This window comes from Callorhinus ursinus, unplaced genomic scaffold (genome assembly GCF_003265705.2).
Source record: "Callorhinus ursinus isolate GAN/ISIS: 27379988/994484 unplaced genomic scaffold, GSC_fseal_2.0 scaffold1, whole genome shotgun sequence".
Classification (NCBI taxonomy): Eukaryota; Metazoa; Chordata; class Mammalia; order Carnivora; family Otariidae; genus Callorhinus; species Callorhinus ursinus.
Genome location: NW_027397063.1, coordinates 63887535 through 63948482, shown reverse-complemented (window position 1 = coordinate 63948482; position 60948 = coordinate 63887535). Strand labels below are relative to the sequence as shown.

Here is a 60948-nt window from a genome sequence, read left to right as displayed (position 1 = left end):
TCGATCCCAGGACCCTGGGATCATGACCTGAGCCAAAGGCAGACGCCTAATGACTGAGTCACCCAGGCGTCCTGGTTACTCACCTTTTAAAGAGCCAACTAAATAGAATTCAGTACTTGAATATTTGCAACTCTTAGTTACCTACTTTAGAAGTAGCCAATATTTACAAATTATAAATATGAAACCCACCCCTTTCTTCCCCTACTCTCCTGAAAAAATTCTCACCATTCTGAAACCTTTGCTTGTTGGGTCAGGCAAGAGTTAAAAGTCATTACTGCTAGCAGTTAACTTCTGAAGTTGTTACTAGTCACATTTTAAGTGCTTAATAGTCACATTTGGCTGTAGTTACCTATAGGATACCACAGATTACAGAACATTTATTTGCACTGTTGCCAGAAAGTTCTATTTGACAACCCCTGTATTACAACATCTATAGCAGCACAACTTCTAAAAATCAAAACCCTTTGGAGAATGACGATGTGTCTGTGTAGGTTCACTGTTAACAGACGCAACCACTGTGGTGCGGGGTGGTCAGGGTTGGGGAGGCTGTGCATATGTGGGGACCGGCGAATATGGGAACTCTGTACTTACTGCTTAATATTGCTGTGAACCAAACACTGTTCTAGAAAATAATTAAAAATTTAAAAAACACAAACTTGCAAAAACATCTACATGTCCATCAATAATAGAACCATAAACTACCCTACAGCAATGACAATGATTTATTACTTATCATATGTAAGACTATGGACGAATCTCACAATGTTGGATTAAAGAAGCCAGATACATGAGTACACAATGTAGACGGTATATGTATCATACAAAATCTGGTGAAAAGGTCAGAATAGTGGTTACTCTTGGGAAGGTCAGTTTGTGGCTGAAAGGAAGCACAGAATGCTGACCCTTCTGTGTGTTTTTTTTTTAAGATTTTATTTATTTATTTGACAGAGACACAGCAAGAGAGGGAACACAAGCGGGGGTGGGGGTGGGAGAGGGAGAAGCAGGTTTGTGGGGCTCGATCCCAGGACCCTGGAACCATAGACCGGAGCCGAAGGCAGACGCTTAACCAACCGAGCCACCCAGGTGCCCCGACCCTTCTGTGTCTTAATCAAGGTGCTGGTTGCATCCATATGTTGTTTGTGAAAAGTCAGCTACCTATACTCTTATGATTGTGTGCTTTCTGTATACATATTACACCTCAATACAACATTTAAAAGATGTATTCAGAGTCTACTGTGTACTGGGCACTTTTCACTTACACTTGATCTTAGCCAAAAGGCCGAGAAGCGATGCCTTTCACTTTTAGATTGCTCAAAATTGTTTTCCCTTCCTATCAGAGTCTTTTGAAAGGAAAATCTTTCCTTTCTCTAGGGCCCTTTCTTCACCCTCAACTGGTCAATAGTATGATGAACATGACAGACAACAAATGGTTAAGGGTGGATATTTTGAATGATTTTCCTCACTTCACAAAGACGTTAGAGGGATGGCATTAAGCAGATTTCTGGCTTGCTGCCATATTTTCCAATTTACCTACGAAGAAAGCATATGTTGCTATTGACATCTTCACCAAAACCTTAACTTAACTTCCTTCTAGTTTCCCAAAAAGTAAACAGATGACAGATGTATACCAGGTTCTACTTTGAAAGGACAATATATTTCTTGTAATAAAATGCTGGGAAAAAAATCAAAACAATAAAGTGATAATGCTAATGACGAATTTGTAAGTCTAAAGTACTAACTGCTGCAAGGGTGAAGATACCTAAAAAAACTGAAAGGATGCTTAACAGGACACCCATTCTGGGCAGAAGCAAAGGTGAAACTAGAAAGGCCCCTTTCAGGGTGTCCTAGTTTTGGTTTTTCAGACTCTAAGCAGAGGACTTAGGTTTAGTTAATTTTCTTAAGTAGGGTCCAGCATGGGGCTTGAGCTCACAACTTGAGCTGAGCTCAAGAGTCAGACGCTTAACTGACTGAGCCACCCCGCAACCCCTTAGGCTTAGTTTATTTGGGAGGCAATCCAATGAAGCAGAAGTGAGGGAGTGGAGAAAGTGAGGGAAGGGAGAAAGGCCACCGGTGAGTTAGTGAGGTGATGTTCACTGTGGGCAGGTGGGGCTCAGTTCCTCTGAGGATGCAGTGAGGCACATGTACAATGTATGCACTGAGTCATAGGGAAGCCGGGGCACTTACTAACCAGCCCCTGTTCTGTACCAGTTGGCGGTTGCTCTGGGGGTGTTACATCCCCAGCCCTTCTAGATTGCCCTGTGTGCAGGCTGAGCAGGCTCCTGTGGGGCAGGAGAAAGGAAAACAGGGCTTTTGTGGTGGAAAGACTTGCACAGGAACTGTCCACTGGGGCTGCTGGTGAACTCACAGTGGGCTAAGGGATATGGAGTGGTGTGGGGCATCCACAAAGATATCTCTTACCAGTAGTACTTGCTAGAAAATTGAGTCAGAACCTCTTCACAATTGTTCCACATTCACAAAAGTTAAATACCAAAGGTATACATCCAGAAATAAGCCCTCATACATTTATGTTCAATTCTTGACAAGGGCGCCAAAACAATTCAATGGGTAAACACTAGTTTTTTCAACAAATGGTGTTGGGACTACTGGATACCATATGTAAAAGAATGAAGTTGGTCCATCTACCTCACACCATATACAATAACTCAAACTGGACCACGGATGTAAATCTATGAGCTAAAACTATAAAACTCTTAGTAAGAATATAGGGGGCAAATTTTAGTAACCTTGGATTTGTCAATAGTTTCTTAAATTTAACCCCCAAAACACAAGCAACCCAAGAAAAAAATGGATACCTTTGGACTTCATCAAAATTAAAACTGTGCTCCAAAGGACACTGTAAGAAAATGAAAAGACAACCCACTGAATGGCAGAAGACATTTGCAAATGACAGATATGATATAAGGGACTTGTACATACAATGTACAAAGAACTTTTGTAACTCAATAACGAGATAACTCAAAGAATAGGCAAAGGATCTATCTTAACTGACATTTTTCCAAAGATGATATACAAGTGGCCAGTAAGCACATGAGAAGATGCTCAATCAACATCATTAGCCATTAAGGGAATTCAAGTCAAAACCATGAGATACCACTTTGTGCCCACTGGGATGGCCAAGACATAAAAAAACAGTAACAAGTGTTGACAAGGATATGGAGAAATAGGGGGCGCCTGGGTGGCTCAGGCAGTTAAGCATCTGCCTTCGGCTCAGGTCATGATCCCAGGGTCCTGGGATGGAGCCCCGCATTGGGCTCCCTGCTCCATGGGGAGCCTGTTTCTTCCTCTCCCTCTGCTGCTCCCACTTGCGCTCTCTCTCAAATAAATGAAATCTTAAAAAAAAAAAAAAAAGGACATGGAGAAATTAGAACCTGTTGATGGGAAATGTAAAATGGTGCAGCCATTCTGAAAGAGTCTGGTAGTTGCTCACAAGGTTAAATGTATTGCCGTTCCACTCCTATATGCCTGATTAAAAAACCTGTGTCCACACAAAAACTTGCACACAAATGTTCAGAGCAGCATTATTTATAATAGAAAGTGGAAACCCAGACGCCTTTTAAAATTATTTTGTTTGAAAGAGAGCACACAAGTGGGGGGAGCTGCAAAGGAAGAGGGAGAAGCAGACTCCCTGCGGAGTGCGGAGCCTGAGGTGGGGCTGGACCGCAGGACCCCAGGGCCCCCAGGTCACGAGGCGAGCTGAAGGCAGACGTTTAACTGACCCAGCCACCCAGGTGCCCCTGGAAACCCAAATGTCTTTTAACTGATAAATGGATAAACAAACTGTGGTATATACATTCGACGGAATGTATTATTTGGTAATAAAAAGCAATGAAGTACGGAGAGATGTTCAAATACGTGAACCTTGAAGACGTCAGGCTAAGGGAAAGCCAGCCACAGGTCACACAGCTTAAGATTCCATTTATATGAACGTACAGAAGAGGCAGGTCCATGTATAAAGCAGATGAGTGGTTGCTTGGGGCCGGGGGGATGAGAGGGTTGGGAGCCAGTAGCTAAAGGGTCCTGGGCCTCTTTCTGTGACAGTAACGTAGAACTCATCACGGTGATAGTTACACAACTCTGAATGTGCTAAGAACCACTGCACTGTACACTTTAAATTGGTGATTTTGCATGGTATATGAATCTCAATAACACTGTTACAAAAATAATCAAGAGCATGGAAACATATGTACCTACTTTTTCTGTAAAGTCTCATGTTTTAGCTATTACACTATCATTAAAGCAAACTTATTCTAAATCAGTACACGCTTTGTTCATCCGGTATGGAGGCTTCTCCCACACAACTGTGCTTGTTCTTCAGTAAATGGAACAGTCTATTTTAACATGCCAATGCTGCTCCTCTACCATAAGCTTTTTTTTTTTTTTTTTACTGAGACTGTCTCATTTTTCTCAGATAAAAGGGAATGACCAGAAGTAGATGGCTGCAGATGGACCAACACCATTTTAGAACCTCCTTAGCTTTGCCTCCTCTCAATTTGCCTCAGCCTTGGTCTGGAGTAACCCTTCACTCAGTATTTAAAGAATTAGAATACTAACCCCTTACCTGTTTATAAACCCTTCTTCCTTGGCTTATCCAGTTCTTTTGAGAAAACATCCAGAATCCTCCCCACACGCTCAAAGGCCCCGTGTGGCGACTCTTGCTAACGTCCTTCCTGCTTCAGGCCCTACTCCTGCTGTGGCCATTTTCCAGTGCCCTTTCCCGCCACACAGGAGGTGGGGTTTGTTAAATGAACAAGTGTACTTTTTTTATTCTCCGAGTGGAAGAAATTTTCAAATATATCTTAAATTCATTATGACCACATAGGGCAAGGCTTAACTGTGAATTCATAGATGAACTTTGAGGGTCTGTGTTTCTTGTGGGAATGTGCATTTTTCTGAAGAAAGCATCCATAACTTCCATTAGATTTCCAAAAATATCTACCACACAAAACAAGGTAAGGAACCGAGTTAAGGGAATAATGAGGCCCACAGAAAAAGGGAGAGACAAAAGTAAAGTGAGAGGGTAAAATAGCCATTGTGTATTTATTACAAACAATGGTGCTATAAAAGGTAAACTGCCTTTGTCATTCTTGATGGTTGGAAGTACCAAGGAGATCAGGGATCCCTATGCCTAAAACAAAAACTAGCTGATTATCTACCCCCCCATTTTCTCATCCCTGTAGTTAGCTACAGAAGACCGCATGCTTCCTTCTGTAATGGCGGCTCATGTTGATGGTGATTTTCTAAGAAGGTTGTGCGCTCCAGAAGCCTTTGAAAACTACACACGCCAGTCCCCCATTCCAAGATCTGATATGCCTTCTGCCATACCAGGGGTGTACTGGGTATGTGTGAGGTTGAGAGTCATTAACCTAAATAATGTTCTCTAAAGAAGCCATCTAAAGTCCCAGTCATGTCTTGGCAAATTGAAACTATTTAAAGAACATGAAATGTCCAAATGGCAGTTTATCTACATAAACCAGTAAAACATCTGTCAGTGGCAATTTAATTTTAGTATCTTGAAAAAAAAAAACAAAAAACTCCAACTTACGAATTAGTATGCATCTGCGTATTTGTTCACACACACATACAATCATTTGTTCCCTCATCTTAAGTTCAGCCTTCTACAGGATGAGGTTTCTGGGGCTCCAAGATGACTGCGTTAAGAGCTGGTGCTCCAAGGAGCCCCTCTGTCTGGACACTGGCTGTTTGGTGTGGCTGCGTGCCACGAGACCAGGGTCCATTCTATGGAATCACAGGCCAGAGCAGCTCCTGTTCTATTCCAGATGCACAATGCAGATGCCATTTCTGTTGCAGCCCAAGTTCATGTATCCAGGTGCTTGTACAGTCGACGACTTTTCTCTTTTTTATTTCTGTTGCCATGTTTTTTCCAAGCCTTCCCAGCCCGGCTCTCAGCACTCACAGTAGCTGCGGTCACCATGCCACTCCCAGGCTTGTAGCCCATCACAGCCTGGACTCCTCTGGTCAAAGCTCTCACATTTTCCTAGGAAGTAAGATAGTATTATTTGATATGTGAGCACAGAATTATTTATGGAGAACTCCAAGAACAACCAAATTCCACCTACTGATAAATAAACAAAATGTGGTCTATCCACTCAACGGAGTATTATTTGGCAATAAAAAAAAGTACTGATAATACATGGATGAACCTTGAAGTCACGATGCCAAGTTAAAGAAGCCAGTCACAAAAGGCCACAGAGTGGGCGATTCTATTTGTATGAAACGTCCAGGACAGGCCAATCTATCTAGGACAAAGTAGACGAGTGGTTGGCAGGGGCTGGGGGGAAGAGGGGAATAGTGAGTCACTGCTAATGGCTACAATGTTTCTTTCTAGAGTGAAAAAATGTTCTAAAATTATGGTGATAGTTGCACAACTCTGAATATACTACAAATTATTGAACTGCATTTTAAAAGAGTGAATTTTATGCTCTGTGAAGGGGTATTTCAACAAAACTGCTATATAAAATGTGTTGGATCAGAAGGTAAAGAAAAACTTTAAAACTTACTTGATGGAAAAAAGTTTTATCAACTATATTTTCAATCTGTGTTGCCTTTTTATTTCTGCCTGGATGTGTTTTCAGTTCGCCACCATTTGTTTTGTTCTCTAGGAGTCGCTGGTGTTGCTGCTGAAAGGTCACAGGGTCTCTTCCAGGAGGAGGATGACAGTACAGAAGTTTACCCTGCGAAGACAACAAGAAGCGTAACAGCACCTCACAGGTGCCATCTGTGTTATCCCAGAAGAAAAAGTCCTCTGAGAAGACCTCTCTGCCAGGCACCCTGACAAGCTTCCCGCTTTCTGATGGGAGCTGAGCAGAGTTCTGTCACCTACAACTGGAGAGCCCTAATGAAGACACCGACTGTGCTCCTTCACATGTTCGGGAGGCCTCGCCGGCCCACAGCCCCCACACAGAAGGAAATCTTTCTCCTCTGTGCTCCTTTTTACCTTGTTTGCATCTCTACTCAAGTGTCCTTCAGTACGCCGACATGACTGTACTTAGGATAAATATTTCCCACAACAAAAACCAGGACACAACTGGACAGCAGGATGATACTATGGGGATGTTGGGCTGACCATGGTTGCTCACTGGGCACAAATTTTCTGCTTCCTGCTGTAAGCGCTCTATAAACTGTGGTTGGTTTTAACTCATCTTCTCATCTTCCACGGTTTTACAAGTGGTAAATGAATACATAATTTATCCATACAAATATTCCATTAACTTCTTTCTTCCTGAACTGAAGGCAAGAGAGTATGCTGCCCAATTTGACTCCTGTGCTTCCCAGAGCTCTGTTGATGTGGCACTGAGAAGGGGTAACAAAGCCAAATCCTCATAACCAGTTATTCCCGGAGACCCGGAATGCTTGTTTGTGAAAAGAATTAAGCTTAATCCACAACAACTATTGGGGTTAATTATGTGCCAGGCACTAAGCTTAGTGGTGTGTGTGTCTCCACATACATGTATTTTTCTCATTTATTTCCCATAATAATCTCATGAGAGAGGTACTATTAATTCCTATTTTACTGATAAGGAAAACCCCAAACTTAGCACGTGTTCATTTGTAATACGAGAATAACAACCTCATAGACTTGTGTATTCTTAACCAGGTGACAACACGGAGAACATTTTGCACTGCCCTCAGCTGGGCGCGCTGGGAGTGCTGTTGTCACAAGGGGAAGCGCAAGGAGAAGGGCAGATGACGGGCTACGCTGCAGGGAGGGCGGGGACATAGCTGTCATAGGAACCAGCAAGGGCTTCGGGAGATGGAAAAACCAGAGGCACAAATTTTCTCACTTTCACTGAGGACGTGTGTAGAGGCATCTCCCTCGCATTATGCTGTCGGTTACATGTAGGGTTCAGACGATGCTAGCTCCCCTGGATCAAGAATGCCCGGCCAAGGCGGCAGATCCCCTCCCCTAGAAGAGCCGCTCAAACCTTGCCAATGCTGCCTCTCGCCAATGACACCACCACCTCAGTGAGGAAGTATCTCCTTTCTAACTCAACAGCTTGCCGGCATGTAAAAGCACACCGTGAGGACGAAGGCCTGTTTACTCCAGAGCGACAAGGAGCCGGGCTCACTTACGCTGACGTAGTCCTTCAGGATATAGCGAGCAGACCGGGGCTCGTCTGGCTGCCCACGCGCACTCATGAATCCTCGCATGTCTGTGAGAAGTAATGGTGCAAAACCCAAGTGAGGAGCCAGAATGTCACAACAAGGACAACCGAGGTGACGGAAGTTTAGTCTTACCCCACTTACTATGCATCCTGACTTGCTAGTTTAAAAAAAATTTTTAAAAAGATTTTATTCATTCCTTTGTTGGGGGGGGAGAGCACGGGCAGGGGGGAGAGGCAGAGGGAGGAGCAGACTCCCTGCTGAGCTGGGAGTCCAACATGGGGCTTGCTCCCAGGACCTGGAGATCACGACCTGAGCCGAAGGCAGACACTTAACCACCTGACCCACCCAGGCGCCCCTGACTTGCTAGCTTTAAAAAAGCAACTATCATGGCAGAAGATAATCTGGTTAGTACCATAAAGACATCTGAGAATCCAGGTGAACAGACGATATTGTTCTGCTATCCTAGCACCAAGAGGTAACATTCAATTTCTCTCTACTCCAGTTATTTCTTTCATCTCTTGATTTTAAAAACATTTAATCATGGAGGCTACCTGTAGAATGCTATGTTGTCACTATTATGAGCAAAACCAAAAGCAATACAGTAAGCCTCTTTTTGTTTAGTCATGTATCTGTGCTTTTTCTAGTTTCTCAAACATACTATACAGATCCCTCTAATACTGACTCAATAGAGGGAGTAGCAGAGCACAGTGGTTAAGAATACGGGCTTTGGCAGACAGGTGGGGTTCAGAACTCAGCTTCCTCACCTAGTTGCTGTGTAGTAGGCTCTGTCATGTTTAGAAGGAAAGAGTGAAAACCCTAGTTCACATAATACACAAAAATACATTTAGGCAGATTAAAAATCTAAAGATATTAAAAAAAAAGATATTAGAGGGAAACAATTTTGTCCTTCTGAGATAGGGAAGGCCCTCCCCAAGTAAAACACCAAACCTCAACAAGCCAAAAAGGAAAAGGAAAAAAAAACGCTATTAAAATTGTTAATGTCTACAGGGTTAAAGAAACCACAAAGGGCTCCTACAAATCATTAAGACAACAAAAGATGCATAGAAAACTGTGATTCCCAGGAGAAACAGAAATGGCTAACATATGGACAGAGGTCCCATTTCACTACTATTTAAAGAAATGCAAATTATTTAGCAACATCTTTTAAAATGAACTGTCAGAAACTATTCTTTACAGACCTGCAGATGATCCTAGAAACTGTACATATGTGGTCATCCATTTTTATTCTGATTTTATCCGACTTAGATGACAAATCTTAAAAAACTCAAACTCAATTACTTTTCATTTTATCTGGAAGTCAAACTAAATGGGAAGTCTGGTGGAGGTCCACCTTTCCCCATCTTTCAGGCTCTGGCACCAGAGAGATGTTTGGATTATGAAACGGGTTCTCATCCAGGCTATACCACTGACCAGACACCACCGTGGATAAGTCATTTCATGCTCTGATTTCAGATTACTTCTTTTAAAAAAAAAAGGAGGTGAAAGGTAGCCTGATTTTTAAGGTCTTTTCTAGTTCTGATTTTGTGACTACACCAGTCTCATCAAAACTGCTTAGTATATATCCTCCTTAAAGTCTCCCAACTAAACTAAGTTCAAGTTCTGGTTTAAGTGTGTTTCATATCAAATCACCTTTCTCTGTGAGAAAAATACAAGTTTTTTCTCTTCATATCAAATCACTCAATAACCTGAACTCCTTCCCTGTTGGTGGCAGTTCCTTTAAAGGCATGCCACAGATGTATGGAAATGTTTCTAACATTGCTATTTCTTCAGGTAGACGTAGGTTCCTCCAGGCCACCTTTAAAGTTTGTATTTAAGGTAAATAAATCACAATCAGTTGAAGAATGATAGGCAGATAGCTCCCACATAGAACTGGGGTAAGACACAGAGGTGGGAGAGCGGTGGACTCATTTTATTGTCAAACAAGGTTTCCAAGGGACTGATGGAAGGCGAGGGAGGCTGTTTTGTGTTCCCATCCTGACCACGCTCCACTCTGTCCCAATCTCTGAGGGCTTTCCTCTCCCATGCTGCCCTCACAACTCTCCTATCCTGCTATGATAGCATATTCATTTTCTTCCCAACAAACAGAAGGGAGAAGACTCCAGAAAAAGCCAACGCAGCCTCAGTCATACCTACACGAAAGTGAATGCCCTAAGGGCCTTGTCTTCCAAGCATGTGACAGCGGCTGGCTCGCCCTGTGTGCCCTGTGGGAGCTTTCAACCCGGTCCGCATGTAGGCCTCTGACAGGGAGGGGCCCGAGACCAGGAGAGCATGGGAAGACATGTGTCCCCCGGAACGGGACTGATTGTGACCGTGAAGGTCCACAAAGGGCAGACCAGAAGAGGCCAGGGACTCAAATCATCTCCTTCTCTAACTCTAGACAGCGCTTAACACACACTACTCAGGCAGCACTCAGCTCTCGAGACCTCACTGTTGCACTCTGAACCCACCACCAGAACAGCTTGTGGGCAAGGCCCACAGAGACAACAAAAGCATCAACGCTGGAAGATGACATGACACATGCTAAGGAAAAATGTGAATTTGTATCTTTGCAGGAGTAGTTCTCTCATTAACTATGTTGTTACTTTTTTTGTTCATGTTTTAAAATAAATCACAACTCACATCCATAAGCCGTCAACAGTTCTTCTGATGTTGGAAGTCGATGGGGATCTTCATCCTCTCTAGGCTTTATGATATTAATGCCATAGGTGGCTTCTAAGACGTGTCTCGGAATATTCTGGCAAACATAAGCTTGTCAAGGAATCCATTCCCTTGAACTCACCCCTGCCCCACCACAGCTTCTGACACGTGCTTCCTAATTCAGCACTTTTTTTTTTTTTTAAGATTTTATTCTATTTGACAGAGACACAGCGAGAGAGGAAACACAAGCAGGGGGAGTGGGAGAGGGAGAAGCAGGCTTCCCGTTAAGCAGGGAGCCCGATGCGGGGCTCGATCCCAGGTCCCTGGGACTATGACCTGAGCCAAAGGCAGACGCATAATGACGGAGCCACCCACTCGCCCCTAATTCAGCACTTCTAAGACAGAAGCCTTCTCACCTCTCCAGAAAAAAAGGGTAGTTATTCATTAATTTTTGAATACTTTTTTTTCTCTTTAAACACCATGCTACCTTGTACCAGTTATTCATGCACATGCCCCATCTGCCCTCCAGAGTGAATCCGGCAAGGGCAGGATCCATGGCTGATTCATGCCTCTAGCCTCCACAGAACCCAACCTAACCTGGCTTGTAATAAATGCTCAGTACACACCTGATTACTAATTCAGAGTTGAAAATATACAGAGAAGCATTCAGTAACGTGACATCTGTGTTCCCAACTATCAGGAGGTAGTAACAATGTCATCTATCAAAAAAATGCACTGAAAATGGAAACCTTTGGAACACTATACCAGCCCCTCCTGCCACCTGGAGGTAAGTAGAGTTTGTGGTATAGCCACCAGGCCACTTTGCAGACTTTCACATTCATGAGTATCCATTAATATAAAGTATGGTTTTGCGAGATGACACTTTTTACAGAAACGGTGTCATATCGTATATGTAATGTTTTGAGATTTACCCAGGTCACTACAGGTATGTTTAGTGCAGTATTTTTTTTTTTTTAAGATTTTATTTATTTGAGACACAGAGGTAGAGAGAGCGAGCATGAGCAGGGGGAGAGGCAGAGGGAGAGGGAGCAGCAGACTCCCCGCTGAGCCAGGAGCCCAATGTGGGGCTCGATCCCAGAACCCTGGGATCATGACCTGAGCCGAAGGCAGACACTTAACCATCTGAGCCATCCAGGTACCCCCTAGTGCAGTATTTTTAACTACTGTATACTATTCTATTTTAGTGATACACTATATTTTACCTATCCTGGTAAATGAGTTCTTCCTCATTATTTCTTACAGAAAGAGAAATTAAATTGGGGTGCATGAAAACCTGTGGCAAGGATCTTGTCAAGAACTGTAATTTGGCATACTTATAAACTAACAAATCAGTGTGCCAGTCTCATGGAGTCTCCTGTGTTCCACCAGTACCCACAGAACTGTAACAGACTAACTCGATGGCTTTAAGGAGGGTAAAATCTTAAAGACACCGTGGTTCTTAACAGATCTATCTTTGAGTACTTTTTTCATATCAGACGCTACTGTAGATGCTTCACTTAAGGTAACTCATTATGCTGGGAGGTTGCAGAGTTCCTAATTAGCTATGTACCAGCTGTTAGATCTTGGCAAATTATTTAACTTCTCTGCGCCTGACTTTCCTCAAGCTCGAAAAAATCCAAGTAATAGCAGTACCCACGTCAAGGGTTGCTTTAAGAATTAAATGAGATTACTTGATAAGTGTTGTGTGAAGCACACAGTAAGCACGCAATAAATGGCATTAACGATTAAATTCTCACAATCAACTGTGAAGTAGCTTTTCGGAATTTTTCAGAAAAGGAATGTTTCTGGAAGGCTAAGCAAGCTTACTAAGGTCACACAAATAGTCAAAACGCCAGTGTCAGGATTCAATTGGGGACCACCATCCAAAACCTGGGCTCTCCCACTGATACCAGGCAATACTGCCACCATTAGGACATGAGGTTCTACTCCCGCAGTCCTGATGCTACCTCACTGCACAAACTTGGGCAGATCACTAGTCAGTATTTCATGTTTTTCCGTTCAATAGCAGTTGTGAATACATCCAATGTAAAGCAATGTCCCAAACAAACTTGAAGCCCTAATATACACATTAACAACCAATCTTTGCAAAGCAGGAAGGATATTAGTGACACAGGGGGGACGTGGTCTCTCATTTGATCAATTGGGAGGATTCCATTGCAAATCATCTCTGCCTTGGTAGAGACAAAGGATGGCATCACCAGGCCGGGGCAGTCACATAAGCAGAGGCCAGGTTCCACAAAGAGGGTCTGAAAGACAAGTGAGAAGTTTATGTTGGGCACACAGCAGAAGAAGGGAAAAGACCAGCACACAAGTGGCAAAGAACTTCACAGAAACACCCAGAGGGAGGAACTGACTGAGAAGGAAATCCAGAAGCTGATGCTGCAGAAATACCTGGAAATGCTTGGTGTGGCCAGGTGTGGCAGACACAGACACTTTCTTGTCGCCCATGATGGTGTTGATTGTGGAACTCTTACCAACATTCGGGTAGCCTACCTGCAAGAGACACCTAAGTTACTGAAGAGTCAAACGCTCTGTCGAACCCAAAGATAATACACACATAGTGCAACAGTAGCATAAGTGTTTGGTGGCTTCAAAAGATTTGAAATAGATGCTGTTTGTTGACAATTTTCTCCCCTGTGGTGTGGGTGTTATTTACTCAGACATGTTTCCAGTGATGAACAGTCAAGCTAAGTACATTTTATTTTATAGGTCTTGCTGTAACAGATGTTACAGTAAACCTCAGCCCCCTGTTCCCAGCTCTCCCCACGATGTCCCATCTTACAGGCATTTCACTGTTTCCGCTGTATTTTTCACACTGTGGGTGAAGTCGAGCATCAGATAGACATTTTTAATCATCACCACATGCAATTAATCTTTAATTTTTAATAACCTGTTAGAAAGCTCTTGTCTTGTTGGTTAAAAATGTTAAGTGGCACATTGACTTGATATGGGTTAATAAGCTACTAAAGTTCTTCAATTACTCTTAGCGGGATCATATAAAGGTTCTCAAATAAGCACTCAAATCATGGCAGCCTTGCTCCAGGCTTTTTCTCGGGCTTGCCCCTGTGACTCTAAATCCAATTCCCTCTTACTTCTAAGAATCCTCTATCAGTGTGACTGGAAGATTATAAATACTGATTCCATCGGACATAAAACCCCAAACCTTCCACCTCTGTTCCAGGCCTCATAACAGACAACATCCACTGCTTCAGTCTTCGCTCTCACTCCTCTCCACGCTTAGCCATACTGTTATCTGCTATTCCATGAACATATTTCCATTCCTGGGGCTTTGCTTAAACATCTACCTTCTGTTTGCCTGAAAGGCCCTTCTACTGTCACTTTGTCAAAAACTCACATACTTTAAGGTACAACCTCTTACATAAAGAGTGCAGATAACTGCTCATTCTCAATATTCTCATGTCTTGTGTTTATTTATATCTTGATTACATGACATATTACTATTTGTTTAGATGTCATTTGTTGGGGGGAGGGCACTTTTGTTGCTGTCATCTCCCCCACCTTCTGCAGACCAGGCTCCCTCACTGTACACCCCTACGGGCCGCTGGATGTCCTCTTGCACTCACGACACCCGGAACACCAAGTGCTGGGAGGGTGGGGACTGTGTCCGTCTGGTCCGCTGATACACTGCTATGGACCAGCAGGATGCCTGGCCTGTGGCACATGATCAATAAATGTTCGTAGAATGAGTAAATTAACCTATTCTCAGGATTTATAGAGTAAAACATTCAGAAAGTGGAGGCTGTAATGTGGGGCTCGATCTCAGGACCCTGAAATCATGACCTGAGCCGAGGCCAGGAGTCAGACTCCCAACGACTGCACCACCCAGGCGCCCTACCACATGGGTACCTTTATTTCTAATCCATTGGTAGTTAACACTTCCATAAATGTGAGACATTTCCATAAGTGTGAGTAAGAAAGAAACTGGCTTTTAGGGAAGCTGGACTTTCTGGCAGCATGTAAGAAATGGATTTTTAGCAATCATATAAAGAAAAGAAGCTGAAGTTGTGAAGCTGAGAGAAATGACGTAAGTTCTCCAAGGTTCACAGCCAGTGAATCCATCCCACTGTAGCACTGGGGGGCATACTAGGTCTGCCTGGCTCCAGGGGCAATTCCTTTAATTAGCGCTCTGAAGTGAAATGTTGATCTGCTACAATCATTGTTAAGTGGTGGGGGAGCGCTTCAAAACAATTAGGATTAACTATACTTGGCATGTAACTTAAGAGCTAGAAGATTTTAAACCTGCCATGATCTACAGTCCCTCACAGTTTTGTTCTCCTGGGTGAGAGTCCTTTAAAATACCTTCTCTAACATCTTACATTTCCTTAGCTCAAGATGGGGCCTCTGGAGCTGTGCTGTATGTCTCTGAGGTCTGAGCACTTCTCACAGCCACCTCTAGAATTAGCATGTATTTAGCTAGGGATGTGATCTCCTTTCCCTTGTTTTTCTGCAACTAAAGCACCAGTCATGTTTTGCTTGGCCCAAAGATGTCGGGATTCTCCCTAAAATGCACCTGGAACATTTACAATACAAGTTGGCAGGGATCACATGACACCAAAAGCCTATAGAAAAAGGCAAGATTACTGAACTGGAAGTGTGAAGACACCCTTACAGGCGCTCTCATTCTGCTACCTCTTGGTAAGTCACAGGACCAGTAGGGCTGAATTGGAAGATGGGAGAAGATAATTAATATGAATAGGGGTGTAACCAATATAAGCCTTGAGAGAGTTCACTCTTTTGAGTTGGGCTTCACCTACCCCCACAAGGCCAGTGGGAAACAAGAGGGCAATAACGATCCTTATGATGCCAGAAGCTGGGCTGGTCCCTTGGGTGCCAGTGTAACTACCAATGGATTAGAAATAAAGGTACCCATGTGGTAGGGCACCTGGGTGGTGCAGTCATTGGGCGTCTGACTCCTGGTCTCGGCTCAGGTCATGATTTCAGGGTCCTGAGATCGCGCCCCGCATTGGGCTCCATGCTCAGTGCAGTCGCTTGGGATTCTCTCTCCCTCTGCCCCCCACCCCCGGGGCTTGTGCTCTCTCTCTCTCCAATAAGGAAATCTTTTTTAAAAGATTTTATTTATTTGTTGGGGTGGGGAGAGCACAAGCAGGGGAGCTGCCGGCAGAGGGAGAGGGAGAAGCAGGCTCCCCAATGAGCAAGGAACGCGATGCGGGTCTCGATCCCAGGACCCTGGGATCATGACCTGAGCTGAAGGCAGATGCTTAACCAACTGAGCCACCCAGGTGTCTCTCCAATAAATAAATCTTAAAAAAAAAAAAGGGTACCCACGTGGTAACAATCTTAGGACCTATTTCATCTTACCAGTCCAACTGTAAGTTGTCCGTCTTTCACCTTCTTCCCAGTGTGCAGCTGCTTAAAGATCTCCAACAACTCCTGCCTTGATACCAGGTGGCTAAAACTGTGTGTGCACTCCTTCTGCAGGGGCTTCCTACCCTGAGCCTCAGAATCCGCAGTGCAGCTTGTCTGCCGGTCCTGGCCACAGGCCTCTTTGTGAGGGTTGCTGTCCTCTTCGGAGCATGTCTGCCACGCCTCCTCCTCCTCCTCCTCCTCCAGACAGTCCTCATACTCACTGGGGTCCTCATCGCTAGGGGCAAGGTCACTAAGTGAGAGGGAACCGCAGTCTGGGAGATGTCTGGGCTCACTGTGTGGGACCGCAGCCTTATCACAACTGGACTTTTCAGACTCGGCTGTGTTGGCTTCTCCAGCACCCCCGTTCGCTTGTTCCTGGAGAGAGGACAGAAACCACAAAAGCTCAGAAGTGTGTAACAACGGCACCTTTCACTCTAGTGAATGTACTCAGAGTTGGTTATCTCAGATGAACAGAGGACAACACAAGTGACGAAGGAGACCAGAAAAAGTGAAAACAGGGAGACAAGGTAAGTCTTTGGGTGGAAGGACACAACAAACTATCAACAATGGTGCCCTCTGGGGACCTCACTTTAGACATTTCTGTATTATTTGGACCCTGTACAAAATATGCATTACATTTGTAACAGATACATCTTTAAAAAAAGCAAGCATTTAAAAAAGTCCGACATGTGTCAAGCTGAATTTTGGCAGTACATTCATTTTGCACCAGGCTGCAGAACAAAGCATTTCTCATTAACGATAAAATATTTAACATTCTCTTCTTTGCACAAAGCAAGAAGGGCATGGTTTATAATTTGAGTTTCTTTTCACATTTGCATTTTTAAAGACCGTGATTTGCATGTTTAAGGAAACTGCTATTCCTTTATAATTGCCTTTAATAAATCAAAGCACTGTGGAGCACAGCTTCCTCTGGATGAAATGCAGACGCAACAAAACTCCACGTGTGAAAATTATTCACATATGCAAAGAAAAAGATAAAAATCATTTACTCTTCAAGGATGTGTTAATTCTTCTGAATTCCTACTGATGGTTAAGGCAAAAATAAGACAATTTACAGTATTACTAATTTGAATTAACAAGAGTGAGTAGGTCTGGATTTAGAAGTGATGCAAACCTTGTATCACTTCTAAATTACCTAGTGTTAGAATGAGTAACCGTCACAGAACAGGACACAATGAACTCAGTTAAACAAGTATCCTAAATTTTAGGAAAGTAGAGATATAGAGAAAATGTCAGGGAAGATAGACATGATTTCATGATCAAACCTGGCAGGTCAAAAAGAAACATGGCAGCATGGCTTATAATAGAACCACAGAACTGGAAGCAATTTCTATGAGAAATGAGCAATAAATGTAAAGAAGACGGTGTGTCTTCACTGTGAGCTCTTCTGGATCATTTCAAAATATGAAAGAAACAGAAAACAGTAATATGAACTGAATGTGGATGTGTATTAAAAAAACCAAAACTAGAAGCACTTTAGGTTCAGTAAAAATGTTAAAGACAACAAAAGGACTTTGTGCCAGTTATATTAAAAACAAAAAGAAAGGAAAAATCAATCCCTTGAGCAAACACAGTGCAACAGATGGCTAAGAGAAAACCGAAGTATTCAGCTTGAAAACTTTTATTTTTTTTAAATAAGAAGGGATCAAACAACTGTAAAAGGAAAAACCAAATTTCAGGTAGGTGAGAAAACAGTGACTATCAAACTATTTCTAATAAATTCGTGTTTGATACTCAAATGACAGATGTGATTCCAGCTATGATATCACAACAGTAGCTGGTTATTGGTCTTGGGAAATCATGAAAAATGGCAGATACTTCAGAAGACTTGGGAGAAGTAAATGATGGCTAACTTAAAAAGGGAGAAACAGTATCTTCCGTAACCACTCCCTGTGAACTCAGAATTGGGTATGGGAGCAAGTCTACAAGATTGCTGGTGAGCCCTAGAAAGACAGTCACCAATGTACTACTTGGTTAACAGTTCAGGGAATACCACAGATGTAGAAACTAATCTTTTCCCCATTTTGATCGTTATTGGGTTGGTACACCGGGCTAAGTAAAACAGTGATAAATATTTATTAAAAAAACTTCAGTAAAACATTGGTTTCCAGGAAAGAGTTGAAACAACAAATAATGGTTAAGAAGACAAGCCATGAAGCCAGACTACCTGAGGATAATAAGCACTTATACTCACTGCTAAGATGATTAAATGAATACAATGTATAGAGTGCTTAGGACAGTGATGTCTGGCACAGAATAAGCTTTCATGGGTTAGTTTTTATTAACAATAGTAACAATGGAACAATTATTACTGTTGTATCCTTGTGAACACATCTGTATTCATCACATCAAAATGCTTGGTACAGAGGGCTTAGCAAGTTCACAAAAGGTTACAGAGCTCTCCCCTTGGTCCTAATCTGTTTGACAATGTTATCAATGACTGGAAAGAATATAGAGAAGGACAAACACATAAAATTGGCAGATTCAAAGCTAGGAGAGAAAAGCAAACTGTACAACCAAAATGAATTCCCTATCTTAGCCCCAAATCACTAACAATATTTCAGAGTAACTGTATGTCCTAAATTGAGAGAAATACAAAATAAAAAACTTTTTCCATTGTAAATATGGGATTAGATTTGCTAAGTCTTTTCTTTTTTAAAAAATATTTGAGGGATTTCATTGTTCACAGGTTAAATGAGCTAAGAGCATAACACAGCTCCTCTGAAATGGGGTGAATTAACAAAAACTGAATTATGGGGCGCCTGGGCGGCTCAGTCGTTAAGCGTCTGCCTTCGGCTCAGGTCATGATCCCAGGGTCCTGAGATGGAGCTTCGCAGGAAGCCTGCTTCTCCCTCCCCCACTCCTCCTGCTTGTGTTCCCTCTCTCGCCGTGTCTCTCTCTGTCAAATAAATAAATTCTTAAAAAAAAAAAAAAACTGAATTACTGGGAGTATTCTGATCACAAGAAATAATCACCCGTCTGAATATATAACGTATAAATTAAGTGACACCAACTGTGTTTCCAGACATAGGCAGACAGGCACTTGAGATGAAGAGTGTCCCAGATATTCTGTCCATGATGACTAGGACACCAGAAAATATACACAGAGAGAACTAAGGGGACAAAGGAAGAGTCCTCAGATCAAAGGCTAGGGAGGCGGACTTAGCTTCACTGAACTGAAGAACTTTCTAAATGTAGATAGAAAGAGTGAGCTACCTGGTCTTTATCATTTAACGCAGATAAATAACAGAGAGATTATGTGACTGTCTGCCCTGAAGGTGAGGGAAGGAATTCATAGTTAGAGCTAACCTGTGAGCTCATCAAGGGGAGGGCATTGTATTCACTGGCACTCAGCTCAACATACAAAACAGTCTACAGATGGTTGACAGAGATACGAGAAGAGAAAAGGAAAAGGCTAGGAGAAAAGGTATTACTTAAGTCTCTTTCAGCTCTAAGATTCTACTAGCAACTTCATAGTTATTACTAGCTAATAGTTACATTTTTTATTAGAAGATAAACCCCAGGAGTCCCTGGCTGGCTCAGTGGGTGGCGCATGTGACTCTTGATCTTGGGGTTGTGAGTGGCTCAGGTAAGTGTCTACCTTTGGCACAGGTCGTGATCCCAGGGTCCTGGGATGGAGCCCCACACTGGGCTCCCTGCTCAGTGGGCAGTCTGCTTCTCCCTCTCTCTCTCCCTCTCCCCTTCCCAACGTGCTCTCTTGCTCACTCTCTCTCAAAAAATAAGTAAAATCTTAAAAAAATAAAACAAATAAACCAAGATAACATGGTATATATATATCTTTAGGGTTACTTCATTTGTTTTGAAAACAATGTCAAAAGAGATTCTAATCAAGTCCTGAGAGGTAGAGGTAAATGCTTCGGTTGTACCTGCCTCCTGTTAAAAACAATTATAAAGTCATTACGAAACCTCCTATACAATTTCCTACTGAAACTTTAAAAAAATTAAAAATTATAGCTAACATCAGTGTGTACCACAGAGCCCCAGAGATGTCAGATTATTTGACACCAGAGAAAGTAACCTTGTGACTCATTTTTCTATGGGTCATCCTACTATCAGAGCATTTAGGGAACAAACAAAAGCCCTGGATTCCCATAACTCTTCAATAAGAAAAAACAATGCTTACTAACCAGGAACTGAAATCCTCCTCCCAGAAACGCAACCTGACAAAGTCCCCCAGAGGTTACCTTAGAGTCACCAATCAGCTGAATGGCTTCAGCCAAAGCTGACCAGAAGATAATCTTCACATTTTCTTTTTCAAAGTATGTGGCCCAGGAACTCCGCTGCTCAGCAGTCAACAAATCTGCCTTATTTATCAGAATGACGTTTTCCTTATTATCATCTATTTCTTTCACATAACATTCCTAGGCAAGACAAAGGTATTTAGACAGGCCTCTTCAAACAAGTAAAAATTGGGCTAATTATATTGAAAGCCCCCATATAGTACTAAAAGTTTTTACTATGCTCAGTTTTAAGTCAATCCTAATTTAAAGATTTTTCATCCTGGTACATTCTACTGACCCTCTCAACAAGCTCTGAAAAAGTCAAATCATATATACCTAGAAATACTCCCGACATAAAGAATTAGAAAGGGTAAAAGGAAATGCTTTCCTACCCTGTCGAAGTATAATAGATTCTTTAAGTAATGTAGTTCCTCTCTTGAATAGCGCTGAATTGTTTTACACAAAAGTTTAAGAACTGCAAAACTAGGAGATTTGTCAGCCAGCAGGGACTATTTTTCAGCCAAGTGATGATAGCCAGTAATAATCTCATCTTTTGGGGCGCCTGGGTGGCTCAGTTGTTAAGTATCTACCTTCGGCTCGGGTCATGATCCCAGAGACCTGGGATCGAGCCCCACATCAGGCTCCCTGCTCGGCGGGAAGCCTGCTTCTCCCTCTCCTGCTCCCCCTGCTTGAGTTCCTTCCCTCTCCCGCTGTGTCTTTCTCTGTCAAATAAGTAAATACATAAGTCTTAAAAAAAAAAAAAAAATCTCATCTTTTCACGTAAAAAATACTTTTTGAAGTCTAAAAGAAAAATAAGACCCAGTAATTGAAATTAATTCCCAGCCACAGCTCTTCATTAGGAAACACACCCGAGGTATAAAAGCTGACTTCGTATGAGTTTCAGTATTAAAACTGTCCCTCACCAGTGGATTTAAAAATATTCAGGGGCACCTGGGTGGCTCAGTCGTTAGGCATCTGCCTTCGGTTCAGGTCATGATCTCAGGGTCCTGGGACTGAGCCCCGCATCGGGCTCCCTGCTCCACAGGAAGCCTGCTTCTCCCTCCCCCACTCCTCCTGCTTGGGTTCCCTCTCTCGCTGTGTCTCTCTCCGTCAAAATAAATAAATAAAATCTTAAAAAAAAAAAAAATTCTGCACTTGGGCGCCTGGGTGGCTCAGTCGGCTGGGCGTCTGCCTTCAGCTCGGGTCATAATCTTGAGGTCCTGAGATTGGCCCCCATGTTGGGCTCTCTGCTGGGTGGGGAGCCTGTCTCTCTCTCTGCCTGCCGCTCCCCCTGCTTGTGCGCTCTCTATCAAATAAAGAAAATCTTTAAAAAAACATTCTGTACTATTACTACTATGGACTCAAACACTAATAGGAATACTTCACATGTGTACAGTGTTTTATTAATTTAAAACCTGTATTACATTATTTCATGTAGTCTTCACTCCTTAACTGTTAGTCCCCCTGGTGTTTTACAAACTTAGTTCGCTTGTAAAGTATCACAGGGGATGATAAGTAAGGTATGAGGGGAGAGAACCTCACAGTGTGGGTAAGATGCGACTAATAAGCACAATGCTATTTCAATGGACGTCTCTTAAAAAATGAGAAACACTGGCAAATGTCTATTAACAAACTGGCTTCTAAACTAAAAGCTAGAAAATTCATGTGTTTGCCCTTCCTACAGATGGAAATACTTGTTTTCGAGGGAAGACACCTGTCTAAACAGCAGCAGTATGCATGCACCTGCCCCTGGGAGGAGAGGGGGGTCTCCTTCAACACAGAGGAGAGGACCGAACGCCTGCCCACAGTGACGGCTACCAGTGATGCCGTCCTCGCACTGCGGCTCCAAGGACTGCGCATTTGAATTGTCACACTTCACTTACCAAATCCTCACATCTAAACAGGAGTGGGTTTCGAGCATCTACTATCTGGACCACGATATCACTGAAAAAGAAAGGTGAGATACTCTAATCACTGTGAAGTGAAACAATGACCATATGACAATAGCAAACACTTTCCACATATTAAGCATTTGACACATTTAACGTTTTAAGGTACAATTTTTTCTAAATAATTTTATTTGACAGAAAGAGACACACAGAGAGAGGGAACACAAGCGGGGGGGGGTGGGAGAGGGAGAAGCAGGCTTCCCGCTGAGCAGGGAGCCCAATACGGGGCTCGATCCCAGGACCCTGGGATCAAGACCTGAGCCAAAGGCAGACGCTTAAGGACTGAGCCACCCAGGCACCCCTTAACGTTTTAAGGTACAATTATCCCTAGTTTATATATGAGGAAACTGAAGCTTAGAAGCTTAGGAGAGTGAAGTCACTTGTCCAAGGTCACCAGTTGCTAAGTGATGGAGCTGGAATGGGAAGTCAGTCTGGACCAGAGGACATGCTTGTAACCATAACATTTTCTTGCTGTTACATGTACTAGAGAGCCTCTGATGTTTCGCTGCTAAAGCTTCAGCTGTATCTTCTAGTAAACTCTCCTGGTGAGGCAAAAAGACTATTCCAAATACTTTACTCCAAGGTGAGGTCTACTGTGTACTTAGGACCTAATCTACACTGGTGTTCAGGCCTCAAAAGAAAATGAATGAATCACTTGCTGATAGTTGCCACTATCAAAGCCTGTATCTTAGATAAACCCAGGGCTGATGAGACAAAGCGTACATCTAGCAAATCATCATCCACCAGTTCCAAAAACAGGTTTAGATGGCTAAAATACGAAACAGGAGTATATCAACTTAAGATGCCACATCGAAGCAGGAAGGAGGAGTCTAACTTCCTTCGTCACACAGAAGATGCAGCAATAAGAAAACTTTCTGCAGCCGATACAAGCTCCTCAGAGCCTTCACAAATGTAGGGGGGACTAGAGCAGCCGAGCGCTTCAAGAATAAATCTCCCACTTCTCTGGGAGGACCCTCCTTTCATTCTGCCCCCGTGGCTAGGAGAGATGCTCTAAGGGCCAGCTGCCACTGGAAGGAAATGAGCGGCAGACAGGCTCACAGCAGTCTCCTAAAAAGCCGTGTCTGGTTAGCCTGTTCCGAAGTAATGCTTATGCAACTAGGCTGGAGACAGAGAAAATGTATTAAATCAAGCTTACTATTTAAGGCAGGGCTTTGACAATCAAAGTGCATTTTCTTTCAGAATAGTTAAATTTCCAGCATAATACTGTGATTCATAGGAACTCACAGCCTTGCTAATTAATGACAAATTAAGTTCTCTAATTAAGTGGGTCCCGGTATTTCTTCCTTAAGGTAATATCTACCACTTTCAAACTGTAAGGATTTAACAGTAAACGCAACAATGACTGCAAAATGTGGACAAAGCCTAATAAAAAAATTGCAAGGTCCACAAACATCAGGTCTACCCACAAACAAGTAGACACCAGTAAGAAAAGACAAACTTAAGACCGCTTGCTTCGTGTGCTACTCGAGGCTGCAGAGCACAGCGCTGACCGTGTACCAGGAAAGGCTCCTGTGGTACAATAGTGCCTTATCTTCCTGGAATATGGTGTTCTGCCCTCAGTGCCCCAGCAGCTTCCTGCATTTCAAATGACAGGGCATACATCAAACCTTTTCCAATAACTACGCTTGAAATTAAAAAGGCAGATGGCTTAGCTAGCCTGTTACCAAACAGGAGACATCTGCTGTACCGAACACATCAATAAATATTTCCTGCTAAAAAATCTGGCAGTAGTCACTTTATTAATAATATTTCTATGTAATTCAGATCCACTTCCATGTGATATAAACTATATATAAGTTACAAACATACTCTCTTTTACAAACAGAGAAATACCTCATAATAAAAGTAACAGAGCAAGTAACACTGTAAACTAACTGAAGTGAGGAGTTCTAAGTACAGGCTTCCTCTGGAGAAACCAGTTGCTTATTTAGGGACATAAATATGTGTAAAGGGCCATTCTGTCAAAGGTGAAAGAAAGAACACATATGCTTCCCTCTCAAAACCTATAAAAATGAAAGTAAACTCTGAAGCTCATTAGGACACAGGAGCAACTGACACATGGTAGCCCAGTCAAGAAGCAAGCCTGTTCATGCTCCACAGCCCCGAGGAGGCAGATTAGAAGCGTCAGATGAAAGGTCTCTAGGCAAGGGTGAAGTGTAGGACTGAAATCAATCTGAATGAGGAGCTCTTAGGTCTGCTCCCCTATTCCATCCAGGCAGGCAACTACACCCCCTCAATCTCCTATCCCAATGGCAGAAGGCTACGGTTTATAATGGAGAAAATGAACCTGAGAGGCTGAAGAATTGGGACCTCAAGCACAGGTGGGGGAAAAGGTGCCATACTGAAAAAGGGGGGCTTAAACAAGTCTACATACCAAATGGTGAAAATGAGCAACCCCTTTGCAATATACCACCACATTTAGCCATGTTCTTGGCAGAAGACCATTCTTCTCTTTAAGAAACTGACTGGCTCCAGGGAAAACCCCTACAGATCCTAACATCTTGGGGTATTCCAACAAAATGAAATTGATACCTACTTGGTCCTGTACAGTGAAGTCTACCAGATGGCAAATTCCACCCAAACAGGTCGTCCTGTCAATCAACTTTATAAAGCTTCATTCTTAAATATGACCACACTGGGGTGCCTGGATGGCTCAGTCAGTTAAGCATCTGCCTTCAGCTCAGGTCATACATGATCCCAGAGTCCTGGGATCAAGCCCTGCATCGGGCTCCCTGCTCAGTGGGGAGCCTACTTCTCCCTCTCCCTCTGCCCTTCCCCCTTGCTGGTGCTCGCTCTCTCTCTCTCTCTCTCTCAAATAAATAAATAAAAATCTTTAAAAATGTATGAACAGACAACAAACATCACTTGATATCTGAGGAAGGCCTCTTATATAAAAGTCAGAAACCAGAATAAATAGAAAAAAAAAGGAGCAGAGAGGAAAGACAGACAATACAGGAAGGAGAAAACCTAAAATCAAAAGAACAGAAAAACAAAACAATACTGTTAAATATGCAGATGGGGGCATTCCAAGGCCAGGTTTCAATTATGTTAAACCTTGTTACCATTTCTCTTTGGAAGCAGCAGTACACATCTTCAACTGCTCAAGAGGCCCTGAAGAAGAGATCCACTGTGCTCCACAGAAGTTCCCCAGGAGAATCAATGGGTCTTCCCAAGCCTCATTCAAGCCTAACTGAATCAAAGGGGCCTGCACAGAGTCTGGGAATCAGCAGCAAGCTTCTACACTTTTCAGGCTTAGAGATTTGCCTTGTTACCCTGACCTCCCCATATCCCAGCCCAATAGCCTTCTCTCTGCCCCTGCCGGAGCAGGATGGAGAAGGTATGTGAGTGAGTTAAAAAAAAATTGAGATATAATCCACAGATCATAAAATTAACCCTTTTACAAGTTTACAATTCAGTAATTTTTAGTATATTTGCGAAGTTGTGCAACCATTACCACTAATTCCAATTAAAACAAATCACTCCTTGATTCCCCCAATACTCATCAGCTGCTCCTTTCTCTGTTATAACTCGGCCCACCGCCTTTCTATCTGTAACACAGCAGGAATCACACTCTGGATTTACCAAGGACTGATCATCTGAGTGCAAAGACTGACTGCGCTTCATTCCTGTGCCCCTGATGCCTTCCCTACAATGTATTTTCTCTTTGCAAGCAGACATCTACCCCCTTTCACACCCGTATTTTCCATATTTCCAATAGGAATCAACAGACATTTGCTAAAATAACTGTAGGTACTTCAGAACTCATCTTACAGAAAACGTTCACCATTCTTACATGCTTATCAGCATGTTCACCTAATAATAACAACAAAAAAAATCTATACTTTGAAAGAAATATAGCATTATACTTTCAGTTTTTATAATAATCCTCAATAGCCATTTGCATAGCTTAATCCCTGAGCACCCCAGCCCCCGGGGTCTATGAGCATTCATCAACATCCAAATCTAATCTAACACCACTAATGTCTTCCTTACACCAAAGGAAAATGGTAACTTACCTTCTCTCAATCACCCTCCAGAGCTGGCGCCAAAAGTCCAAATTTCTTTCAAATGGAGTCAATAGCAATTTTTGTTCCTCTTCTAGCCTGGCTTTAGAATGAAAAGTTTTTATCTTTGCCAGATTATAATCAAAGGTTTCAAGTAGTAGAAACACTCAAATTCATTGCATTAAAAAATACACAAATATCAACTATCAAACTGTTTTTATTACTTTCTGAGTCATCATGAAAATCAAATTTGAAATTTTATACTTAAGCTACTTAAGCCCTAGACATTCATCCCACAAAATGACATTTTCCCACACACCTCCTTCTGGAAGAATGTTCAAGAGAGCAGTGATCAACTCCAGAGTGACTAATGGCTAGAGAAGGGTATGAAGGAGAGAAGGCCAGGAATGGAGCGTAGTAATCAATTTACCATCTTTGTGCAAAGATGCACACGTACCCAGTAATGCTGGTTACACACAGAATTTGCACTTGAAAGAAGAAATCTACTATTTCCTTTTTTAAAAGAATCAAGCCTTCAAAATGCAAATAGCAATGCAAACACACCAAAATGCCAGGCTCAGAACTTCAAGACAAATCTTCATATATTCTAACACTCACCGGACAAGCTGACGTCTCCATTCTAGAAAGTTATCTTTCTCTGCCTGTTTGAGTTCTTCTGGACTAGTGTTTTGGTCCCACTTTGGTCTGAAACAATCATAGAGGGAAAAAGAATTACATGTGAGTTACCAAAATAAAACAGAAGATTTGGATTTAATAATGGCAGCGATAAAAGGAAACAGGAAAAGAGAGAACACCAAATGAAAAATTTTATACTCAGGAGTCTTGTTATGCCTTGTAATGTTCTACATTCTTTTTTTTTTTTTTTTTTAAGATTTTTATTTATTTATTTTAGAGAGAGAGAATGAGAGATAGAGAGCACGAGAGGGAAGAGGGCTAGAGGGAGAAGCAGACTCTCTGCCAAGCAGGGAGCCCGATATGGGGCTCGATCCTGGGACTCCAGGATCATGACCTGAGCCGAAGGCAGTCGCTTAACCAACTGAGCCACCCAGGCGCCCCAATGTTCTACATTCTTGCTCAACTCACCTCCGTGGTACACTCAAGAACTGTTTGTTTTCTTCATGGAGTTTCTTAATTCTCTGGCTTTCCTCAAAAGACAACAGCCCAGTTCTAGCCTCAGGATGCACAAACTTGATATTAAGCTTCTCTGTTTAGAGAAAAGAAAGTACTGTAATTGATGTGGCAATCTAGAGAGTGGATATTGGTCATTACTTGGAAAATTAAAAATGCAGCATCTAAAACAGAATTTGAGCTTTCTTGATGTAGATGACTCCAGCCTTGGATAAATAATTTCCAAGTGAAGTTATCTACCAAAAAAGGAATGAAAGAAAAAAAATCTTTACTAAAGCTTCCAAAAGGCCAAAAATTTTTTCAAATACTAATTTTATAAAACTCCATATGCTGAATGCACTTCAAGGAAACAGAAACAGTTAAGAGTGGGAAGGACTGTAAAAGTTCAGTACAACCAATCTCATTTTACATATGGGGAATAATTATCATCCAATGGGAATGGGTGGGGAAGCAAAGATTCAGCAAAGAGACTCCCTCCAGTTAAAAAACTGGTGAACTACTACACGGCCATCATTTATGTAGGATGTTTATGATGAATGCCCACAATTAATGCTATATAACAATTCAAAGGAATAAAAAAAAAAAGCCAAGTCCATGTACAAACCAGAGACCTCTGTGAACCCTACAGATCGCATGCCAAATTTACCTGTGTGTGTGTGTGAGTGTGAGTGAGAGAGAGAGAGAGAGACAGAGAGAGAGGGAATGAGTGTTTTTGGACGGGTTGATGGTATCCCAGCTTCCTTTTGACCCCATTCTATTCTCATCTCCTTCCAGACTCAAACTCTGCTCCATTTCCTCATTAATCTCTATTTTCCGTCATGTGTCTAAAAATTAAAAAAATTTTAATTACACAATACATAAACACTTTTAAAAAAATTCAATAAAGGCATACATTCTCTTTGACCAACTCCCAATCTTCTGCCTACCTATGCAATCTCACTTCCCTCCTTGGAGATTATTGATTAAATGTGTAGGCCTCCAAGTTTTTTCCTAATATACACGTAGATATAGGGATTGGTTGGATTATTATTTTTTTCCGGGGAGAGGGAGAGAGAGAATCTAGAGCAGACTCCCTGATAAGTGCAGGACCTGATATGGGGCTCAATCTCAAGACCCTGAGATCATGACCTGGGCTGAAATCAAGAGTCAGACGCTTAACCAACTGAACCACCCAGGCACCCCGGTCGGATTATTTTCTTAATGCAAACGGTACCATACATATGCATTATTCCACAATTTGGTCTTTTCATGTGGTAACAGGTCATGGAGATCCTTCGCTTTAGTATCCACAAATTTACCTCATTCTTTTTAACTGCCATATAGTATTTCATAGCGTGTCTGTGCCACAGTTTAGCCATTTTTTCCACCTATTGAACATTTAGGTTGTTTCCAAGTGTTCATTATTAAAATATGTCAGAAATACAAATTCTCAGGCTCAACCCACACCTACTGAATCTCCAGAGGAGGGGCCCAGGAATCTGTTTTCCAGGTAATTCTGATGCTTACTAAAATAACTGCTCTAGCATAGGTATTAAAAAGTGGAAACACCAGGTCATAAAACATGCACTTTTAATTTTTGATACTGTGAAACCAAATGCTGTATTTTCAACCTCTCCCTCTGTGCTGGCTCTCACCCCATAACCTATACACACGCTGGTATTAACCTTATGTTAATGCTTACACACATAAGCACGCGTGCACACACACACCTCTTCCTGCCATAGTCAAGTATCTTAAAAGAATGCAATTCTCAAAAGAATAGAACAAACTCTAACACTCCTCACTCTTCTGCACTTATTCCACCCCCTTCCACAAGGTCTGGTTTAGTCCATGTCCCTATTAATCTTGTTCTGATCCTTTGTGCCATTCTTCTATTACTGCTATTTCAGTCTTGCCTGCTTCTCTTGCTGGACTAATGTAACTGGTCATTCCTGCTCAAAATCCATCAGTGATCTTTCAAAACAATGAAATCTAAAATCACATTTGACACCTGCTTAAACCTCTCAAAAGATTCCTTTAAAGCCCTTATTCTCTCCAGGCTCTAGCCCTTGCCCGCCTCCCTCGTGTTTGCTCATCACACCTGTCCCTGTGTACTTCAAGCACCCGCAAGACCAACTTATAACCATTTTCTGAATAAAGTAAGCTGCTGCTCACATGTTAGCTTGAGTCCTCCACCTGTGTATATCGTCTTGGGTCACCTCACCTGTCCTAACATCTACTCATCCTTTCAGACTCAGCCCCAGCATAAAGCTTTCCTTGACTGGCCCTGGTCATCCTTCAGACAGAATGAGTACTAACTACATCTTTTATGTTCCCATTGCTTGCTACAGACTTCTTTCATAGCACCTAAAAATTCTGCAGAAACAAAGTTATCTTATTCAACACTATACTCTCAGTAGCCAATGCAATCCCTGAGAGTAGCTGGGGCCCAATAAAAGCATTTAAATAAATGAATGAATTTGCTAAACAGCACAATAACATTTATAATAAAAGAGCAATAAAAATAGTTTATAATGCTACCTGTGCCAGGTACTTTTCTAAGTGCTCAGAAGACACATACCAAAAAACATGGGAGAGCAGTGACTAAAACAAATTACATGCATGGAAAATTCACTATACTGTGTCAACAAGTGCTTTAAAATACAATTCATATTGCCCACATAACAACAGCAGGCCCAGGGAGTTGGCTTCTAACAATGGTATCAGAAAACATTTTCTGGAAAATTCTGGTATTGCCCGTCATAATGCTGACTGGTCTTTTTCCTACAAGAGATTCAGTTTCTTGAATTTGATACAATGTATACTCTGAAGGTTTTTTTAGAGCTTAATTTTAAAACTGTGACACATTCTGTACTTCACAGCTTGATTCTACTTGATTAGACCTTCCCACACTCTTCTGGGATATCTGCGTTTGGGTTAAAGACAGCCCATTTATGAGTTTATTAGGGTCCACAAAAACACTTCCAAATAGACAAATTTGCATCTAGTCAGCAAAGACGGAAGGGTGACCAGTGTCATGTGTACTCAGAAATAAACAACTTACCAGCTACAAAATCTGTCCCTGCAAGTTCTGCAGTTGCAAGGAAGTCATCGAGGGAGCTCTGTTCAGTCACTGACTGAAGATTAAGACGACCCCAATCGTAGCCATCATTGAGCTCACTTGTGTGTAACTATGAGTAAAACACAGGGTAATAATACAGCTGTTCTCTTCTGGTTCTGACATCTGAACAAACTCTAACCTCCCAAGGAACTAACTGTTCTGTGGTCTTGAGGGTGGTGTCAGCCCCTTTAGAGTCAATGCTAATACTAGTTAACATTTAACTAGTAAACACTTAAACACGACAGGCACTTCATTATTTAATTTTTTCTGAAATTTTTGAAATAAATCTTATTGTATCTCTGTTTTGCTGATGAGGAAACAGTCTTGAATAGATAAAAATAACTTGCTTATAGTTGCTGCTAATGAATGGTAGAGATAAATTTAAATCCAGACTCTCTGATCCTGACAGACATAGCTGAAAATTTTTGATGGAGACCCACAGTAAAAAATACACGTTACACAGTGACTCAAATGCTGCCATACGCACAATGATACAATTCTGTGCCACTAAGTAGAATAATATGGGGAAAAAAAAGAATGCTGAAACAAAGTTACCTTATCACATGTAATACACTCTGATATTTTGAGTTCTATCCTGTTGGGTTAAAAAAAACCACTGATTGGGACCTACTTAACTAATTCCCAGGCGCAATCCAGAGTTTGATAAACACTATTCTAGCTACATGCTCACTACAGTACAAATAAATAAAAAAAACTGAAGCTTAAAAGAGTAGGTGGTTGGTGCAAGGCCACAGGTCAGGAAAAAAAAATCAGAGTAAGGATTAGAATACAATTCTTAAGGATTCATATTCAATCTTCCTACCACTTCCTAAAGGCTATATTATAACAAGTTCCCTCAAAATCAATTAAAATGATCAGTAATCTAATGTCTAGACTAACTTGGACTTGATGACTATGGAGGAGCCCTGTATATGCTGCTTACTCTGCGTATAAAATGGCTGGAAATCAGATGGTATTACAGTGGCACACACAGAGAGCACAGGTTCTTATTGAGAACTCAGTAAATCTCAAATACTTAGAGGTATGTCAGAATAACAAACAAAAGTCAAACTACTTCATCATTTTTCAAGGATCCTGAAATTATGTTCATCCCTAGGTCCACGGAAGTATTAGGCCAGCTCACCACAGTTTGGAGATGCACTGTTCATCTTCCAGCGAAACCGTTAGGGAATAATAAGGATGCAGCAAGCATTTGAGTTATTTTGTATTTCTGGTGGCAACCAGCCACTCTTGGAGGATTCATTCTTTGAAAAATACCAAAAGAAGTAGCTTTTATGTTTTTTCCTGCTCGGAAACTTTCAAACGCTCCCTACATTCAAGATTCTTCAAGCTCTCCCAACAGCCTCATCGTCACACTAGCCCTCCTTTCCAGCCTCTACCTCTGTGCCCTGTGCCTTGCTAGAAGGAGGGCCTGCTTATCGGCCTGACAGGAATTTAAATATGCTGCTCTTTCCAAACCCTACTTAGGCGTCACTTTCCCCACAAAACTTTCCTGTGACTTTTGACTCCAGGCGTCCAGCATTCAGACTCTCTCTCTCACAGCCAGAAAGAAAGGCTGAGAAACACGATAAGCTGTCTTACCCAGGAGTCGCCGTGACGGTGGTTACGGCTCCGCTGGGTCTTCTGGCGGATAAGGGCCCGGCCGAGGGTGCCGGGACCTGGCGCTCTCCGGCGGCCCATCGCAGCACCGCACTCGCGAGAACCCTGCCGGCACAACACGCGCGTGTTCCGGTTTTCAAGAGCTCGCTGCCCGGAAGTGACGTATAAGCGAGCCCAAGTAGCGGAGGCCCGAGTTGAAGAGAAGGCGGAATAACTTGCTCCAAACTGCCCTTCATATATCTCTCATTGCCACTGTTACAGAACGTAAATATGAAAATGGCCCGAGAACTTAATTTCTATGGCTATCTCTAGGAATATCTCAAATTTGGATAGAATGAGTGAATCAAAACAATGGTACCTTCCAGATTCGTGCGTCGATCTTTAACGTCCGGTAAGGAACTGGGAGACCTGAAAAACATGGGCGTGCGTATTCCAGGTCCTAGCCCCGCCTCCCAGCTGCTTTTGTCGCCAAGAGGCGGAAACACGGGTGAGGGATATTTCTGCCGCGCCAAGTGGCCTTGCTTCCTGGCGCCGGTTTTCGGCGTGCTTCTCAAGGTGTGGTCCTAACGCCTTCAAGCCCGGAATCTAAATAGTTTTTGTTTACTTAGTCTTTCCTAGCTGCGAACTGGGGAGAAAGGTCCCGGCCTGGATGGGAGTTCGGAATGGAAGCGTGAGCCATGTTTCCAGAGCTTGGCAAGGTTGCGAGGAAAGCCAACAGGATCTGACTTAAATGCTTTATTTAAAAAGCATAAAAGTTCTACTTAGAATTGCATTAATATGTCCTATAATTAAAATGAAAACGGTGAAGGGGCTCCACTCTGTGGCCTGGGCTTTTGGTGTTCACTCCATCGTTAATTTCCAGCGATGGGCAGATGGAATGCTGGGTGAGAGTTGTGTGGGTGCTGGGCGTTTTGCTTACATTTCATTAATCGTGAGAACCACCTCAGTGTTACCGTGTTCAGAGAGGAAGAAGCTTGCTCACGTCGTAAATGGAATATGTATGGTGTCAGGTATCAAACCCCAATCTCATCAACTATCTTATATGTTCCTGGGAAAAGGGAAGCATGAGGGTTGTTAGCACACATTTCAGAACCCAGCGCTTCTCGAACTTGATCATGCCTGTAAATCCTCTGTGGAATCGCGTCAACATGCAGATTCTGATTAATAAGGGCTGGAATGGCGCCGGGGACTCTGTACTTCTAACAAGCTTCCGAGTGAGGCCGATGCAAATGGTCTGGTCCAAGGGCCACATTTTGAGTAGCAAGAGGAGTGCGCTCCGTTTGGTGCAGAGGAAGGCACTGCACTGGCTAAAATGTCAATCACAGCGAGTTAGGGGCATAACCAGCTGGGACTATATCACCCACCCATCTCTGGGTTCCCTGCGCAGCCCACGGTGGGCTACACCTCACTACTGACTCTTACCTGAGTTGGAGTGAACTTCAGGAAACAACCAAGGGATTGCTGAAAAGTCATGTTGTAGTTGGCAAGGCTTTCGGAAGTCAGTGACCGCAGATCAGTGAAGGAATGAATCAGAATGTGTTTTCTCCCATTTCCCAACATAGAAAGGGTGTATCTTTAAATACTGCAAAATTTCCATAGTAAGATATGGGAAAGATCCATGGAAGAGAGTAAGTTGACAGTTCCTGGAATTCTCTTGAAGCTGAGTGGTTAAAAATAAAACTAACTCATAAAGTAAGATTACATGGCTTTTACATTCTACTAACAACAACAGTAGATGCTATAAAGAAACCTGCCATCTCATTCCTAGAGCTCAGTCAGGAACTTGGGATTGCACCCTCTTTTCCTTTTCCAGATTTTGTCATCTCCAGAGATTTAGAGAGAGCAAGCCCTTTGGGTTTCTATTGTCATTCCTCCATGGGCTCCAAAAAATCTTAACTGAATAAAGTGATAATTTAATCGAGACTAGTAGAGAGTCAAACAGACACCGACATTGTAAGACTGTGATAGCAGCAACTATTCTTAGCTGACAAGTAAGTAAGACATAAATAATTCTAATATTTCTCTCAAGACATTTCTCAAATCTATCACTGAAAAAGAACTCTCTGAGCCTCAGTTTTCTTATTTGTTTAATGGGATAATAATAATCCCTGTCCTGCAGAGGTAGCAAATGAGATAATGCTGAAAGATCATTGCCTAGTAGTTCATGGGGTACCAATTTTCACAGCTGAACAGTTTCTTTCCCAACAACTGGATGATGCAGGTGAAAATCCACATGTATAATTGATCCATGTTGTGGGATTATGAGACCAGTTCACTGAGAAGGAGGAAGGCGATTGAGGGTGCTGATGAGATAAGATTATGGGATCCGGACTGAGAGGAAAGTGAGATTGAGTGGGGAGTGATGCTAGTGGTGGTGAAGGGTGGGGCATGGTACTGGCTGCAAACCAAGTGGGGAGTGTTGCAAAGGTGAATTAGCCCAGGCTCTTGCCCTCCGACCATTGAAGCCATTCCACCCGCACACTTCAGGGAACAACACAACCCAGCCAAACTACTCTCGTCACTTTGTCATGGCAGTGGAAATGCCCATCCACCAGGTCTGTGTCTGAAAACTGGTCAGATCCTCCTGATTCCCACATAGCTGAGCTCTTCTGTTGAAGCCAGGATTCTCCGCACAGCTGACCTCTGGAGGAGGTTGCATTGATTTTGATTCATATCCAGCTTCCAAATAGCAACAGAGAGTGAGTGTTCCTCATTGATGGAGTTGCATAATACTTGATTTACCGTGGCTAAACAAATGTAGTTGCAAACCCTGAAACCCACACCCAGGAACAAATTTTGGAGTGGCTTTCTGCTCTCTGTCTCCACACTGCTGTGCCTCCCTGGGCTCCATATCTGTCTGGGGAGAGAGAAGGGAGAGTGGGTGAATTTCTGTTTTTTCTTTTCACCCCTTGGCCAAAAACAGGTCAGTGGCAGAAACCCTGTTCTAAGGCAAGCCTGCAGCCCTGCTCCTCTCTCTCACCCATTCTCTACAGCACCTCGTTCCGTCAGGACAGTAAAGCAGTTTGTGTGAGGTTGAGGGTTGTGAAAATAGAAGTCTGGCAGTCTCTGCAGTCACTCAATCAGTAAGGAAAACTCCCTTCAATTATCTGCCTTTCTCAATTTATCCCTGTTGAAAATGGGTGGATTCTCACACATGAGTGAGTGTCAATAATTTAGCAGCCCTTTATTTGTGGTTATTGTAAGTGACTAACTTAAATCACTTCAATCAAACATTGATTGCCTGCTGGTGCAAGTCGTTCTGTGTGCAATGAAAAGTTTAAAAGACCTTTTGCTCTGGTGATAAAGGCTACAAGGTTCTATATATATTATATTAGAACCTATGCATTTCCCCCCAAACTCTTGTAGTTTTCTTTTTTAAGATTTTATTTATTTATTTGAGAGAGAGAGAGAGAGAGAGAGAGAGCAGGGGAGCAGGGGAAGGAGCAGAGGGAGAGGAACAAACAGACTGCTAAGTGCGGAGCCCAATGCGGGGCTTGATCCCATGACCCTGAGATCATGACCTGAGCCAAAATCAAGAGTCAAACACTCAACTGACTGAGTCACCCAGGTGCTCCCCACAACTCTTGTAGTTTTATATGGAATATCCAGGGTCTTTTACCTACAGATGACTTTGTAATTATTTTTTTCCCCATGGTAGTCAAATGAGAAAGGGAACTTTTATTTTTCTGAACTTTTTTTTCTGTACCCATTAAAGAGTAACTCCCCATTCCCACCTTATGCATTTGTTTTTCTTTTTGGGGGAGGGAGGAGCGGAGAGAGAGAGAGAATCTTAAGCAGGCTCCACGCTCAGTGCAGAGCCCCACTCAGGGCTCCATCTCACAATCCTGAGATCAGGATCTGAGCCAAAATCAAGAATCAGACGCTTAACCAACTTAGCCACCCAGGTGCCCCTATTTTTCTGAACGTTTAGTTGCAGAAATTTAGTGCAGAAATTAGTTGCAGGAAAAAAATTGCAATAAAGTGAAGCAAAGTAAAGGAGAGGAGACATAGAATTAATAATGACCAACTCTAAAATCTGCAGCTAGAAAGTGCCAGGCTTTTCCCATTCATTCATTCATTCATTCACTCGTTCATCGCTAGGCTCCAGGGATTCAGTATTGGACAAACACCCCGCCCCTATGAGCTTAAATTTTAGTGGTTGTCAGCCTGCAGAGGGACTCATCCAATGTTAAATAGCTCAGATCAGCGGTGGAGCCATGAACCACACCGCCAGTTAGACCCTACTTTCCCAGAATGGCCTTCTAACCACTCCCCTTAAATCACTCTAATAAATACACTAACAAGTGTTAGCATGTCAACTTAGATGGTGAGGGAATGAGAAAAAGGTGAAGGAAGTGTGACTAGCCTCGGGAGTAGGGACTCCAAGGGTATGTGGGGGCTATTTCTACTTATGTGAAGGACTGTGATAGGGAAGGGAGAGAACATTGCTCTGAGTAGACACAAGGCAAGCAGAACTAGAATACATGGGTTGAAGCTACAGAGTCACAATTTTAGTTTTAATTTGTTTGAACCTTCTTACAATCAGAGTGGTTCAAAGATGGAGTGGACAGCTTTATAAGATAGTGAGCTCCCTGCCACCAGGGGTGTTCAAGCAAAGGCTACATAACCAAGTGTCAGGATGTTCTAAAGTAGGTTCATTCTCCAAAGTGGGGGGTTGGAATGGATGATCACTGAGGTGCTTAACGGATTTCTTACCCTGAGAGGTTCCCTGCCTCTTCACACTACCCTACATCACCCCAGTATTTGACATAACAGGGCAACAGTGATGGTCTCAGAAAGGGTGCTCAGTTTGGCAGTCACAGGGCAGTGCCTTCACCATGTAGTTTGGGGAGAAGATGACATCTGCCCTGCTTGTCATGTGAAGGCTGAGGGCACCGTGAACCACCATCTAGCAAATTCAGTCATCATTAGATACAAATGATAATATCACAAGTGAAAATGTTAAGGTGCTAGGTTTTTTTTTTTTTTTTTTTTTTAAAGCTAACCATGCAGGGGCTAGTGATTTCTCCTCCCTCCAACTTCAGAGGGGACAAACCAGTCTGGTTCCTGCCTCTGGTAGCACCGATGAGAAAGGCTCCCTTGTAAGGCTCAAGGTTTCGCTTCTTTTGACCTCTTTCTCATGCCTTTGCTTTTCTGCCTGGGTGCTTTCTGGGTGACAGACACCGTAGACAAGCAGTCCGTGAAAGGAGGGGTGTCAGGGCCAGCATGGGCCAAAGGGTGACCTCAGGAGTTTGTAGGTGTCTGACTTGTTTACTGTTCCTCTCTCACTCCTGCAATTTCCTGTCATGACCTCTGTTTTGAGTTGAATGGTGTATCTCAAAAAGATAGATTATAGTCCTAACCCTAGGTTCTTGTGGATGTGGCCTTATTTGGAAAGAGGGTCTTTACAGATGTAATCAAGTGAAGATGAGGTCATACTGAATTAGGGTGGGTCCTAATGCAATAACATGTGTTTTTATAAGATACAAATTTGGACACACACAGAAAAAAACACGGGGCAGTGGGGATATCATGTGAGGATAGAGGCAGAGATTCTATAAGTTAAGGAATGCAGGGATTGCTGGCTAGTGCCCGAGGCTAAGAGGCAAGGAAGGATGCTTCTTTATTTTGGCCTCTGGAATTGTGAGAGAAAAAGTTTCTGTTGTTGTAAGCCACCTGTTTATGGTAATTTGTTGTGGTGGCCCTAGGAAACCAATACCGCCTCCTGCAATCTCAGGACTGGAAGGGAATTTGCTTAGGTCACAAACTGGGAGGCCAGGGACCCTCAGTGAGTCAGGGTGGGGATGTGGGTGTCTGAGCTCCGGCTCTGATCACAGCAAGTCCCTGCTCAAATGCCCAATGACTCACCACAGCTTGGGAAATGCCTCTACCTGCCATTCAAGGCCCCTGAAAGTCAGGCCCCAACCTGACTCGCACACAAAGAGCTAGGCTATGGCGATCTTAGGCCAGTTTCTTAACTCCTCCAAGCCTCAGTCCTTTCCCTCTAGTGAAGAGAACATCACGGACCTCACCACACTTGCATTTAACACAGTGGCTGACACCTAGTAGGTGCTCAGTATGCTTGAGTTCCCTGCTTTTGGTCCAGTTGTTTAGTGTTCAACACTAACCACTGTGTACATGGGCCATTTCCTCCCTCTGGACTTCTCTCTCCTGTCTCTGTCCATAGCAACCTGCTTGTCCTTCAGTGGAGCATGAAGCCTACCCCCTCCCAGGTGATGAGTGCCTTGGTGTCTTCACTGTTTGACCAGAAGTTTTTTTTCCCTGTGAGCCCCCAGTGCTTTGTGTAAAGCTCAGCCTGTGTTAGCTCAGATCACACTTATTTGCACCTCTATCACCTCCTACAGCATACCAAAAGTACCTCCTTGAGTTCTTTCTGAATCAACGGATTCTGGATTATAACCTCCTTAAAGGCAACACCATGTGCATCTCCCCAGCACCTAGTGGGGAGAGGCCAGTGCCCTTAACATTTGTGATGGAATAGCTGTTACTTTGCCAGCTGATTTGCATAGGCTCGCTAAAGGTGTGCCAGGCCCAACATGCCCAGAGAGAAGTTCCAAAACAAGAGACAAATGAAAACACAAGTTGCATAATATCCTTTCTCAATGTGAAAACCTCTAAGCATTTACCAGGCACATTTAATTTCATTGGTACTTCTTTATGCTATTTCCTGTAAAATAAGAACTGCTACAACTCTCATTGTTTTTGAAGTGAAAGCCCCAGAGAGATTAGAGGTCACGGGGCAGAGCGGAGGAGCCCAGTGGGCCACCAGACTCTCATGGACCTGGGCGTGATCTTGACCGCTAGAGAGACCAAAGTCTCACTGTGTAAATCTCATGACAGTCATGCTTGACTCTAACCTCTTTGGTGGCAGTGACAGCCGGTAATAAGGGGATTTTCCATTAAGGGGCCCAGTGAGTGGCAGCTTAGGTTATGGGGGGAAGTGTTTGGTTGATGAGGGCTGAGCCTGCCCAGTCTACCAAATGAAGCCATGAACCCCCCCAAACATAGCCCTTCATAGAGGGAAGAGGGAACCTGACATGTGCTCTGCATATTTGTGTATTTAAAGGCTCTGGCTTGGGGCACCTGGGTGGGTCAGTCGTTAAGTGTCTGTCTTCAGCTCAGGTCATGATCCCAGGTTCCTGGGATGGAGCCCTGCTTCGGGCTCCCTGCTTGGCCGGGAGCCTGCTTCTCCCTCTCCCACTCCCCCTGCTTGTGTTCTCTCTCTAGCTGTCTCTCTCTGTCAAATAAATACATTTTAAACAAATCTTAAAAAAAAAGTCTCTGGCTTTATGTTTAGCTGAAGGAGAGAGCCTTGAAATGAGATTCAGGCCACCTGGGTCCTAATCTGGCCTTGACTGTTAAATAACGGTATACCCATGCATGTGCACTCTTGGGACCTCAGTTTCCTCATCTGTGGAATCAGGAAAGGGGGGTGACTAGCTTGTCCTGAAGGGGGTCACTTGGGTGGCTCAATTGGTTGAGCATCTGAATCTTGATTTTGGCTCAGGTTCTGATCTCAGGGTGGCAGGATCGAGCCCTGTGTCGGGCTCCATGCTCAGCATGGAGTTTGCTTGTCCTTCTCCCTCCCGACTCTCTCAAATAAATAGATAAATAAAATCTTAAAAAAAAAAGATTGTCCTGAAGGGCCCTTCCAGTTCTGACCCCCTGTGCTTATGATAGTCCAACTGCTGTGAAAATAAACACGGGGTTAATGTTTGTTCATTGTACAATGTTTATTGTGTACTGACTTGGTGGCAGGCGTTGTGCTAGGAGCTGAGTTCAAAAAGATGAATTCAATATAGTTGCTGCTCTCCAAGACTTCACAGTCCAGTGAGGGAGGCAGAGTTAAAGACAATAACGTTACAATAAGGAAGTTCAGAGGTAGAGATGCAGGGAGCATGGAGAAGGAGTTAGGGAGGCCTGGGCCCCTTTTCTGGATGAGATGGTCCTTGAGCTGGCTTTTTAAAAATGAGTAGGGATCAGCCCAGGGAAGTGGCAGGAGGCGGTCATTCCAGTTAGACAGAATCACTTAAGCAATGGCATGAAGACAAGAAACAGTCTCAGGCGCATGGTGAGAAGCATATTCTCCATGGCTGGAGCAGGACTTAGAAGGCCAGGAGAAGTGGTGAATGAGGCTGGAGGGGTAGGCAGGTGCCAGACCTGAAAATTCCCATGTGTTATGCTCAGAAGCTGAGGCTGCAGCCCGTGATTGGTAGGAACCCACTGAGTGCTTATAATGGGAAGGGTTACAAGGTCACATCTGTGGTTTGGTATCAGTGTGGGGGGTGGGTTTGAGGGGGACAGGTTCAAAGGAAAAGAGACTTCTTTTTAAAAAAGATTTTATTTACTTACTTACTTGAGAAGGGGGTGAAGAGCAGAGGGGGAGGGAGAGGGAGGGGGAAAGAATCTTCAGCAGACCTGGTGCGGAGCATGGAGCCCCACATGGGGCTCCATCTCACGACCCTGAGATCATAACCTGAGCTCAAACCAAGAACTGGTCGCTCAACCGAATGAGCCACCCATGCGCCCCAGGGTGCCTGGAGGAAAGGAGTGGGAGAAGGTATGGATGTGACTGAGTGAGTGGGTTAGTTGGGGGTTGGCACACAGTTAACATTGCTCTGACTGCCTTGATTTTCTTGAAGAAGCTCTAGGTCCTGTGCTTGGCTCTGCTGGGGAGTGGGCAGCTTCGGAAGAGTGGTGAGGACTAAGGGTTCTCACTGAGGCGAGTCGGGGAGGAAATGGAATCAGGAGAAGAGAAGAGATGGCTGGCTGGGAGGTGTCCTGCCACCGTAACAAATTACCATAAACTTGGCATAAGTCAACACAAACTGACAATTCTGCCGGCTAGAAGTCCAACACAGGTCTCGCCGGGCCAGAACTGAGGTGTCACAGGATCTCCTTCGTGGATGCTCTGTGGGAGAATTTGTCCTGGCCTTTTCCCGTTTCCGAGAGGCTGCCTGCATTCTTTGGCGTGTAGCCCCTCCCTCCAGCTCCAAAGCCATCAGGGGAGGGTTGGGTCCTTCTCACATCACATCACTCTGACCCTCTCTCTGCCTCCTTCTTCCACTTAAAAAAAAAAAAGTCGAGATGAGATGCATATACCATAAAATTAACCATTTTGAGGTCAACAATGAAGCGGTATTTAGTGTGTTCACAATGTTGTGCAACCACCACTTCTATGTAGTTCCAAAGCATTTTCATCACCCCAAAAGGAAGGCCCATATCCATTAAGCAGTTGGTCCCCATTCTTCTCTCTCTCCAACCCCTGATAATCACCCATCTGTGCTCTGTAACTATGGATTCACCTATTCCTTATAGTTCATATGAATGGACTCCAATGACATGGGACCTTTTATGTCTGGCTTCTCTCACTTAGCATACTGTTTTGGAGGCCCCCATCCCCACTTTGAAGGAGCCTTGTGAGGGGGAGAGGGGAAGGATAAGAGGCTAGGAAGGAATTGATAGTGGGAGGAATGAAGTGGGCCAGGGCAGGGCTCCCCGAATTTCAGGATATGTTCAACCACGGAGGAGTTTCAGCAGAGATCCTGAGTTAAGGGATCCAGAAATTGGCCCAGGGGCTCCTGGTGCAGCCAGTGGGTGAGTTCACTCTGTGACGGATGTTGATACCGATCCTGGAGGTCTTGAGGAGGTAAAAGAGTTGATATAATAGGAGTTAGAAATGAGGAGGGCTAAAGAGCCAGAGGCTGTTGTCACACAGGAGGATTTTTTATTTATTATTTATTATTTTTTAAAAATATTTATTTATTTATTTATTTGAAAGACAGAGAATGAGAGAGAGAGAGAGAGCACATGAGAGGGGGGAGGGTCAGAGGGAGAAGCAGACTCCCTGCTGAGCAGGGAGCCCGATGCGGGACTCCATCCCGGGACTCCAGGATCATGACCTGAGCTGAAGGCAGTCGCTTAACCAACTGAGCCACCCCAGGCGCCCCAGGAGGATTTTTTAAGCTGGAGAGTCCTTGGACCCCCGAGCTCATTCCCACCTTCAGGCCTGCATGTTTACCCCACACAGTGCTATCCAGATCTGTAGTTGTGAGTGTTCTAGCACCCACATTAAAGAGGTAGAAAGAAACAGGCCAAATTAATTTTAATAATATAGTCTATTTAACATAGCCAAAATATTATCATTCAATATATAATTATTATAAGATGATTGAGATATTTTCATTCTTTTTTTTTGAAGTCCTGGAAATCTAGCGTGTATTTCACACCTGCATCACACCTCGGTTTGGACCAACTAGATTTCAAGTGCTCAACAGCCACACATGGCTTGTGACTTCCTTACTGGTCAGCACAGGCTAGAATGTTCCTGCATGCCTGACTCCACCTCCTTGAGATCTCTGCTCAGAGACACCTTCTCTGACCTTGTGGTCTAAACCAACCACCTTCTGCTCTTAGCCCTGCTTTTCTGTGTGTGTTGAGACTTACCACTATTTGAGATTTTATTATTTGTTTGCTTAGTCTCTGCCTCCCTGTAGGATATAAATCCCACGAGGGCAAAGACCTGTCTGTCTGCTTTAATATCGTATCCCCAGCGACTACATCACATCCATCATAGACTCACAACAAATGTTTATCGAATGACTTTGAGGATCCCAGATTAGTCATTGGTTGTCTCTGAAGCCAACATGCATTCCGTGGAGTGTTGGGGGAGGAGGCCCGAGAGGGAGGATCATGATGCAAGAAATAAGGTGGGAGAAAGCCGGCCTGGGCGCTTTCTGTGAGCTCAAAGGCTGACTCTCAGATGTCAAGTCAGAGGCCAGGTTTCTTGCCCGCTGTGTCCTGGCTGTGTGTGGATTCAACCACTGCCTTAACCTGTTTAGGAGAAACCAGCCCACCGAATGGCACTTCTGCCTGCCACCAGTAGATGGGGCAGCATCACACAAAAAAGCCTGCGGTCTGAAGCAGTTGCTAACCTGGTCCCCAACTGCCTTGGCTCATGTTGTTCTGGAACTGCCCTGTGTCTCAGGTCCGTGGTGTGGGCTCATAAATGGTGCCACCAGTTTTCCCGGCTGAAGAAACTCAGCCTCAGTTGCGACGAGGTGAGGCCGGCCCCAGAGGCCAGCCCAGGCCCAGGCCCAGCTCCAGGCCCCAGGTCCAGGCGGGCAGGAGACAGCCTTGTCCTTCTCCTCCCGGGTCTGTGAGCACCAGCACAGACAGTGACTCACACGTTGGAGTGTTCACATTTGCCTAGAACCTTTCTGTCCTCCCAAGGTCGAAAACAACTTATGGAGAAGGTAGTCCAGGCGTGACAGAGACCAGTCCATAGGAGCAGTTCTGTGGGCCTCCGCACCCAGAACTGATGCTGTCACTGCCTCGGAGAAGCTGGGCCTGCCAGTGGAAACCTCCCTGCCATTGTGGTCCACGGCTCTCCCTGCTACCGTGTGATGCCCGAGGTGGTGCCCTTGCGGAAGCTGAGACCAGCCTTAGCTCCCACCACTGGTCCTCTCTTGTCTTCCCTGAACCCTTCTGGGCTTTGGACCTCTGAGTAACTTGGAAATGGTACCTGTTTGAACATGACATCTACTATCGTAGAGTTTAGACTTCAAGATTATGGACCAGCTAACGGTCGCTTAACACTGGTTAATCTGGTGTTTTTTTTGTGTGTGTGTGTGTGTTTTTTTTTTTTTTTTTTTTTACCAGACTTTTTGGTTTGGAGCACATACAGTCTACTTGATTGCCACTGCAAGATTTTCCAGAAATTTGAGCAGAAGAGGAGTTCACTTTGGCTTAAATGGCTTATGACAGTCCTAACTAGTTCATTCCAGCACAAGGCCTGGTATCCCTCCATTAGTCCATTAATGCAGCTGGGGAGTAAGTCATCACAGCTCTGGTCTAATGATACTCTGGGGCAAGAGTCAGCCGTGAAAAGGCCATCCCTTCCCTCAGATACTAGGGGGGCCCAAAAACACCATCGGGAAACTTTCTCCTCTCATTGTTATAATCATTAAACTCCATCCTAGTCTGCACGTGTGCATGCATTTTCGTGTCCTATAATTCTGCTGTCTTCTATATCCTGAAAGCCCTTTAGTTCTTCCCTGCTTGGAGAAAGCCTGCTCATTCTTCAAACATCACCTTCTGTGGAGCCTTTTCTGATTTTCCTACTCAAAATGAAACTGCTCTTCTTCCAGCTTCTCATAGTACTTTGGGTCGTTGTCAGGGCACGTAGCTCTGTCTTCCCATTCACATGCATGTCTCATTCATTAAATCAACAATCAAGTAGTGCCTATTTGTGTACCAGGCACTGGGGGACACAGGGTGCTCTCCTAGTTTCAGTGGAAGCCCAGAGCTGGGTGCAATTTACATCCTTCATTGGACTGGGAGCTCCTTGGAGAAAGGAACTGGGTCTGCTCCTGGCTCAGGGCCTGGCACCAAAAAGTACTCAGAAAAGTTACATTGAAACTCAGCACCAATGAGTCTGAGAAAACTGGGTTAGAATTCAGAGAAAAGTTATTTAAATTTCAAAGAAAGGTTAAAAGTTAGCAAAGGTTTGGCTCCAGAGAATTTCCAGGAGGGGCTACGGTGGTGGTTCTGAAATCAGTGGTTTTGGCATGGAAGCCAAAGATATCCAAGATCCCCAGTGGATGGGGCCTGTGGAGTAAAGGGGTCCACTGTCCTCCTCCAGGACGAACTTGGGAGTTTGATGCAGGATCATCTGGACATTTATCACACATTCCAGCTTGAAGTTTTTTTTTGCTTTGACTGAGCAGACCATAGAGGCAAGCAGGTTGTTTTGAGGGTCCAGAAATGAGTTATCAGCCAAAGGTCAAGCTGGTCAGATGACTGAAGCTACACTGTTCAGTCAGCATAGGAGAAAAGCATAATAATGTGATTGTCATTCCTAGTGGACGGTAGCTGAGCATTATTAGACAGTGAAATAAAAAAAGGTCACTTGGATTTTTACTAGGAATTCTTACCCAAAATGTGTCAGTGATGTAATAAAACTGAATGACTGACCTGCCAAAATAAAATGAGTTCTAATCACACATAAGCATTACTTAGAAATTGTACGGGTCTCAGAAAACTGCTCTTCTCTGAGGCCTGAGAGCAGGAGGGGTTACTGCTAGGGATTAGGCGTAGGAAGCGCATTATTTATGGGCTATATACTATATTGTTGACTCCAATCACCCCATTATGTTCATCTCGCTTCTCACTATCTGCTTGTCTGTAGAGAAAGGGCTCCAAGATCCTAAAAGATAAATCTCGCTGTTTTCCTTGCTTCTATTACTTTTAATGAAAAAAAAAATTGTGAAAAAAAAATAATATTAAACAGCACCCAGTCATTCTGAGAGCTGTCACACATGGAAAGAACCACTATTTCCCCAACCTTTTTACATAGTAAATTAGTCTAAATCCCACGTTCTACCACTTCCCCCAGAAGTTTCGATGTAGACGTACATTTATTTAGCGAGTTGCAATTCAGCCCGAGGGTGGAGTGTCAGAATTCAAGTTGCTTTTCCCGAGGGGTAACCCCGGGTCTTGGCGATACCTGTAGATAAATGAGATGTTGGTAAATTTGAGATGTAATTGCGGGATTGGACCAGTTTCCCCTTTCCCTCGACAAATGGCTGCAACTAGGTCCCTTTAAGAGACCAGGGACCCACCGGCCGTCCGAGCCCGAAACGCATCCTCTTCTCTGCTCCTCCCCTGTCCCCGCGCAGCGAATGGTTCGCGCCGGCCTATATTTACCCGAGATCTGGCTCCCGGACCGCAAAGATGTGAGGCTGGCGAGCCGGCTACTGCTCGCAGCACGGGACAGGCGCGCCGCAAGGGCGGGCAGCAGACCTCCGGGACCTCGGGAGCGGAGTCGGACACCCCTGGAGGGAAGAAATGAGGTAGCGACCGTCCCGGAGCCGACCATGCGCGCGCCCCACCCTCGGCGCCCCGCGCTGCCCCGGCCGAGCCAGCCGGGACAGTGAGCCAGCCGAGCCTGAGTCCCCGCGTCGGGCCGGAGCGAAGATGCAGTGAGCCACAGGCGGAGTGCTGCGCCGGGCCCGCCGCGGCCAGCCGGGGCAGCATCTGACTGCACTCCCGGCAAGCCGCACATTCTGGGACCAGCCCAGACGAGGGGCTCTCAGGCTCCAACACCACTTAGGGGCGGGGAGCACTGGCCGCTGGGCACACTCGCTATCGAGTTTGCGCGGTTTTTAGTCCCAGCCCTGGGGAGTGTGTGTGTGTGTGTGTGTGTGTGTGAGAGAGAGAGAGAGAGAGAGAGAGAGAGAGCGAGCGGTGGGCCTTTCCAGGTTCACCGAGGAGTTCCTGCATATTCTCGCCCCGTCCTGGCTGCTTTGGCTGGGGCACCCTCTGCGCGCGCGCATCTCTTTTTAACGTTCCTCTCTGATTTCTTCTTTCTCTCATTTTGCTTGCCTAAGACTGTTTGCCCTCGTCCTTGCCCTGGCTGGGGTAAATCTGTGCGCGCTTTCCTCCTCCCCCCGCCCCCTCGCAGCTAGATATTTTCTTCTCTTTTAAAATTTGTACCCGTACCCCTTTCGGCGGGGTCCCTGAGCACGATACTCCCTAACCCCCTCTCTACCACTGGGCCACTCCCAGCAGAGTTTTATTTTTCTGTCTTGCCCGGGCCGAGCCCGGCCAGGGCGGGTGGCTCGGCGGGTCTTGTACCCCGCGCTCCGCCGCCGCCGCCGCCCAGCTGCGCGGGGGCGCCCTCCGGAGATGCTGCCGTGGAAGAAGCACAAGTTCGAGCTGCTGGCCGAGGCGCCGCCACGGCAGGCGTCCAAGCCCAAGGGCTACGCGGTGAGCCTGCACTACTCGGCGCTCAGCTCGCTGGCGCGGGCGTGCCCCGAAGGCGCGCTCAGCCGGGTGGGCAGCATGTTCCGCTCCAAGCGCAAGAAGCTGCACATCACCAGCGAGGACCCCACTTACACCGTGCTCTACTTGGGCAATGCCACCACCATCCAGGCGCGCGGCGACGGCTGCACTGACCTAGCGGTGGGCAAGATCTGGAGCAAGAGCGAGGCGGGTCGTCAGGGCACCAAGATGAAGCTGACTGTGAGTGCGCAGGGTATCCGCATGGTGCACGCCGAGGAGCGCGCGCTGCGCCGCCCGGGCCACCTCTACCTGCTGCACCGCGTTACCTATTGCGTGGCAGACGCTCGGCTGCCCAAGGTCTTCGCCTGGGTATACCGGCACGAGCTCAAGCACAAGGCGGTAATGCTGCGCTGCCACGCGGTATTGGTGTCCAAGCCCGAGAAGGCTCAGGCCATGGCCCTGCTGCTGTACCAGACGTCGGCCAACGCACTGGCGGAATTTAAACGGCTCAAGCGGAGGGACGATGCGCGTCACCAGCAGCAGGAGCTGGTGGGCGCGCACACCATCCCGCTAGTGCCGCTGCGCAAGCTGCTCCTGCACGGACCCTGCTGCTACAAGCCGCCAGTGGAACGCAGCCGCAGCGCGCCCAAGCTGGGCTCCATCACCGAGGACTTGCTCGGCGAACAGCAGGAGCAGGAGCTGCAGGAGGAAGAGGAAGAGGAGCACACGGAGGGCTGCCTGGAGGAAGAGGAGGAGGAGGAGGAAGAGGAGGAGGAGGAGGAGGACCGTGCTGAGGACCGACACCCGGCAGGGGAAGAGGCCGAGGCGCAGCGGGCGCTGGTGGTGGCCATGCACTTGGAATGCGGGGACTTGCTGGACACGCTGGAGAGTGGCCGCGAGGAGGCGCTAGGGGTCGGCGGGGTCTCCCTGGGCCCTGGGGCTGGGCCGTCGCCTCTGCTGATGGGCAGCGCCCCCGACATGAAGGCCGAGCTGTCCCAGCTTATTAACGACCTGGGAGAGCTCAGCTTCGGCAATGATGTGCGCAGCCTGCAGGCCGACTTGCGGGTGACGCGCCTGCTGTCCGGAGAGAGCACCGGCAGCGAGAGCTCCATCGAAGGCGGGGGCCCGGACGCCACCTCTGCCACCGCCGGGGACCGGTCGGGCCCTGCCGACGGCGCCAACCCAGAGGAGCCCCACTCGGGTTGAGATCGCAGCAGCCCCCTGCGCGCGCCCCTGACGCCCCACCGTGACTCCCCACCCGTCTTTTGGACAGCCTCCAGGAAAGGGGAAACGGGACGCTTGAGGCCCAGAGTTACCCTGGCCCTCTCCTTCAGCACATATGGCTCTGTTAGAAGCGGGGCTCCGGTTGCGCGTGGAGATGTGCGAGGGGGCAAAGTGCACGGTGGGAGAGAGAGGCAGGGCCCTGGGGGCCGGGGGTGGGCGTTGGGGGGTGGTGGTGAGGGAAGGGCCTGCTGGTTAGCAAAGTCCTACCCGCCAGGGATGCCTGCCTGCCGGCCAGTTTCCTGTTTGTGGGACAGCTGGGGCCTGAGGAGGAGGGGTTAATTTCCTCCCCGGACCGACCCAATAACAGGGAGCCGCCTAGCGCTGTCACTGACATGTCATTAAAAAACTTTTTTTTTCCTGCTCTCACAGCGTTTGAGGCTGATGCCACCTCCTTAACCCCAGTCTTTTTGGTGCGAGAGCTTGGGTTGTTTACCTCAGACTCAGACCCTTGAAATTCTGCCAAATTCCTCAAATAACTGTTTGGGGGTGGTGGTGGTGGGGAAATGAAAGAAAGTTGCATTTTGTTTACAGTTAAAGACATCTAATATCTTTAAAAAAGGAGTTTTCCTTTAAAAACACACCTTCCTCCTGCTCAAACGATCTCCCTCCATGATACTGTGTAACACATTTTGCACTGTTGTGAAGTATTTTTGACATTTTTTTTTGTACATAACTGTGTTCTCGGAGCTAAATGTTTTTATCTTTTGCTGTGCAAAAGGGACATGTAAAATGTTCAGTTGTATATACAGAAATGTGTATAAAACGTTTTGTTATTTTCTAAGAGTAGCACTGCTCTGGTTCTGTTTGCATGCCAGTGGGGAGAGAATAAAGAAGACAATTCACCAAACAGGTGAGCGTCTGGAAGTGCCGCTGAAAATGCTGGGGGCCGTGGGGCGGGAAGAGGGCCTGGCCATCGGCGTCAGGGTGCGGCGGTAGGACAGGGTTTGGCCTTTGCCGTGCTCGCCGGTGATTCCAGAAGCGGAACCCGCTCTTTGCATAGTCCGGGGCTTTTGTTGCCCTCCACCACGGTGGGTGCCATGGCTGGGGCCAGCTCTCACCTTCTCTTTGTATCCTCCCATATTCTTCCTGCAGTAAACTGGGGAGGGGGTGTGTGTGGACTTTTTCTGGGTCTCTCGGAGTTAATTCTTGGAGATACAGGCTGAGTTCTGTTCCTCACTCCCAGACTTGTGAGGTGATTTAGGGAGGAGTGACTTTCAAGGTCTTCTGAGGTTTTACCACCTTCTGTGGGGTTCACCTTTTCCTTTACAAACAGCTCAAGGGGCTTTAAAGATCAACCAGAGACCTAAAGAAAGTGTACTTGGGGCTCTGTGAGTAGTGGGGCCATCTCTGTTTTTCCTGGAGGAAAATCAAGGAGAGAGGAAGGTTGGTAAGTTCTGATCATGGCCTGAATGAGTCATGGCGCAGGTGGGGCGGGTGGGGAGGCCAGCGGAAGAACCTATTTCCTTCCCTTCTACAACCCAGCGTGACCCAGTGGGGGAATGGTCTGGAGGTCAAGGCAGATGAGAACTGTTAGAGCTGTGTGTGTGTGTGTGTGTATGTGTGTGTGTGTGTGGTCAAGGCAGATGAGAACTGTTAGAGCTGTGTGTGTGTGTGTGTGTGTGTGTGTGTGTGTGTGTGCGCACGCGCGCGCGCGCGTCAGGGTTTTCAGGCTTTCTGTGAGCTTGTTTCTGTTGTAAACTCCAAACAGATGTCTCTGGTTTGGCTACACCCGATCAGCTGGAAGTTGTAATAAGATGCTGCCAAAACTGTGCCTTCCTCAAATTATTTTTTTCCCTTTGCCCCTTTGGGCTCCATTTCCTGTGTTGCAGAAATGATCCCACTTCTGGCCTTCCCTGCTGTCCTGAGGCCGCTCTGCTTTTTTTTCATCATAATTATGTTTTGGGCAGCTAGACCCACAGATCCTGAGGCGTCTGGAATTTATCGGAACCATAGAGGGAGGGTGAAAGATTTTCTTCCTAATCAACAGGAGTGGTTTGGGCATAAGATTAGCTTTAGAAACAAAAAGCAAAGGGTGGATGGGAAATAACTTAAAAAATACTCAGAACCACTTCTTTTTTTTTTAAGATTTTATTTTATTTATTTGACAGAGAGAGAGACACGGCAAGAGAGGGAACACAAGCAGGGGAGAGGGAGAGGGAGAAGCAGGCTTCCCGCCGAGCAGGGACCCCAATGCGGGGCTCGATCCCAGGACCCCGGGATCATGACCTGAGCTGAACAAAGGCAGACGCTTAACGACTGAGCCACCCAGGCGCCCCTCAGAATCACTTCTTAAGGGCATTAGCACAAGGTCCAGGCCTTTGAATCTGTTATATTTTGGTTTGGTTGAGAGTCCCTACCCCTCTCCCCAAATACCTCAGATACACATCATTGCATGAAATTTAAAATGCCTAGGTAGAGAGAGGTCAGGTGAGTCAGATCCTCCCCTCCCCAGATACTCATACTACATGCCTTCCATAGAGCTCTCACCAGACTGGCAGCCAGCTGTGTGGCCCATCACTATCTTGCATGACTGGATTTCACATTTGAAATTATTTTCACACATTGCCAAGTTCCTCTGCTCTTTGAAACTGGCAAGAACATTATTATTATTTTTTAAGATTTTATTTATTTATTTGACAGAGTGAGACTCGGCGAGAGAAGGAACACAAACAGGGGGAGTGGGAGAGGGAGAAGCAGGCTTCCCGCAGAGCAGAGGGCCCGATGCAGGGCTCGATCCCAGGACCCTGGGATCATGACGTGAGCCCAAGGCGGACGCTTAACGACTGAGCTACCCAGGCACCCCCGATAAGAACATTGAAGAGGGTGAAAATCACGTGGTTAATACTTGTGGTGGGGCAGGGTCTCTGTGTCTTCATTCTTTTTTTTTTTTTAAAGGTTTATTTGAGAGAGTGTGTGTGGGGGGCGGGGAGAGGGGCAGAGGGAGAGGGGGAGAGAATCTCAGGCAGACTCCCCACTGAGTGCGGAGCCTTATGCAGGACTCGATCTTACGACCCTGAGATCATGACGTGAGCCGAAATCAAAGAGCTGCTCACTTAACCGACTGAACGACCTAGGTGCCCCTATGTGTCTTCATTCTTAACCAGTTAATGGTCTAGTGACAATGCCAAGGTTGGCATTTATCCGTGACTGGTGGGGGTGTGGCGATTGGTCAGAAAATTCAGACAAATGACATTTAAACCAACACCATCAATAAATGTAAGGCAACTTTCTCTTTTAAAGTCTGATTTTTCCAGTTACCTGATTTATGAATAGGGAAGGGGGGCTTAGGGGTTGAGGAAGGAGGAAGAAGAAAATAAGCAGACTGCAAAAGAACTAGTTCCCTCCCTCACTCCTGGTGCCCTCCCCTTCCCTCCTTCCTCCCCTCTACTTTTTGGTCTTTATCCCCACTGCGCCCCATAGCCCTCCGGCTGATGTAATTCTAGAAGAGATGTGAAGGTGATACATGATTCACCTCTCCTTACATCTTAGTCTTCCAGGGATGATATCACTAGTGTAAGAAGAGAAGAATGAGAAAAAAACAAATACTGAACCCTAATTTGCTCCTGACCCTCGGAGGGATAAGAGTGGTGTGGCCAAAGCAAAACTAAGTGCTTAGATGAAACACACCTTCCAGGGAGCACCTGAGGTCTGGTTTACTCATCGCGTCTAGCTTTTCCTTCTTGCGAGGGGAGGTTCATGTTTCTCCTTTGCGTAACCTGATGGTACTTTAAATGCAGTGAGACGCTTTCCACATTCTTCCCCAGCCTAAGTAATCCTCTGTGTCCAACAATGCACCATTGACTGCGTGAAAAACGAAGTGACTTCCGGCGGCAAGAGAGGTCTTGCCGGTGGCAGCTCGAGTCCACGGAGGAGGCGTTTCATCAACCGCAAAAACATCCTCCCATGTTCGTTTGTACCATTTGTGGCTTTGTGTTGACGGGGAGCGAGGGAAAGGCAAGGCAGTACAAAATAAACCGTAGTATTACAGATATTCTCAACACTTACAGTTGCGGAGAACGCCCGCTCCACGCACTTGCATGCTCCTCCCTAAGGCAAACCTCCCACTCACTGCCCCCAGAGTCGGCAGAACAGATTTTAGACCAAATTAGAAAGGTTCTGTTAGACTGAGAAAGCACAATTCCCTCCCAGAGACAGAGCTGCTTTTAAGGGCCCTGCTCTTGAAAGGAGAGAGAACCGGCGGGTAGAACCCACCCCTGGCACCACACTGGAGATGGAAAAACCTCATGGGAGTCCGCCGAGGATCACGAGAAACATAAACATTCTATGAGGAGCAAGTTGCCCTCATTTCTAGCAGGATTTAGTAGTTCAATAAGCAGAACCCTTTCCTCCAAGGGGTATGCATCAGGGGTCCTCGCATCTGCTGGCAAGTGATGCACGACAGAGCGAGAAGTGTGCACACACCGGGCACCGGGGAGCCACGTCTGACATGTGGGAAACTACTCCGGGCTCCCTGGAGGGCAAGGAGGCCATGGGGTCAGGGCACTCTGGACCCCGGGCACCAGGTTTTCCTGCACATGGTCACATCTAAATCTGGCTTTATTGTCAGCTGGGGCCTTTCCTGCTCCTGCTGGCTCATCCGAGGCCCCAGGCTGCTGGAGGCCAGCCCCCCGTGACCTGCTCGGAGGTGACCCAATTTGAGCAGCTCTGAATAACCATCATGTCGGTGGCTTGAATGGCTAGGTGGCCTTGGAACTTGGCACCCATTCCCTCCCCTCTCTAGGAATGTTCAGTGGCACCAGCAAGAGTCCGTGTCTCTAACCCCCGCAGAGGGTGGCCCTTCTGACAGCCTCCTCTTTTGCATCCCCCCTTCATCTCGGTCCCATCCCGTTTCCTCCTGAAAGGCATCATTTCCCTCTGGCCTCTCCGATTGCCCAGCTTCCCACCTGATCCTCTCTTCATTTCTCCTCCTTCCCACAAGCTTAACTCAGACCTTAAATCAAACCTAAAAGAAAAGAAAGCCCAAACTTGAAGGGACAAACAAATCAAACACACACTCATCAGTCAGCACCAATCCTGCAATCCCTGGGCATGCTCTGGCCCTGTCCCCCATTTACAGACGAACAAACTGAGCCATAGAGGGGTGGTGTCATGCCCAAGGTTACACAGGAGGGACCTAGACCCAAGGGTCTGAACTCTGAAACCCATGCTCTTTTCACATTCCTCCCATTCTTATGGCTTATAACCAGATTTTTAGCTTTGGGATGGCAGAAACTGGCAGTTGAATTTTTCTCTGATCCCCCTTTCTTTGGTACCTCTACATTTCATGCATGGTAGATGCTTGATGATAAATACTTGTCATGCCATTCCTAAGCATGCCACTCCTGTCACGAAAGTGTGAATGAGTATCTACTAGCTGCCTGCTGCTGGAGGTGGAAAGGGCAGGTGATGTCTTCATGGCACGAATGCTCCTGGTGGTGGCGTGGCGGCCCCCAGAGGAACCTGGTCTCCTCTTCCTTCTCCCCTGAGATCTGGTCTGGCAAGATCTCACCCTAGAAGAGCAGGTCTAGTTTGAGGGTGGGGGAGCTCTTCCCATTGCATCATGATTATTAATCATCCGTATCTTTCCTGGTTGGTTGAATACTCCAAGGACTTCGGGCATCTCTGATTCATCAAACTTAACACAGAGCCTTGCACCTAGTTGGTGCTCAGGAAACACTAGGGGAGGAGTAAAGGAGTGATTCTACTTCAGGTTAGGAGAATAGCTAGGAGAATGGGTCTGATAAAGCTCAATGGCATTACCTGGATGGAGGAGTCAAGGTATTTTGTTTTTTGTTGTTGTTGTTATTCTTTTTTTGTTTTAAGAGAGAGAGAGCTCGAGATGGGAGCGAGAGGCGGAGGGAGAGGGAAAAAGAGAATCTTAAGCAGGTTCCAGGCCCAGCAAGGAACCTGAGACAGGGCTCAGTCTCACGGACCTGAGATCCTGACCCTGAGATCCTGACCTGAGCTGAAATCAAGAGTCAGATGCTTAACTGGCTGAGCCGCCCAGGCGCTCCTCAAGGTTTTGAGGACATATGTTGGGGAAGGAGGGAAGGCTGGGGTTCAGCTGACTCCTCGTCTCCTCATGAGGTAGATTCAATTCCCAAGAGTTTCCTTGGAACTTCCCTGACCTCCCTAGGGAGGGTTGATTCTGGTTTGGAGAAAGATGGTTTATTTGGAAAGGGCACTGGATGGAGTTGGAGTCTCATTCCTGCTCATCTCTGTTCCAAGGTTGTGGCCCCAGTCCCTCTAATGTGAGTCAAATGAAGGCTCAAATAATGTGGTGTGGCAGAAAGCCTTCAGGAAGCACCTTGGATGCAGGCCTTGAAGTGACCTGGAATCCCTCTGCATTAACCTAATCAAGGCACTTCCCCCCTCCCTCTGCATTAACCTAATCAAGGCACTTCCCCCGCCGCCTCAGGATCCTCATGAGTAAAATGGATGTGTTGGATTATATAATACCAAGACTTTTAGCATTAACGTTCCGAATTGAAGAAGGAGCAAAGGTTAAGTTCAAGTGTGTTTCTGCCTTCCTGCCTCCCCTAGTGGGACAGAATAGAAGAAACCTCTGGCCCGGGGCTCTGGGGACCAGGGCTCATCTTTGGGACCCCCTATGGCATGGATTCCCCCTACCGTTTTTAATGTGGAGGTGTTCTTGACCAAGCCAGAGCAGGACTTGCCCGTTAGGCTGCTCTTTCACTACCTCAAAGCTTGGAGGCTACAGTGGGTCCTGAAATGGGGACCCACATTGAATCTAAGGACCAGGTTAAGGCCAGGTAAGGGACCAGAAAAGGACTTGCCTAAGATCAATCACTCAGCAAGGTGGGGCCAGAATTCAGGTCTGCTGACTCTAAGTCCTATACTCTTTTCCCTGTGTCTTTTGGGCTGAAATCAGTTAAGTTTGGAAGCAACCCAGCCACTATCAAGAGAAACTTGGCAGAGCCCAGGCATCTGATCAAAGGCCATGAGGGCACCTGGCAGCAGGGTGTTTGTCCTCCTAACGATGGAGACCAGGACCCACTTGCAGCAAGTCTGAGAATAAGACAGAGTTGATAACCTGGGGTATGCTTTCCCACCTCCCCCTGTGGCAGGCTACTCCCTGCTCTAGGACCCATCCTAATTCTGGATGCAGGCCTTGAAGTGACCTGGAAATTCTCCCAGGAGAATTTCTTCTAAGCTCCCTGTAGGGGATTCTCCCTCCGTTCAGTTCCAAGACTAGCCAACCATCAACTCAAGGGGTCACCAGCTCACTCCAAGATCTCCTCCGCTCCCTAGCCCTGAGGGCCTGAGAGTCAGACAGGGCATTAGTGCTCCTCCAGCTCAGTCCCTTCCTTTAGCAGATGAGGAGACTGAGGCCCAGGAAAGGGAAGGGACAGGTGTCACAGGGAGCAGAGCTTGTAGCAGGCTTCTACTTTCCCCCAATCTCTTTCCAAGACACCACACTGCCCTCTTTCAGAAACTCTCAACAGTAATGTGGGGACCCCCCCCTTCTTTGGTGCCATGGGTCCATGGTATGCGCCAGAAATGCAGGGCTCCCCTCCTTTCTGCAAGTGGTAAGGTCTGCAATTTTGTCTTCTCAAGCTATTGTTCCTCAGCCTACAGTGGATGTGTCTTACCTGAACTGGCCTTTTTAGGGAATTAACATTTTAGTAGGGGACTCTTGAATATTCAAAGCCTTTGAGATATAAGATGCCAAATAAGAAGGGTATTTTGGGCACCATGATGGAAGGAGACAGGAAGAAATATGCACATTACAGATGTTCTGACACCATAAGCCATATCCCTGAAGGTTCCACTCTTGCAGCTGAACTGCTATACAGAAAAAGAAAAAGTGATATTTCCAAGGTCATGTGAGTTCAAGGAGGATGGGTGGAGAGGGCCACAGGGTCCTGCATCAGCACACTCTCAGTTCTGTGTTCCGGTTCAGGGCTTGCAAATGATTCCCAGGTACCACCTACAGACCTGCAAAACCATCAGCATTTCCTTATTTATGGCTGTGGTCTGTTCTCCCCCAAGGCCTCCTTGGCAAGAGAAACTTGTCCTTGCCTTTGCATGCCAACTTGCCCCCAGTGCCCCTGATCCTCCAGTAGAGGAGCTCATCTCTTGAAAAGAGCACCACATGATTAGGTGCTCCTGTCTGTGCTTAGATCAAACCACATAATGCTTGTCCAAAAGTGATGTGTAGACACACCAAGGTGTGGGGGGCCCTTCCTCTCATGTCTACCGCAGTTGCTGCCACAGAAGAAAGCTCCCAGAGTCCACGGCTGGTCAGACCTGTTTGGAGACGTTCACACTGCTGAAGTCAAAAGAGGTTATAGTCTTATGCTGTATCTCCGCCATTCCATTCCTTGACCCAGGTCTTAGCACATGTCCAATATTAACCGACAGATGTGGGATTGGGTGGCTAGGGTGGACGTCAGGCAGTATTCTCGTGGACAAGGCTATAAGGTATGGCTGAAAGAGAACTGGACTTGAGATTCGGTGCCAGCCCTGGTTTTCCTGTACAGTAGCTCCTTGACCTTGAGCAAGTCTGCTTTTGGGGCCAGTTCTTTCTGTGAAATGGTGATAGTAATATTTAAGCTTTCTCTCAGATTGTTTTGAGGTTCAAAATCTAAAAATTGGATGAGCAGGTGTTTTGTCAAGGGTAATACAGGAAAGGAGTGGTTGCTACTGAAATATTCAGATTGAAATAACACAGTTGGGGTAAGTGAGGCTCAGTGGGGCTCCCCCATAGGGCAAATGTGTCATGGGCAGGAACATTTTCCATGAAACATATTCCAGTTCCCAAGGAGGGAAAACAGGCAAAACGAGAAGTAATCTATTAAGAATAGGAAACAGTAGGTGGGTATCGAAATGGCATGCTTTATGTGGAAAGATTATGGGCTAACTTTCCGTCTGAAGCTCTAGATATCCACATGTACCATGTGCTCTGTTTCCAGCCCAATCTCTTCCATCAGGTGTGGCAGGAGAGCATGGCAGCTGCCTGTGCTCTCTGGCGGGATTTTTATTTGTTCTTTGTAATGGGATTCATTTTGTCAGCATGTGATTATCAGCCTGGATCAGTATTTCTACTATGATTAGTATTCTATACTCAGGCGCATGCATGCATGTATGCACACACACACACACACACACACACACACACACCCCTTTCCCAAAAACTTTCCACAAATATTTGCAATCATAATTTAATTCACCTCTCAGATGGATGTTTCTGAAATGGACACAGTCCTCTTAAAATAATTCTTTAGACTGTTTTGTACAAATGTGGAGTTTCAGGGCACCTGGGTGGCTCAGTCAGTTAGGCGTCTGCCTTTGGCTCAGGTCATGATTCCAGGGTCCTGGGATGGAGCCCCACGTCATGCTCCCTACTCAGCAGGGGAATCTGCTTCTCCCTCTCCTCCTGCCCCTACTCAAGTTCTCTCTCTTACTCACGCTCTCAAATAAATAAATAAAATCTCAAAAAAATGAAATGTGGAGGTTCTAAGTTTTTATTGGAGACCCTCTATACAGAGAGAATACACAGAGGAATACTTAGGATCCTCTTGTCCTGATGGAACTGGGGTGTGTGTGTGTGTTTGTGTTCCTGTGGGTATGCCTGGGACTGTGCTCAAGGGTGAATATGAGCTGTACTGTAAACTCAGGCTGTTGTGGTTGGCCTTAGTGTGAAATGATCAGTGAAAACTCATAGCGCAATGAGAGAGCTATGTTGATCCTCCCACATTTCTGCCAAGAAAAACTTCAAATCACATCACCCTTTCCTTTCCATTGTACACTGAGCTTTCCTTTTTGTTTATTTTTAATCTTAAAAGGTCCTTAATCTAACAGAAATCACCAAATTCCCTTAAGAATGCTCTATATCCCCGGAGACCTTGATCCAAAGAAGCCTACTGCTGGGATGGCCATTGATTCTGGTTTGCTCAAGACGGTCCCAGTTACACCTGAGGTCATCACATAATTATAGCAGAGCACCCTTCGCTCTCAAAGTGTCCTAGTTTGGATGATAAATGATACAGGTTCCCCACCTATTACCCAGGTAATTTTGACCTTAACTTCATAGGTTTTCATTCACTCATTCTTGTTCTCTACCTCACTGAAGAAACAGTTATAATGTATTTACTGTGTGCATTTATAATGCACCTATTGTGTGCCAAGCACAGGGCTGGTTGTGGGGGTGGGTGAAGTGGGGGGAGTGTGAGGTGGGGGGATGGGGGTGGGAAACAAGAAGGAAACAAGGACGGAAACCACAAGCAGTCCTTGCCCTCATGGAGCTCATAATCCGGTGGAAAAGACCAAAACACGTGACATCTATCCAACATCAAAAGAGGTATGGTCAGTTTATATGTAATGTATTGAGGGAACATAGAGGAAAGGCCAGCCCGGCCACCCCAATCCATCCAGGGGAGGGGGTAGTCATAGAAGACTTTACAGAAGAGACGATCATCCTCTTCAACCATCAAAGTGGTCTCCTCAAAGGCTCTGACTGAGTCATAACACCTTGACTGATCTAGGTTCTAGAGGAAGCACAGTTTTCTGAAGCTTTTTTTTTTTTTTTGGAGTAGGGGGAGGTGGTTGGAGGATGTGTTTGAAAATCTCCTACCTGGGGTGCCTGGGTGGCTCAGTCATTAAGCGTCTGCCTTCGGCTCAGGTCATCATCCCAGGGTCCTGGAATCGAGCCCCGCATCGGGCTCCCTGCTCGGCGGGAAGCCGGCTTCTCCCTCTCCCACTCCCCTTGCTTGTGTTCCCTTTCTTGCTGTCTCTCTCTCCGTCAAAAAATAAATAAAATCTTAAAAAAAAAAAAATCTCCTACTGCAACCTCTCTCCAGCCCTGTACTTCTAAAGGCCAGAATAATATATGGGTTTTCTTTCTCATTGGTCTATTTCCTGAACATGAACTTGGGAACCAGAAGTTATAGAATATGGTAGGTATGATTAAATAAGGTAAAGAATTCTAGCTGCTTTAACAAATCCCATACTCACTGGCTTAACATAGTAAGAGTTTCTCACCTATGAACTGTTCTGAATGAATAGTCTTGGTTGTCAAACCGTCAGTCAGGGGCCCAGGCTCTGTCTGTATTGAGACTCCACCATTTTCTAGAGCAGGAGTTGGCCAAATTGGGCCTGCTGGCTGTTTTTGTATCTGAAGCTTTATCGGAACGTGATCTTGCTCATTCATTTACATATTGTCTATGGCGGCTGCACAGTTGAGTAGTTGCAGCAAAGACTGCATAGCCCACAAGTCTAAAATATTTACTATCTGGCCCATTACAGAAAATGTTTGCTGACCCCTACCCCAGTGCCTCAGAAGTCTCTCTGGGTCATCTGCTTCTACCGGACAATGTCTCCCAGTGGACAGAGAAAGAACGTGCATGATCTTTTGGAGATTTTAATTGGCAGGCCTAGCAGTGACACACACAACTTCTGACCATGTCCCATTGGCCAGAACTCAGCTCATAGCTACATGTAACTGCAAGAGCCACTGGGAAATGCAGTCCAGCTCAGGTTTATTTGAGCAAAGACCTTAGGAGGATCAAGGGGAAATTGCTATTTATAAGAGTTTGTGAAGGCATGCATCATTCAGTTGGCACCTGGTCCTACGGGCTGCTTTGAATAGCTCAGGACCCAGAGCTCATGTAACTTTTCAGACACAGATGCTGCAAACATTCGCTCAAGACTAAACGAAGTGTTTGAGGTGGGCTGTCTCCTCTGTAGGGGATCTGGGAATTCCTGCCATCTTTGGGAGCAAGTCTCTCTCCTGAAACAGCCCAGCACCTGGAGGGGCAGCTCTGGTCCTTGAAAAGTTCTTCTCAGTTTTGCCTCCCTGCAGTCTGTCACACTTCCCTGTGAGACTGCCGGGTGGGTGGGCTCGTTCTTACCCAATGTGTAGAAGAAGCCCTGCTAAGACACCCCTTCTCCACTCCCTTCCGGCCATCTGAGGGAAGATGCCTGTGTTCTTCTCCCCCACGGAGGGCTCAGCTCCTCCCACCAGGAAGCCCAGACACTGGGGAGAGGGACGGCTCTGCTTTCCAGGTGAGAGGGGGACCTGGCCAGATGTGTGAGTGGTCACTGTGTGCTCTGGGAAGGGCTGAAATGAATTACAATCCCAGCCAGAAGTCTGATAGAGGTCCTGCTGTCTCTGGTCAGAGAGACGTCTCTACCAGCCAGCCAAGTCTGCACACTGGCCCAGGGGGTGGGCAGGATAGGGAACTTCTACTTTATACTTTATACTATCCTGTACTGGTGGGATTGTTTATTTTGTTTATTAGCATGTTACATTTATAACACCCTCATCTAGTTTTATTTTATTTTTTTTAAAAAGATATTTGAGAGAGAGAGAGAGCACGATCAGGAGGGGCAGAGGGGGAGGGAGAGAGAATCTGAAGCAGACTCCATGTTGAACGCAGAGCCTGACCCGGGGGGTTGATCTCATGACCCTGAGATCACAACCTGAGCTGAAACCAGGAGTCGGAGGCTTAACAGACTGTGCCATCCAGGCACCACTTAATCTAATTTTATTTTTTTTTAAGATTTATTTTAGAGAGACA

General features: G+C 45.5%; 2 protein-coding genes across 3 annotated transcripts; one reads left to right on the top strand and one right to left on the bottom strand.

Annotated features, from left to right (window-relative positions):
- Nucleotides 1–913: 913 nt before the first annotated feature.
- On the bottom strand, nt 914–32458 carry LSG1 (large 60S subunit nuclear export GTPase 1). Of its 2 annotated transcripts, none has more exons than XM_073895277.1 (14): nt 32300–32458; nt 30641–30767; nt 27553–27673; nt 27067–27153; nt 26461–26547; nt 22358–22418; nt 20439–20615; nt 16165–16587; nt 13216–13317; nt 12927–13070; nt 10786–10909; nt 8113–8192; nt 6554–6713; nt 914–6031 (listed from the first exon to the last, which is right to left on the bottom strand). In XM_073895277.1, the coding sequence occupies exons 1-14, from the start codon at nt 32396–32398 to the stop codon at nt 5925–5927; spliced, it is 1899 nt and encodes a 632-aa protein (XP_073751378.1). In that variant the 5' UTR covers nt 32399–32458; the 3' UTR covers nt 914–5924. The 2 variants fall into 2 exon arrangements, with proteins under 2 accessions (XP_073751378.1, XP_025732227.1); XM_025876442.2 differs by having other exon boundaries at nt 914–6016; nt 6540–6713; nt 32300–32456.
- A 13330-nt stretch (nt 32459–45788) lies between these two features.
- On the top strand, nt 45789–49187 carry FAM43A (family with sequence similarity 43 member A). The gene has a single exon (XM_025876429.2). It carries the CDS (start codon nt 47027–47029, stop codon nt 48326–48328), a length of 1302 nt encoding a protein of 433 aa, XP_025732214.1. The 5' UTR covers nt 45789–47026; the 3' UTR covers nt 48329–49187.
- The last annotated feature ends 11761 nt before the right edge of the window (nt 49188–60948 follow it).

Bases quoted from the DNA above. Each gene is read 5' to 3' on its own strand.
- LSG1 (XM_025876442.2), bottom strand. From the start codon at position 32,398: ATGGGCCGCCGGAGAGCGCCAGGTCCCGGCACCCTCGGCCGGGCCCTT. The intron at 20,616-22,357 runs GTAAGTGAAGTG...TGTCTTGCCTAG, and splicing joins TGTTTAGATGTGAGGATTTG to GAATGTTATGTGAAAGAAAT. The intron at 16,588-20,438 runs GTAACCTCTGGG...TCCTCTCTCCAG, and splicing joins AGCTGATTGGTGACTCTAAG to GAACAAGCGAACGGGGGTGC.
- FAM43A (XM_025876429.2), top strand. From the start codon at position 47,027: ATGCTGCCGTGGAAGAAGCACAAGTTCGAGCTGCTGGCCGAGGCGCCG.